This window comes from Benincasa hispida, chromosome 11, assembly GCF_009727055.1.
Source record: "Benincasa hispida cultivar B227 chromosome 11, ASM972705v1, whole genome shotgun sequence".
Classification (NCBI taxonomy): Eukaryota; Viridiplantae; Streptophyta; class Magnoliopsida; order Cucurbitales; family Cucurbitaceae; genus Benincasa; species Benincasa hispida.
This window is the reverse complement of record NC_052359.1, coordinates 14,884,334-14,956,422: the sequence shown is the minus strand read 5'-3', so window position 1 is coordinate 14,956,422 and position 72,089 is coordinate 14,884,334. Positions and strand designations below refer to the sequence as shown.

At 34.5% G+C, this 72,089-nt stretch overlaps 4 protein-coding genes across 9 annotated transcripts in view; 2 read left to right on the top strand and 2 right to left on the bottom strand.

Annotated features, from left to right (window-relative positions):
- LOC120090037 (glucose-6-phosphate/phosphate translocator 1, chloroplastic) overlaps positions 1 to 4,140 on the top strand; it is a 4,491-nt gene extending 351 nt beyond the window's left edge. The window contains exons 1-5 of the mRNA XM_039047524.1: positions 1 to 787; positions 1,673 to 1,898; positions 2,766 to 2,988; positions 3,488 to 3,701; positions 3,796 to 4,140. The exon at positions 1 to 787 is cut by the window's left edge and continues 351 nt beyond it. Of these exons, the coding sequence (XP_038903452.1) occupies positions 272 to 787; positions 1,673 to 1,898; positions 2,766 to 2,988; positions 3,488 to 3,701; positions 3,796 to 3,807 (1,191 nt within the window). The 5' untranslated portion in view covers positions 1 to 271 and the 3' untranslated portion in view covers positions 3,808 to 4,140. The remainder of the gene's footprint in view (positions 788 to 1,672; positions 1,899 to 2,765; positions 2,989 to 3,487; positions 3,702 to 3,795) is intronic.
- Positions 4,141 to 15,460: 11,320 nt separating this feature from the next.
- On the top strand, positions 15,461 to 21,010 carry LOC120091509. Of its 6 annotated transcripts, none has more exons than XM_039049580.1 (11): positions 15,461 to 15,701; positions 15,791 to 15,855; positions 15,959 to 16,025; positions 16,730 to 16,904; positions 17,323 to 17,435; positions 17,600 to 17,678; positions 18,060 to 18,088; positions 19,222 to 19,315; positions 19,584 to 19,673; positions 19,834 to 20,023; positions 20,506 to 21,010. In XM_039049580.1, exons 4-11 carry the CDS (start codon positions 16,758 to 16,760, stop codon positions 20,892 to 20,894), a joined length of 1,131 nt encoding a protein of 376 aa, XP_038905508.1. In that variant the 5' UTR covers positions 15,461 to 15,701; positions 15,791 to 15,855; positions 15,959 to 16,025; positions 16,730 to 16,757; the 3' UTR covers positions 20,895 to 21,010. The 6 variants fall into 6 exon arrangements, with proteins under 6 accessions (XP_038905508.1, XP_038905505.1, XP_038905509.1 ...); XM_039049577.1 differs by having other exon boundaries at positions 16,724 to 16,904; XM_039049581.1 differs by having other exon boundaries at positions 15,791 to 15,867.
- A 1,424-nt stretch (positions 21,011 to 22,434) lies between these two features.
- On the bottom strand, positions 22,435 to 24,887 carry LOC120090010 (protein LHCP TRANSLOCATION DEFECT). Its single transcript, XM_039047485.1, has 2 exons — positions 24,570 to 24,887; positions 22,435 to 22,845 (listed from the first exon to the last, which is right to left on the bottom strand). The coding sequence occupies exons 1-2, from the start codon at positions 24,816 to 24,818 to the stop codon at positions 22,588 to 22,590; spliced, it is 507 nt and encodes a 168-aa protein (XP_038903413.1). The 5' UTR covers positions 24,819 to 24,887; the 3' UTR covers positions 22,435 to 22,587.
- Positions 24,888 to 39,258: 14,371 nt separating this feature from the next.
- LOC120089848 (DNA polymerase I B, chloroplastic/mitochondrial-like) lies at positions 39,259 to 57,172 on the bottom strand. Its single transcript, XM_039047260.1, has 12 exons — positions 56,741 to 57,172; positions 55,147 to 55,987; positions 54,782 to 54,973; positions 53,362 to 54,041; positions 52,623 to 53,085; positions 51,343 to 51,438; positions 50,921 to 51,013; positions 50,566 to 50,760; positions 48,599 to 48,691; positions 48,314 to 48,526; positions 48,141 to 48,230; positions 39,259 to 39,867 (listed from the first exon to the last, which is right to left on the bottom strand). Exons 1-12 carry the CDS (start codon positions 56,875 to 56,877, stop codon positions 39,706 to 39,708), a joined length of 3,255 nt encoding a protein of 1,084 aa, XP_038903188.1. The 5' UTR covers positions 56,878 to 57,172; the 3' UTR covers positions 39,259 to 39,705.
- Positions 57,173 to 72,089: the final 14,917 nt, after the last annotated feature.

Below are 72,089 nucleotides of genomic sequence, written 5' to 3'. Positions count from 1 at the left end.
TCATGTTCCTTTCTCCCACCTACCGAATTTCGAGATCATTTTTCCTTGATTATTTTAAATTTCCATCAAAATTGGCTTTCTGGGTTGTTTCCGGAATCGCATTTAGGAGTCTTCAGCGATTAGAGTTCTTATTTTTCGAGAGTCGTGAAAAGATTAGTCTCTTTCACGACTTGTACGTCTCTGATTTTGCTTCAAACTATAAAATCTAAGGTTGTTTTTGTTGCCTAATATCTGGGGGTTTTTTCCTTTTTTTTTTGTTTGTTTTTCGATCATGATCTCTTCTTTCACTCAATCTGCAAAACCCATTAATGGGTCCGACGTGATTCTCCGGCGGAGGTCTCCGGCGCCAATCCGACGGTTTTCGTGTCTTCCTCCATTGCCGGCGCAAAAATCCCAAAGCTCTGTTGTGTGCATGAAAAGTGCTCTTCATATCTCATCGGTTTCCAATTTTGGGCCACTGGGAACTCAGAAGAGTGATTTGATTACGTGCAAATCCTACGAGGCTGACCGATCACAGCCGATTGAGTCAAACATTGAACTGACGGTGGCCGAAGCGCCGTCCGAGGCGGCGAAGAAGGCGAAGATCGGACTGTATTTTGCTCTCTGGTGGGGTTTGAACGTTGTTTTCAATATTTACAACAAGAAGGTTTTGATTGCGTATCCATATCCATGGCTAACCTCCACACTTTCTCTTGCTGTTGGCTCTCTCATCATGTTATTCTCTTGGATGACGAGGATCGCCGAGGCTCCCAAAACCGATTTCGAGTTCTGGAAATCCTTGTTCCCTGTAAGTTTTTCTGGGTTCTGATTGGCTACTGCCTAAATTATCATGACTAATGATGTTTCTTTCATCAGTTGTTGTTCTAGTGTTTTGAAGAAATACCCCTGTGGTTGATGAGAATGCTTAGGAATTTTTTCTTGGTTCTGTTTAGTTAATGAAATTCATCTGTCATCTGATTGTCTTGTTCTTGTATTTGAACAAATACCCATGTGGTTAGGTTTTGAGATAGCTTAGGAAGTTTTGGTAAAATATTAGAAGTGAAGTTGTCTCACATTAAATAAATTGGACTCCAAGCGAAGCCTTTGCCTTTGGTTTCAATCGTCCAGTTAAAATTTTTCACGTATTTTTTCTGATTCGTTTTGTCTAGTTTGGAGTTTTTCCACGCTAATTTTTTGTGTTTTCAGTTTGATTACTTTCATTTAATTTCTCTTTCGGTAGTGGAAGGTTTTTACCAACAAGGACCAATGAGATTTCAAGTATTTGAAGAAAAGAAATACCCCTGTTTATGTTGTTGTTGATTGCCGAGAAGCTTTGGAAGTTTTTCTGGGTTCCATTGAGCCAACCAAAACATTTAAGAACCAATGATTTTTCTTAAGCAATCAATCTTGTATTTCTAGTTGTGAAAGAAATACCCCCCATGGTTGTTTGCTGACAAAGCTTTGGATAAGGGCAAGAAAACCATTTCAATTCCTTTTTTCTTTCTTTTTGAAGAAAAACAAATTCAAGTCAACTTGCTAACTGTTGTTTATCATAACTTGTTTCCTTTATACAGATAACTGACAATATATGTATATATAATAAGCTTAAACGTGGAGAACTCATCAAAATTGTTTGTAGTTGATTATTGTTTTGGAATTTTGTGTCTTAAAATGTGGCGATGATTTTGAATAGGTTGCTGTGGCCCATACAATTGGACATGTAGCAGCAACAGTGAGCATGTCAAAGGTTGCTGTCTCATTCACGCATATCATCAAAAGTGGTGAGCCTGCATTTAGCGTATTGGTTTCAAGGTTCCTGTTGGGTGAGACTTTTCCTGGTCCTGTCTACCTCTCTCTTCTCCCAATCATTGGTGGCTGTGCGCTTGCTGCCGTGACCGAGCTCAACTTCAATATGATAGGTAACTAAATTAACGTTCAAATTGTTGGTATGGGACTTTCCCTGATCTGTTTTGTTTGATCCTTGTCACTAGACTTCCTGTTGTGTCTACAACTAATAATCTTGCATGACTTTTCGTGTACTTGTGTTCTAAATCACATGTATTGAGTTTGATTTGGAAGTGGATACTCGAGATTTTTGTTAGATGGAAAATTAAATTTAGCAACAAGGACTAAATGATATGAAAGATTGGGATCAATTCAAATATTTGAGAAAGTAGGTTTCAAATGAAATAAGTATGAAGTTTAGGGACTAATATAAAAATTCAAAAGTTTATTTTATTTTTTCTTGGTTCTGTTAAAATGCAAGTAACAAAACAAAGAAATAGTGAATAACTAAATTTAGAAACGAAGAATAAAACGGTTATCAAACATATGCTAAGCAATCAATCAAACTTTGCTCCTTGATTGATGTGAGACATCTCTTGGACATAGAATTGACTTGTTGGGAATCATTCCTTCTGCTTGATGGGTGCGCACCCCAAGTGTGCGATTGGACTTTGTCTTGGATGAAACATGATCTGTTTGGATCGACTTTCTAAGTATTTAAAAAAGTATTTTTAAGTGCAAAAGATGTATTTTTAAGCTCTTAGAAAGTCAATTCAACTAGTCCACAATAAGGGATTAGATGGGCTGTCTCCTATCAATTGAGACATTTGAGAGAATTGGTTCATTTATCCTACATATTCCTCCCCCAACTTGGGAGTTGAGGAAAGGATAGGCTGGGAACTACATTTCTATTTGTTATGGAATGATTTGAATTGTTATAAAGAACATTCTTGTTCTATAAGATTCTTCTGAGAGCTTTTGGATGTCTTCACTTTCTTCAGGTTTCATGGGAGCCATGATATCAAACTTGGCATTTGTCTTCAGAAACATATTTTCCAAGAAAGGCATGAAGGGGAAGTCTGTTAGTGGAATGAACTACTACGCCTGTTTGTCTATATTATCCCTGTTGATTCTTACCCCGTTTGCAATCGCTGTCGAAGGACCACAGATGTGGGCTGCAGGATGGAAAACAGCGCTCTCTGAGATTGGACCTAATTTTGTTTGGTAAGCAGATTCGACTCTTGTACCTTTGTTGCTTATAATTTTCTTTTATTTTAAAAAATTATCCTTTAAAAGTTATATGAACTCGACGATCTAAGAGCATCGACAAACTTCACAAATCACAGGGTTTTGGTAGGTTGACTGACAGATTACACAGGGCCTGGATTTTCTTTTTCAGATTAAAAATGTTCAAGTCACTGGGTTGGTAAATTTGACTTTCAGATTATAGATAGGACTTTCATTTTCTTTCTTTGATAAAAAAATGTCTTCAATGGGATGTCTTATAATCTAGTTAAAACTATGTGCACGATATCTCGATAACCTGAATGTTATCTTGATTCAAATCGTTGATTTGCAATCGTCCTATCTATTCTGTTTCTAGTTTACTCTTCTAAACATTGAAGTGCTAAAATCTTCATATGAAGTTATCAATTTGTTTCTGAAAGTATATTGTTTTTATCAATTTGTTTTTTAAAGTATATTGTTTTTCTCTTCATGGTAGGTGGGTAGCAGCACAGAGTGTCTTCTATCATCTCTACAACCAAGTATCCTACATGTCGCTGGATGAAATTTCTCCCTTGACATTCAGCATTGGCAACACCATGAAACGCATATCGGTCATAGTTTCTGCAATAATCATTTTCCGCACACCTGTCAAACCCGTCAATGCTCTCGGAGCTGCGATCGCCGTTCTTGGAACCTTCTTATATTCACAGGTAACTGACCTCATTCACCATTCAGTTGTCTGCTTGCCATATGCTGCTTTGTATCTCTGTTTCATTGATTGATAACTAAATCTTATGAATGCAGGCAAAACAATAAGTAGACTCTTGGAACTTAGATCCACCATGTAATTATACCGAAATGAGATCGGACCAAAGCTTTTGAGAAGCGTCGAGATTTTCTATATGGCGTCGAGATAGATTCAACTTTACAATTACAAATATCAGGTTTTGATCTGATAAACCAATAGGTGTCTATTGTGTTTAATTATTGAGAGATGAATAAGTGATTTGCCAACATGAGCAACATGAATAAAATGAGTTGGGAAGGTAAATTTTCAAATTGAGTGAGGTTGGGAAAGAAAGTGTAATTCTCAACTAAAGGACAATGATTCAAACAGGTTGATTTTTTTTTTTTTTTTTTTTTTTTTTTTTAATAATAAAATATTCTAATTCTACCCTGGTCTGCATTTTTAGAGAATGGAATTAAGGGTTTATTGAAGTCCCAAATCTTATAGATTTTCTCAATGAATGTAGCAATAAATCATTATGAAGATGGATATTTCTAAAATAAAATTTGTTGTACTTAGGTTGTGTTTGGGATTGCAATTCTTGTTTTAGAATATAGCTTTTGGATTCGCCTAAAATTATATATGTTTTTAAATTAATTTTTAATTTTAATTTAGTTATTTATTCATGGGTTTATTTCTTTCTCAACCTAATCAAAATTATATTTTCTAATTTTAAAACAATTACACCGATTTTTTAAAAAAAGATAAAGCTATTTTCCTTCATATTTAAAAATTAATTTACATTAAACAAAATATTTCATTCTAAACAATTATTTAAAATTATATATTACAAAAAAAAATGTAGACAAGGTAATTCAATAGTTATTTACCAAACTCTAATATCTAGTTGGTTTCAAGCTTAAATTTACCAAACACTAACTTACTTTATTTTCCAATTGTTTTTTCTAAAAATACAATTGTCAACAATTATTTTAAAAGCTACAATAATTCTAAACAAAGTATGACGTTTTATATATGTATCATCTTTTACTTTAATATTCAATTCTACTCTTTTTACTTTGTAATTGTCCTTATTTTTTTAAGAGTTTGTTTGTTTTGTGCATTTTTGAACATTTAATAGGATTTCAATTTTTGAAACATAAGATTTTATTATGAAATAAATAGTGGAAAAGTTTAGCCAAAAAGACCATATTACTAAATTTTATAATTGTCCACAATTTTGAACATTTCTATATTTGGATTTTACATGAAGACATGGACACTTATGATCTTAACAAATGAAAGGTATTTTTAAGATTTTGCTCTCTGGATTTGATAATTTGAAAGATGAATGTGCATTTATAATAGGGTAATAACTAGATTGACAAATGTGATTTTACATAAAAATAGGAAGATCTTGCAACAATTTAACAAGATATGATTTGAGAAGTCACAACAATCTAAATCTAATATGTCCCCAAAAATTTGGGACAGAAGTGAAGTCACAAGTTTGCCATAGTTCTGAAAGGAATGAGATGAAAGTGGTTTAGTAAACAAGTTTGCCACCTGTCTTGAGATGAGATGAACTTAACAATAACAAAAAAGATCTTTATGGATAACTTTCTCACAAAATAAAATGGTAATCAATTTCAATGTGCTTTATACGAGCTTGATAAATTCAATTGTTGGCCAGAGAAATAACATATATATTATTCCACCATAACGTAGAAGGCTCAGAGAGAAAGATGTGATCACATAGCAACTATCGTAGCTAATAAACATCGAAAACAATATTGGCAAGAGCATGATATTCAGCTTCAGTTGAGAATTGTGTAACAATAGATTGCTTATTAGCAGACTAGGATATGGGGGAGGACTCAAGGAGGACAACATATTCAGCAATCGGATGCATCACCTGAAGAGTTAAAAAGCTCCAGATTTGGACAGAATGCCAAGACCATGTGTACCACAAAGATACCGTAAAATTCAAATTAACACGATTTACAACAAAAACAATATCTAGGCGAGTGAACGCAAGTGTAAGGAACCAAGTTTTCTATATACATAGTAACATTAGAGAATGAAGGTGCATTAATATGAATGTCAAATGTGGTCGACATGGGTGTGAGATACATTCTAGCGGAAGTGGGGAGATCAAGTATATATTTCGCCTGATTTACAAGGATGCCACCAGACACAGTATGAATTTCAAGATCGAGAAAATAGTAGAATCAGGACTAGTAATAACGATGTCATCCACATAAAGCAGCATATAAGTTAAAGAGGAACCACAGAATGAACAAATAGGGAATTATTAGAAGCGGCAAAACAATCATACCATGCTTGTGGTGCTCGCTTGAGGTTGTAGACTTTTGTAGAGTAAACCAACATGAGTGAGAAATATATTTTGCTAACAAAGTTGACGGGTTGAGACATATAGACCTCTTTCTATATAACTAACCAAGAAAAAAAGGTATTTTTGACGTCCATTTGATGCAAAGGGCAATTGTATGTTGCAACAAAAGTTAAAATAATCGAAATGGTAGATTTTTTTTTTTAAACTAACGAGATTGAAGGTCTCAACAAAATCGAAGCTAGCAATTTAATGGTACTCTTTGACAACTAGGCGAGCTTTGTAGCGAGCAATAGATCCATTGGTGTTATATTTTGTTTGAAAGGCTCAATAACAACCAACAACATTCATATGAGAGGATCTGGGTACCAAGGACCAAGTACCAAGTACCTGGTGTGGGTGTTGGTGGAAGGGAAACAAGAGATGAAGTAATGAAAGGAGATATATAATTAATAGGAATAGGAGTAGGAGAAGAAGACGATATAGTAGAATTAGCAAAAGGAAAGACAGTTTTATGGAAGAGAACATGGTGAGAGACGACAGACTTTTTAGACTGAATATTATAACAAATATAATCTTTACAGTCAAGTGTATATTCATGAAAAACATGTTGAAGGTTTTAGGTTCTAGTTAATCCTTATTGTAGTAAATTATGAGTATTTCTAGACAATTTTTCAAACGGGGACATCATATTGAGGGATGGGCTAGGCATACGATCTATAAGAAAAACAACAATAGAGCAAGTATAAGGTCAAAATTCAAGGGGTACAAATGAATGAAACATGAGAGACATAGCAGTTTGAATGATATGTTGATGCTTATGTTTTGCAACTCCCTTTTTTTCAAGCGTATATGGACATTATTTTTCATGAAGAACACCTTTGATGTAAACAATTTTGAACCTTTGAATTGCAAATTTCACCTCCACCATCAGAAAGAAAAAAAAAATCAATCACACTGAAAGTAAATTTTCAACAAAAAAAAATGAATTTGCGCAAAATAATACTAACATCAGTTTTATGACTAATGGGAAACAACTATGTACACTTACTAAAATCGTCAATAAAATTGACATAACAACGATGATTTTTAGTAGAAAAAATAGGAGAAAGTCCCCATACTTATCATCGTGTATCAGTTAAAGCAGTATACAGGAAAAAGTATGTGACATGGAAAAAAGATATTTTTTTTTTCATTTTTTAACGTTATGTAGCTAAAAAATGAACAAGTAGAAATAAAATTACTATAAGAAAGACCTAGATGAGATTAAAAAAAAATACGCAAGACCTTAAGAGATGGGTGATCTAACCTTTGATGCCATAAAAACACCCTTGATTTGTTACAAGACATTTTCTTGATGTACTTGAGAACGTGCTAGAGATGCTTACAATATGGCACATACTATTAATGCATTTGCATGTATAGAGAGGTTGGTTTGTGACTTTATCCCGAATGAGAAATTAGTCAAAATAGAAAACAAAGATGAAGTTATTATGAAGATAAAATTTGCTAGCATGGTAAATTTTAGATAGAATAAAAGAATGAGGAGTTGAAAGAATACCAATATCATTGTGCATAGTATTTAGGAGTTGACCATAAAAGTAATTGTCTTCTCACAGTCGTAGTCATTTAACCAATTGAAAATTACAAAAATAGCAAAATTGTTTTTGTTTTTAGAATTTGGGCTAAGAATTGAACCATTATATTGAAAAAGATGCGAATTATTATAAAAAAACGTAGATGATATAGATTTAATTTTTAAAAGTCAATTAGTTACTAAACGAGAATTAGATCACACACATAATCACCCACTCCACTAAACAAAAATGCTAAAGCAGTGATGAAGAATGCGGCGGAAGCATTGCCATTTTCAGTGAATCTGATTCTTCAATGATGGCGAGTTTCAATAGTGACTTCCTGACGAAGATCAGACTAGAGCGAGACCGGCCACGTTTGCTCCGATTTCCAGCATCGGCTCTAAGAAAGCTCATCAATGGCGGTGGAAATAGATCGACGAAAATGGGGTGAGGGGAGATAGAAGATCCAGTTTAGAGAGAGAAAAGAAAATGGGGGTTAGACATGTTATTAAGGCCTTTTGATGTAGGAAACCCCTTTATAATTCAGCCAAATTTCATCTTCTACCTTACCTCTCCCAACCAATTTTCCGACTACCTTTTCTTATCACTTTTACTCAAAAAATGTGCTTAAAAATCTCAGATCTCGATCTTGGTTCTTTTATTTTGTGAGAAAATTTGTGGAGTACTTTCTAGTGGTCAAATTTTTATAATCACCTCTTGTGACAGTTTTCTTTTTTTCTTTTTGGTGGGAATTTAAATTTATCAATTCACTCGAAATTGTAGCAAGGTATGGGAGCACGTGAGGATTTAAGATAGTGGTTTAATCTTGAACCCGAAATTTTTTTTATAGTGGTTTGAACTTAAATTCGTTGAAAAAGATGGGAATAATTTAGATCGTGAAAAAGGATTGATTATAGTTTGGCTCTAAATCGGTTTGGTTCTCACGCGTAAGAGATTTTGAACCACTATTATACCGGCATCATATCTTTCTTTCTACTCTTTTATTTAGTTAATTATTTTTATGAGAAATTGCATGCTTAGTAATTTGCTTTGATTCATTGTGCTAAATAATTGCTTATTTATTTATTTTAGATTGAATTAGTTTCGTTTAAATTTCTTCAAGCGTGTATTAAATTGTCTAGATCTATAATTCTAGTATAAATATCTCACTTACCTTTCTTACTAGTTGCATCTTTTCAAACGAACCAATTCCTCTCAACTATAAAATATATATATATATAAAAGTTAATATCATAATAGATATATTGACTTATATTATTTATACATGTTTATAAATCTAATACACTAGTGTATAAATCCCAGAAAAAAAAAAAAGACAACAGTATGAACATATAGGTAGAATTCGGGGTTAATGTCATAAATATTGTTGTTTTTTTAAAATAATTACGAAAATAGGGTATTTGGAAAAAAAAAGTTCTAAAAGTAAAGTGGTTTGAGAAACAAATTTTAGAAATAGGATTTAATTGTAAACTGTCGACAAAAATATGATTATTGTGGTAATGAAGAAAATCGTGTACGCAATATATAATTTTCATTAATCCAATCACTCGTTACTGTGGTTACTAGTTGGTTGCCATGTTACAGGCCGTCTAAGAGTAGAGTGCCAAATTTGTGGACACCATCCACAAGTTAGGGGTTTTTTAAAGAGAAAAAATTCTTTCTTACTTTTTTTTTTTTCTTGTTCTATTCTCCATGAGTTTCATTATTTAGTTTTAATGTTTTTCAAGATTAAATGTAATTCTCTTTTTTTTTTTGTTGTTGTTATGTTTATAAAGTACTATAACATGAAATTTAACACATAATATGGAAATGACTAATAAAATTTTTATTTAAATACAAATTCATATGAAGCTAAAAATTTGAGTTACAAATCACTTATGTGCAACACGGTGGTCGACTTCGTGGACATTGCCCACGACGAGGTATTAGGCACATCAAAAGATTGTTGATGATGAATTACATCATCAGTATTTTGTTGGGTGACAACAAACAGAAATTCACTGCGTGCATAATACACTTGTTGATGACTGGAACTTGATGTGATATCTACTTATACTCCTAGTGAGTGTCTAGGAGAAGTTGGAATCAAATCATGAAATATGTGAGGTTCCTATGTCGCTCTAATATATTTTCGACATGTTATCGTTGTCGTCTATGATGGATATGTCTTCTGTTAGTGTCAGCAACATTGAATCTTCATGTTTGATGAATGATATTTTCTACATTTACCAAACTTTGATCACACATTGAATCTAACTCTAGTAAATTGTATTGTACTATGTTGTACATTTTGGACAAAATCATTCTATATAATGAAAAATATTAATATAATATAACATGCACACCATATAATTGAAAAAATAGATAATAAAAATTTTACTATGCAATAATAATAAACGTCGTCAGTGTGATATCTTCTTGTCATTGAGTTGTATTAGGACAAGTAATCATCTGATGTAGCTGGCCCATTTATTATTTCTCTTCTCATGGACAATAATCACTAGAAATATCCATGGGACGAGGAAGGCTTCTCCGTTCCCTGTCCACTATTTCATTCCCCAATCCTCGCGAAATTTCTTACGGGGATTAGGTCACGGATTCCCCGCAAGGGAAAATTTCCCATCTTGGTGTTTTTTTTTTTTTTACTATTTTTTAATTTAATTTCAATGAAATATTTTTTTTTAACAATTCCTTATTTTTATTTTAAATTCTTTAAATGAGGCCTTTCCATAACGATTATCATTTAAATAAAACATTATAAAATTTCTTATTAAAATCAATAATATTTTAGGTTCAATATGCAATGATATAATTAAAATGTTGAATCCCCACAATTTTTAAAAGTTAAAATTTAAATATAACGTTCTAACTTAAATATTATAACGTTCTAACTTAAATATTACAACATTCAAGATCTTAAAAGCAAAGAAAGTATTAAACTTAAATGTTAAAACCTCCATAATTATCCTAAAAAGTTTTCAATTACACAAATCACAACATAGTTTTTCTTTAAAAGAAAAAAAAAATACAACAAAATATCCATCAAATAAGGGAAGACATCAATGTATTTCATCAATCTGGAGATGAATCGGTGAGATGAGAACTAGAGTAAGAATTGGGAGAGGCCGAGAGGAGAAAGCGTTAGAAATTTTAGAATTTTGAAAAGGGCACGAGGCTGTGAGAGTGAGGGACGCTAGTGCACTAGCCAGTGAGGGGAGGGGGAAATTTTTTTTTTTTTTTTTTTCATTATATATATATATATTTAGATACACACGACTCTTTGTTGTTTGAAGAATCTCTCCACTTCAATTGATATTTTTCACGAAAAGCAAACATGAGACAACAAATCCAGTCTTCCACTAATATTCCCCATCTCTAGCCTCGAATTGCTAATAGGCAAAAAAAATGTTCCCCACTCCCTCCCCCATTCCCGTGCAATCAGGGATTTCTCGCACGGTTTGGGACAGGTCCCCTCCAATGATCACGACATGCACACCACAACAATATACAGTCCACGTGAAGTCGGTGTCAATCTTGGTTGTGTTTATCTCTTAAATCAATTTGGTGTGGTTGTATGTTTGTATAACACAACAATGACACCATTTGTCACAAATCGAACTGTCTCAACACTTGATCTTTGGTTGATATCACTCTATGACATGGAAGCATATCTTGAGTATTATGGCAATAATGTCATAATAATATTTTGTGTGTATGACGTCCAATTGATCTAAAATTTTATACAAGAATAATTGGAGAAAAAAAATTATTTATTTTATATGAAACATATATGGTGTTACATGGTCCGTCCCACGATTTCACCACCCTATTTTTGTCATTTATTTCCCCTCAGACCATTTTTGTCGAAAAATATTAAAATAACATTATTTATTAAAAAAAAATCCAAATTTTGCATCCATGTGACCTATTGCTATGAAGCACAGATGAGGCAAAGAATCAATATTAGACACGTATCGGATACTGATATTTCCCAGATACATATCTGACACGTGATCTGACGTATCTATACTTTCAGATATATACGTATCTGACATAAGATTTGACGTATCTATTTCTACTGCATACTTTTTTTTAAAGAAAAAAGACAAGTAACTCATCTAATTTTTCTCAATCTAAAATTATGCAACCTATTTAAAAAGCTAACTACTCGAGTCCAAAACTAAAAGAAAAAATAAATAAATAATGGACCAAACCCTAGACTGAATCATCTAATCTCCATCTTTACATTTGAATCCCCACAAAATCCACTAAAATATAAATCATTTGGATATCTTTAACAATAAGTTACTCGTTTATCTTCATACATCGCTCTCTAATCTTCTTCTTCTTCTTTGCAATATAAGTCACTTTTCTATTGCATTTTATTAACTATTGTACTTCAACATCTTAAATGTTACTTTTTTTTTGTATTGTATTTCAACGTTTGTATTCTATTTTGTGCTATTATTATTAACTTGTATGCTAAATTTATCTATATCCTAGATTTTTTTAAAGAAAAAAATGAATATTCAACGTATCAGTATCCTCGTTTTTTAGAAATATATATATAAAAAAAATGATGCATCCTTAGACATATCTATATCTTAGTTTTTTAGAAATTGACGAATCGTCGTATCCGATCATATCTGTATCGTGTAGCCGTATCTGTGTCTGTGCTTCATAAGAAGCAAGAAAGGGGAAAAGGGAAAGCAAGAGAGAAAGTGTAAGAGTGGGAAGGGGAGGTGAGAGAGAGCTAAAAATATGATGAAATAATAAATGATGAAATAAAGAGAAATGGTAAATGATGTAAAGTGGCAAAAATGAGCAAAGTTCAACTAACATAGTGCTTATATCATCAACCTTGAGGTTAGAGATCCAATTCTCTCACCCACATATTTAATTCAATACCTTTCAAAAAAAAAAAAAAAAAAGACGTGAGTCTCATGTAATTTGTAATGAATTAGGTTTGATTTATTATTTTGAGGGTAGGTAAACGCGACCTTAACTCAATATGACTTTTTTTTTTTTTAATAATTTGGTTAAGATTATAGTAGCTCACACACAAACATTTTTTAAATTCATTAATATGAAGGTGGAAATTCGACCGTTCGATTCGTTTTTTTTTAAGTACACATGTTTTTTCAAGTAGTACAAACGAAAAAACAAGGAATTAAAGGGATCTTAAATCATTGACTCATTAGCATTGATCCATGGAGAGTGGTTTTCAAGCCAAACACCAAAGAAGTTGATTCACCATGCATTACAAGACAGACCGTGAGCAATATAATTTCAGGTTTGTGTACTAAAAGAGAAGCCTAAAGTAATGATTTGTTGATGAAAACCTCTAATGTTATTAACACAGGTTAGGACTTCAAATAAAATTCAAAAGAATCATGTAATCTGTTTCAGCCCACAGAGGATAAATCCCTACTTTTCCTTAGATGCAGAGTCTGTTAAATCAACCCAAAAGTTTTAGTTAATCTAATACTCCCCTCACTTGTGAGAAATATATAAAATATCCAACAAGTAAAAATCAATATTAATTGAGGAGGAAATTTGTGACAATTTAGTCTCTAAACTTTAATAAATAACAATTTAGTCCCTACACTTTGAAATTTTTAACAATCTAGTCCCTATAATAAAAATTAAGTGTCAACTTTTATAACCCGTAATGACTTAGTCTTTATAATTTTTAAATAAATCTGATTTCCATCAGTTTGTCCATCTACATCTATAAAAAATTTCATTAAATATGTTGATAATATTTCTCACTTTGGGACAAAATCGTTACAAATAAAGTATATTGGTTAAATAAAAATTTATTAAAGTTCAGGGACTATATTGTTATAAAATTAAAAATACATAGACTACATTGTTACCAACTAAGTTCAAGGACCAACTTGCTACATTCATGAAAATTTAGGAACCAAAAACGTTTTTAACCGATAAAAAATTTGGATTACTAACGATAAATATATTCTTGGTCATGTCCTTAGAATGTCAAAAACGAAAAAAAAAATCAATTTTAATCTATAAACTTGTCAGGTTTATATCAATTTCGACCTTAAACTTTCAGTTATCAGTTTTTTTTATGCTTTGTAGAATTTATGTTAATTCATTCACCGGTAAAAAAAACTTTCATAACACACAAATTTGAAAGTTCAGGATATTTTTTAATTCAAATTATTAATGGTTTCCATTTAAAATTAACGGCAATTATATTTTTTAAAAAACTTTTTCTTTGAAAGTTTAAGTGTATTATTAAAACTTTTGATTTTTTTTTAAAAAAATAAAATACAAAGTTTAGGATATTTCTTATTATTTAGCCAATATATTATATATCAATGCATTTAAAATTATACTTATATGAAATTTATTCAACTTTAATTCCTGAGTTTTCAAATTTGTATCAAATATGTTTAAAATTTTAATTTAGTGTTAAATAATTCATTTAAGAATGTCTAAGAACTTTCAATTTTGAATCTAATATGTTAGTTGCTCTTTCACAATCTTGTTTGCAATCTCGTTGTGTGATGATGGGCTCGTAGTTTGACTAGAAAAGTGATCATTGATAAAATATTTTGAACTCGAGCCATCTAGTCATGCATGTAAAAAAAAACAAGAATTAAACTCATAACACAAAGAGAGAAAAAAAAACTAAGCAAACGAACATATTATGATTTTGAAACTTTGTGATTCTATCAAATCTCACTATTCGCTCTTACCACCCGCTACTCGTGACTTCTCATTCTCTATTTGATACTTGCTCTACCTCTTGCTATTTGATAATTCTCCCTTAGGGGAATCATTTAGCCTTAAAAGCTTAAGTTATTGGGCGAAAAGCGTATGCCGTTTAATGTTATATTCTATAAGACTATGAGTGATTTTATGTAAAAATAAGACAAGCATGTGTGTCTTAGACTCTTAGCCTTGATTAGTGAAGTAAAGCAAAATGAATGTAAAATAAGTCAAACTTTGAGTTAGTCTTTATGTTTTTGTATTGTTTGTAGAAAACTATCAAAGTTGAGCCAATCATAACCGCAATTCTATTATATGGAAAAATGTAGTGAAGCTGGAAAGTGTAGAAATTGCTTCCAAGTTGTGGTCGTAACTTGACCTTACGAAAAACTTGTGTAGAAATCTCGAGATTTGCATAATCTTTGACCAAATCAAAGCTCTCTTATTTTCATCTTAGTTTGTAAGGAAGGATTCAATACTGATTTGGAGGCAAACACTTCTTAAAACCATCAAGCCTCATTCCCTTAGGGAAATTCTAAAAAATCTCACCACTCAATCCTTTTCGAGTCCTTGGAGAACTACTATTGCTTGATTCTCGCTACTGTTACATAACCTTATTCGGTCACTTGTATCATAAGAACAAGTGTAAAAGCTTGATTCATCTCGAAGGAGTTAAAAAAAATAGCCTAGTGGGACAAATATATGTGTGTATATATATTATCTTATTTTTCTTGTGGCATCAAATTTTATTATATTGGATATGAAATTTAGGATAGTTATGGTTATATGTAAATAATTTAACCTATGAGTCCGTCTTTGTTTCGCTTATTACAAAGATTTTTTTTTTTTTTTTTTTTTTTTTTGAGGAAGCAGAAAAGAAAACATTTGTATAAGCTATATCATGTATTTACATTTTAATTTTTTTTTAAAAAAATTAAATACTATTTTAAAACTTTAAATTAAAACTTTGATATTTTCTTGTTTACGATTAGTTTTCTAAAAAATGACCTTTTTAAATTTGGCCCTTAAATAGGGCCATTCGTGCGAATAAAATCCCCTCTCTCACATATGCCCATCGCACGCACGAGAAAGCCAAGGAAAAAACCTCATCTTCCACACTCCCACGCCGGCCGACCAGTCCGTCGCCGTCAGCATTCTTTCCCTTACGCTCGTTGTCTTCCACCACACAGCACCACCAGCCACCGCTTACCTCAGTCGACGCTGTCGCCGCTGTTTCGCCATCCGTAACCGCCGGGAGCTGCCGCCCAGACGTTTGCGCTGTCGTCCGCCGCGGGTAGAATCTCTCTCTCTTTAACTCGATCTCTTCTTTCTACTTTTCTCTCTCTTATTTGTGGTTTGGATTCCACACAACTCTCCGATCAGCGCCGCCGCCGCTGTGTAGTGATCGTGAAAAGAAGGCAGTGGATTTTGGGGCTTACTTGTCCAGCGTTAGTGCCTTGGTTGTTTATAGTGGTTGAGTTTTTTGGTTGGTATCATTACCCACAATCTTGTTGGCCTGACATTCATTTACCCACTTCGTTCTGGTCATAGAATCTTGATTTCGAAGGATTTTTGGCACGAAGGCCGGCACGTATCAAGGACTACCAGCGAGTTTACGGTAAGTGTCGATGCACTGCTTCCTTTATATGTAACATGGTTGCTGTGATTTGGGTTCTAACTCTTAATTCGGCGATAATATTATGTTTGAATCATTGTTGGAGTTTTGAAGGAAATTTTGAATCAAATAACAATTTGGGTAAGTTGTTTAAGGGTTTTTTTAAGGTGAAGTTATGGTATGAGTTTAGGCCCTAAAGTTTTAAGTTAACTTTTGTTTGTGTTTTAGGGTTTGGATCAAGGTTTCTATGAGTCAAAAGGAGATTATTTTATCAATTGAACCAAGTGACACTATAACTAGAACGCCTTAGGGTTTTTGCCAACTAGAACGATAATGTGAGATTTACGTTGATGTGATATGACTTTTATGTGATCTGTTATGAAATTATGAATGTTAGTTATGATTAGTTCTATGCTTGGCGTCACCAGGGTTTACGTGATGTTTCATGTGGGTCCTCATTTATGTGATGATGTTTTTGGTTTTGCTCATGATTTTCTAATTAAAATCGTCATTTTTAGTTGATTTTGGATTTGAACTTCTATGCATGTAATAATGACCCCAGTTAGAGGTCTTAGGAAGTTAGGTCGTTAAAAATATGCACCTTCCTTGACTTCATCATTGTTCAAATAATTCTTCTGCTTTAATTGATGTTAGATTTCTGGTGATGTTTTCCAATTGGACTTCATGTTTTTAATTCCTAGGTTTAGGTTGTAATTTCAATATCCGGGAGATTCCATGGATTCTACTGAAGCTGCTAACGTTCAGGAGAAGTTAGTATCCATGCTTGACCAGCTCTATTTAGAAAGTGGCATTCTACAAAAAATGATTTATAAGAACAAGAACCAGCACCGTCGCAGTTCCTATTTTCGATATCTTTTGCAGGTGTTCATCTTTTTCCCCTTTCTAATGGAGTTTTATTTATTTATTTATTTATTACTTACTTTTTTTCTTTTTTTTCTTTTCTTTTTTTTAATGCTCTAGTTTATTGTTTGGTTGGTGAGGAAAGAAAACTAAACTGCAAGAAAAGAAATACATGGAATTTTTTCTTGTAGGAGTATATTGCTTATGCTCTTATATGTATATGTTAATCTGTGTAAATATATGTTCGTGTAAGCAAGAAGTGGAAAACATTTTAATATTGATTACACCAGTTGAAAGGAAAGGGGACATTTATGATTCACAAACAATATCTCATGGGAAATACGTAGTGTAGTTGGTGAAATAATTCATCAAATTTAGATGAAGAATTTGAGACTTTTGCCATACTTTGTAACTTTGTCTTGCGTCAATAAAATGTTAGGTAAGGAGAGATTTAAGACTTTTACAGGCTGCCAAGTTGGAGGAGTTGGTAAGTTCCTGCTTTCAAGTTATCGATGGAAAGAAACCTAAGCAAAAGATTCATTTTTTAGAAAGGTATTTGATTTTTCCATTAAAAAAAAAAAAAGAAAGAATAAAGTTATTTGATTTTGAGTTCCTTCTCCTTATGATTTTTTTCGTGTAAAAAGAGATGACTAGACTAAAAATGTATGTATTCATTTTCCTTTGATCTTCTGTTTTGACCTTCTATTTTGTTACAGTTTGAAACGGAGGAAATCTGAAGTTGGGAAATATAATTTCATGGAACGGCTTCTGGGGGCTGCACGCCTCCTGTCACAGGTGATTTTTCTCTTGAATTTGTCATCTTTGTATCACTAATTGGGAGTATTTATATAAAATGTTCATTCTCTTTCTATTTGTTTATTCTTATGATTAAAAAAGATTATGATATATTCCTATACGAAAAAAAAGCTACGATACGGTATTATTTAACTAAAACTATCTTGCTTGATGTAAGCTAGATGTTCAATTTTTTTCACTCATATTTTCTAGTAGTTGGCCTTACTTTGCATGAGAGGTCAATCAAGGGTTATTCTTGTTATTGACTTCAAGGGGCAACGATTCTACAGTTACAAAAATTAGAAAATCACTTTCACTTTATATCATAAATTGCCCTTTTGTACATTATATTGAGGGGATGTTTTTCCAAACCTTTTGCAGATGGTGGAGCCAATTTTTAAGGCAGCAACGTATCCTTTTTATCTATTGGTCTAATGTATTAAAGATATGTTGGTGGTGTAGTTTGCTGCTTTCTGTTTGCTCAAATTCATTATAGTTTTCATGAGGATCTTTAAAGTGGTGTAAGGTGTGGAGTTCTTGAATAGCTATTCAATTAGTATTACTGTTGGTCCAACAGTGGAAATGGAAAGCAAGCCCTGCATTATACTGATGAAAGCTGGCTTACTTTACTTGGTTAACTTGTTCATTTAGCTACCTGACAGGAATATATGAAGATCTTTTTAGAAGGGTGTTTTAGGGGGTTTGAGAGGGATGCTAGGGAGATTTTGTCTTTGGTTCATTTTCATGTGTCTCATTGGGCTTCGATCTCAAAGATCTTTTGTAATTATCCTATAGACATGATTTTGTATAGTTGGAATCCCTTCTTGTAGAGGGAGTTTCCTTTTTGTGGGCTGGTTTTTTGTTTGTCCGTGTATTCTTTCTTTTTTTTCTTTTTCAATGAAAGCTACTGTTTTTATAAAAAAAGAAAAAAAGAAAGAAGGAATATATGATATGCAAACTTCATGCTATCCTTAAATATAAAACGCGAAGCTGTTAGCTATCTTACTTTATATCAATAATGTACAGAGACTCACCCCAGCATCTTTCACTGTTAGATATTTGTATGTGAAAATGCTTTTGACGATATTGATATATTTTGACCTTTTGGATTCTTGTACCCACCTACTTTTGTTTTCTATATCCTGGTTGTGTTATGCACATTCTTGAGATTCATCATGGTCAAACTTTTTGTCATTGACTGCATATGAGTGAGAAGTTTAATAGTGAGACAACAAATCCCATTCAGAAGGTAACTATGTAAAATATGTGCGTTGTTTTCTATCTCTGCATCTAAAATATTTTCACCATTGCCTTGAATTGGGTGCTGTTAAAATCTTGTCTGACACATTTTAGATGGTTGTATATAACAACAATGTTTTGTTGTATGCACAATTGTTCAATGTTTAGTACTTTTTTGCATTGGTGATAATTATCTTGAAATGATTTCTTCTTACCTGGAGTTAATTTATTTGTCAGAGCATGGAAACTAATTTGGAGAAAGAAATATTCATTATGCAAAATGTCATCCTTGACTATTTGATAGTGAGATATCTATCTTGCTTGCTCGAACATTTTTCACAGGGTTTTGCTTTGTAATTTTGGCATTACTGGCACGTATTCGGGTATTAGTTCAACAAGTAAGTTCCATTTTTATTATTAAATATTTAAGAAAAATAGGAATCATTTAACATTTCCGTAATCTTTCTTGGTTGGTAAATTAACAGCTGCCTATGCTTGCAAATTTTTTTCCAAGGATTGCATAACAACTTGACAACACATTATCATTATTCTGCAATGGAGACTGTAGAAACATAACCATTTTCAAAGTTCGGTTAGTCTATGTTTATGATGAATTTGCATTCCCATTGACCAGTGGTCCATTTGTTTCTTTTTTCTGTTGTATAGATATTGCTCGATGTTGTTTCAGTATTCAACACAGTTTCGTCTATCTCCAAAAAGAAGCAAGTAGTTACAATAAACCAGGAAGGAATTCAGGTATATGTGCTCCACTCTTCCATTCTTTTTCCAAATTGCAAAGGTTTGCATCTACGTAACCAAGGGGTTCTTAAGCTATTTCACTACGGTTCTCATATCAGCTGCCTTTCCAATCTTCGCAAAATGGAAGTTTTTAAATTCTTTTACAATCTTTTTACAGGTCTTTAGAGAGTTTTACCCAACAAATGATGAATTTGTCCTCTTAGAGTGTGTTTGGGAAAAAGACAAATTTATTTTGCAAGAGAAAGAACAAGAAGTTGCAACTAAGAATCAGGAAGAACATGTCGGGCCAAATGTTTCTTTGGCTGCATCAGCTGTGCGGTATCAGAAACTTAAATCTTTTCTTGAAGGTAAGGTTTTCATGGTATTTATACTCATGGCTCCCCTTACACATTCATCATTTTTTTAGTACAATAATTGCGGGGATGGGAATCAAATCTTCAACCTCTAGAGAGAAAGGTCATGCCAATTATCATTGAACTAAACTCATTATGGCATATATTCACTTTAATAGATATATCATATGTGTGTGTTTTCTTTTTCCTGTGCATTGGAGGAGGGGGTGCTGAATATTTGTTTTTATCCTTTTTTCCTTCCTTTGGCCTCATCTTTCAATAAAAGGATCAAATATTCTCTTTGTCAATTGCATTGCTGCAGTAATAAATTATACTTCTGTAGAGTTTACTAAGTGAACAGTCGGACAGTAGGAACATCTAATAACCTCCATTTTTGTATATTCTAATTCTTTGTTCTGTCTTGATCTTTAGTTTCATCTTATCTTGAAAAGAAAAATAAACTCTAGTTTCCTCGTATTACCTCATTTTGGGTGTAGATGATGAATCTGAGCAGGCAGATGCAGATCAAAGTAATGAGAAAGGTCTTGATCTAATGAAAATGAGTAAGCACGATTTGCTGGGAAGCCCTCGTGGAAGAGTTAATGATATTCCTGTCGAAGATGGTTCGATCGGTCCCGTGGAGACCTCGAGCAAGACATTCTTGCCCCAAGAAGATAGTTCTCTTGTAAATTCAAGCCCTTCCATGGTTGGTACAAAAAAACTGAACTGGAAGAGGCCAGCATTTGTTTCAGTAAAACATCCCAAACCGATTATATCTAGTGCAGTTGGGTTTCAATTCAATGAAACTAAAGCTGATATTGTAGAAAAGGAGGATCCATTTTTCACTCTGCTTACTGGTGGGAAAGCCAAAAGCAGTCTATTTTAATCAGTAGAACGAATTTTTGCAAGCAGTTATATTCTTTAAAAATGCACTATGCCATTGTTTATGAAAAAGCATTCAATAGTGTTTATTAATAAATTTTTTAGAGCAATGCTGTAAAATATTGTATGGTTATAGATAGATAGATGAAAACAAGTTTGAACTTTCGAGTTCAAACCAATTTTGTTGCTTGATTTAGGCTTAGTTTGGCTTAATTGATACCGTTATCGTTTACTAAACTTGTCTATTGCATTATCATCTTTTATCTTACAAATTATGTAGCAACCTATTGAATGGTTTTAACTACTCGGAACAGGCCTAATAGATAATGTTCTGGTTTCTTAAACTTGTCTATGATCTTATTAGCATTCTCTAAGAAAACGAAAACTGGAGAAAATTACTGGACAGCCTTATTTGGAAAAATTAATTTTCACATTATCATTTTTATTGTGTAAATTATATAGTGCGGTTAAATGGTTTAAAATTTAATTGATAATAGGGGTGAACATGATAGACCAAAAAAATTGAATAGTCCTTGGTGAGTCAGAAAAGGAGAGGGATTGATTGATAGTTTGGAAAATTTTCAAATCAGGAAAATTTAAAAAAAAAAAAATAAAGAATAAAACCAACTAAACTGACCGACCTTCTCGAAGGTTGAGGTCGGTTTGAATATTTACTAAATCGATCATAGTCGGTTCGGTGGTAGTTTGGTTAGAAAACCAATTCTGTCTAATTGATACTTGTTCCTAATTGATAATGTTCTTGTTTTCTAAACTTATCTATGATTTCATTAACATTCTCGATCATATTTGGATGTTTTTATTCATGAAAAATTCTTCGTTCAAATCTCCAAATCTCACAAGTTAAAAAGTTCAACAAAATCCTAATTGTTCGAAGAAAAAAATTCACCCTCATTTAAAAATAATTTGTTTTTTTTCTTTTGTTTGTATTTTTTTTAAATTAAGCTCATAAACATTAAATTCTATATAGAATTGTATTTATTTTCTACTGATGTTTTAACAAATCAAATTAAGTTTTTAAAATTTTAAAAATATAATTTGATTACGAATTCAAGTGTGTTTGTAACAAAGGTAAAAACCATAATTGATAATTAAAAGGAAACAAACATAAATTTCAAAAACATAAAACTAAAAACCAAATCATATCAAATGATCCCTTAGGCCCAATTTGGTAACTATTCGATTTTTTGTTTTTTAAAATGAAGTCTATAAACACTTTTTCCATTTCTAAATTTCTTGATTTTCTTCTTTTTTTTTTGTAATATTTTCAACAACTAAATCAAATTTGAAAACTACAAAAAATAGTTTCTAAAAGTTTCTATGTGTTTTTGAAATTTGGCAAAGAATTCAACTCATATACTTAACAAAGATGTAAATCGTGGTAAGAAATTGAGAGAAAATAGACTTAATTTTAAAGAAAAATGAGATGTTTAGAAAAACAAGGCCTCAACCATTCAATTTCCATCACTTTTAAGATATTAAAAACAAAATTTAAAAAATAATGCAAGTCTCAAAACACTAAAACATCTATAAACAAGATTTTACATCTCCAAGCCATTCCTTAATTAATGGAAACAGGTGTTCGATCTTAATACAATATGATTAACATCAGAAGGCAGTGAAAATACAAATCTTAAACCTCTTTCTAACCTATCAAAACAGAGCCACTCCCAACCAAATCATGCATTTTTAACAGACAAATTAAGAATAAAATCCTTAATTTCTTCATTAGGTGCCCTATCAATGGCAGTTCGACCATCTACATCTTTCACATCATAATTAGCTCCAGCTCTCAATAGCTCCTCAAGTTTTGGTTTGTCCCCTTCTGAGGCAGCCAGCATCAGCAAAATGTCCACTGGATGAATGTCTTGGCTCAAAAGAGCTTCCATTTTGTCATATGTGCCCTCTACAGCCAGCATTCCCATGTAGTTAAAATACTGCACAAACAAAATGTTCACTTCTCAGTCCTCCTTTTTCCTTTGAAACTTGTTTCTATGAATGTTGTCAATGTCATGGTTCTGAGTTTTTGGTATCCACAGTTGACTCGAGAAGTATCGACATAATCTCACTTTTAGTATGAATACTTAGGATAAGATTCTATTGTATAGAATATGTGACAAGTTGTAACTTCAATACCATGATACACAAACTAATTATATCAGACATGCTATCATAAACTAGTTGAGTTTACATATAATGAATGATTGGATTAAGAACATCAAAAGTGGACTTCTTTGGTATCTAATTTGAGATAGCAACATGTTAGAATATCGTTCATCATTTTTTTTTTCTTTTTTTGATATTTGTGAACATTCAGGCCAGTTTATATATATCTTGACTAATATCACAGGATAACCCGCTTAATCCTACAACATTTGGGTGTCAAGGAAACTCATAAGATATTAAATCTTAGGTAGTAGCCCACTATGAATTGAACTTATTCCCTCTTAATCCTTTATCAAACTCAATGTCTTTTATTTACCACTAGGCCAACACATGATGGTTACTATTATTGTTCATCATGATACACCTATTTGGAAAGCTCAATACAATTGGAGTCATCTTAACTCAAAAGTCATGACTACTGCAATTCGAGTCAAATCAAGCCATTATGTTTGCACATTTTCATAGTTCATCGGATGAATTTCTCACTTCTTGTTACATACTAAGAACTAGAGTCTGTTTGGGTTGATTTTGTGAGTGCTTAAAAAAGGGTTGAGAGCTTGTAAGGAAAATGCGATTTGGTCGAGTTTTTAAACCATAGAAAGGTGATTCAGCACATTTTCAAAGCAAAAGAAGCACAATGAAGACACTTTTGATTCTTCCCTTACCTACAGGCTAGAGCAAATCAGTAATGTTTGCAAGTTTTGTTTGAGGGAAGTAGGAAGTTCTACGCCCTTTTCATAATGGCAATGGGACACCTTGTTTTAGTTTCATTATGTGAAAGGAGAGCTTGTTACACAAATTCACAAGTTATGAGGTTGGTTATAAACTTTAAGGTCCCCCTTCCTCACAATCTCATATCACAGAGACTTTTCTTACGATTGACCAATATAAATGGATTTTTATATGGATGATGTTCTCCCAGCCGTGTTAATGTGGAATGTCTTACTCTTAAAAAATCAATAAAAACTAACATTTTACTTACGTCACGTAGTACTTAACCGTCTAGAACTCAATATTGCATTAGGGATGTCTCACCCATAAACATCACGATATGAATACGATATAAAATCACAATTGACATAACATTGAGCTAGGACTACAACCATTTCACGATGGGTGAGACGTCCTAAACACGATTTTGAGTTCCAAGTAGTTAAGTATACATAAGCAAAAGATTAGTTTTATTAGATTTTTAGGAGTAAGTCATTCCACATTATCGGAGTTGGAAGAGGGTCTTCTGTACAAAAATCTCGTAATTTAAATCCCTTCATCTAGCTTCACTACTAAGGAGCCATTAAAAATCCACAGTACTTCTAAGGAAATCAAAACAGCAAGAGAGTAAGAACCATTTCAACTTCCAAAATCATAAGAATCATCCCCAAACCAGCAATGAAACAGAAAACACCGGCTCTTCAAGAATCACAGCTCCCAAAGACAATAACAAGAAACCCAGAAAAAAAAAACGAAGAAAGAAGAGAGTAATTAGTAAAAGAACCTGCTCAACATCGTCTCGGTTGAAGTCATCTCGGGACTGGCTACCATAAATGCCTGCACCTTCGGCATTTTGCCTTAAATTGAACCAGCACGTTGCTCTAGAACCATTGGAGGGTCCAATGGCGACGGGTGAGACCCATCGGAGGTTAGATTGAAGACCAAGAAATTGGGAACTCAATTTGAATGGAGGGCGAGAATTAAAGGATCTTGGGGTGAGATTCATGGAGTTAGTACAGGAGAGGGAAGCCATGGCTGAGTTTGTGCAAGTTTTGTAAGAGGAAAATGTGATTTTGCTCTCGCAATCTTACAGGTTCTATCCATCCACTCGGTATCCGGTGGGCCAATGGGTATGTAAGGATTGTGGGTAACTGTTTTCAGAAGATCTTGGACGTTGGATGAATCCTTGACAGTGATGAAATCTCCAAGCCATCTCTCTAATGGCACCAGTGATGAACACTAAACTTTATGCTTAAAAAGAATTTAACATGAATTATACTTAAAATTATTGATGAAATTTAAAGGCAGTGTTTATTCGATTTGTTACTTTTGGATGAGTTGATTTTTAATTAACTTATAGGAAAGAGAAAAATAATTGGTGCCTCTCGATCTACGCTCATTCTTGTATCACATTCAAGTGTTCAATTACAAATTATTATTTATCAAACATATATATATATGTGGATGTATATGGATGTATATATCTATATATTCACAATGGTGCTTAGAAATGCATGTAGGTTGTACTTAAATATTTCTTACAAAGATATGTTTGTTAATTGGAGATGAGTTGCCAAAAAAAATATTTTATATCATCTATGTTTCTTATGTTACTTTTTTTCTTTCTTTCTCAATTTAACAAGTCCAATAAGGGTGTTGAATCCTCTCAAGTCCTACTAAATAATATTTATAAACTATGAACTAAATCTAAAACTATAGTAATAGTTGGTCGGGTCGATCCTCAAAAAGCGTTCATGTTTTTCTTTAATTGTGATTCAAAGTTCTTGATGTAAAAAGTTCTTAATGTAATTAATGGGAGATTTAGTTGTGATTGCAATGGTGAATAAATTGCAAGAATGTAAATAGTGATAATTGTAAAATGAATTATTGAATTGAGAAAAAGTCTAGCTTTGGAAATCAAATTCACCCATTTGATTAATTTATCATATAAACACCAAAGATTTTATTTGTTATTTCATGTGCTTTGCCTACTTACCGCAATCACAGTCACAAGCGCCCTAATTGATTGATTAAATTCTTAATTAAACTAGATACTCAATTAATTTGGTTCGGTAGTGTCCATAAAAATCTCCCATTTGTATTAAGCCTAAGGGATTTCACTAAGTCGATTAGACTTGGATAACCTAAGTTATCAATCGATTTCATTTTTGAATTAAACCAATCATATAATAAAAAATAGAAAGGTAATCTAGCACACAATCACATATTTTAAAAACAATGTTGTATCACTTTGCAGGACAATACAGATAAATGTAGAGATCAGAGACTCAGATGTAACACAAAAATTGGTAATCCAGTTCGGTGAAATACACCTATATCTAGGGGCAGTGTGCCTAAGAAAGATAAACCCAATAATGTAAATTAAAGTAATTACAATGTAGTACTTATCTATAAAGAAAAGACAGTAATACTGACACACGAAAAGTTTGACTTCTTGAATTGACACTTAAGCTCCCCCTACATGCGAGACTCCCCCTCAGTTCACCTTAGGATCCTCTTAGATACGAGTACATTAGTAGACTGACACCTAGGCTCCTCCTAAGTGTAAGATTTCTATCCACCAATTAGTTTATCTTTCTATCTTCTAGTGAAGCTTGCTCCATGTTATGAACTTAGGCTCCTCTTAAGATAGAAAATCCCTCTCAACATATATGTAAACTCAATTAGTATTTTCTAAATGAGAGCTAACGAGATACAAAACACACAGCCTCCACGAAAAAGGCCACACACTGCAATTCTGATAGACCTCACAAAACAATGACAACAATGATCTTCTTTTCCAAAATCACCAACCCTAGCAATCACAAATAAAACTCTTAAATATGTACAAAGGAATGTAGAAAAAAAAAAAAAAAAAAAACCTAACAAAATATTTTGAATGCAACAAAAAGAAAACTCAATTGAAGAGAATAAACAGTCATATTTTCCCAATAAGGAAACTATAAATCTGCAGAATATGCATCTTAACAAAAGCAACATGCTGAGACATTCCAATAGACACCTGCTGAAGGAGAACAAAACAAACCTTAAACAAATATTGCCAACTCTAACATGCAATATTGTAAACGGGCTATCCTAAACAACCTATCAATCCACACACAAGCATGCTTTGATTTTTGCTACTCGACGATTAGTGCAATGTTATATGTCATACACCAATTATGAATCTCTAGCTTAACAATGAAAAGATGATGGGTGATCAAACCATTTGTAGATTCAAAGCATAAAGTTTAATGCATTTAAGACCAACAAGTAAACAATTAATTAAAATATAAATTCTTCAAATCAATTCAAATGGATTTTATCCTAATTCTAAGCTAGAAAAACTTACCTAAGTCTCGATTCATTTACCTTGATTACATAAGAAAGACCAAAGAAAATCTTAAAACTAATATTGTAGATGGATAGAGGGTGAAAAAATGAAGAATATACGTGGTCATTTGCTTAAAACAGACACTCGGATAAAAAATTATAACCTAATTACAAAGGTGACATTTTATAGCCGCGCAACGGCGCCACCCCAGTCCAATGTGTCGATTCTGTTTTCTAACACCATGATGACGCTGCAGTGCTGTCCTAAACCCAGAGTTTACCGTTGCCCGTAAACCCTTGCTACAAAAATAATATTTATAAATCATCGAATGAACTACTTATACTCTGTCTCTTATACACATCTAGATGTGTATAAGAGACAGCAGCAAATCCGAGGTCGAACCTCAGGGAAGCATGGAAGATTAGTTCCTTGAAGCGCATTTTTAGTTAAAGAGGTAAAATGGAGGGGGAGGGGGGAAGGGGCTGTCTCTTATACACATCTAGATGTGTATAAGAGACAGGTGTGTATAAAAGAAATAAAGTAAAAGTAAAAATAGAAACACAATTAATCGAGATGTCTTAGCTTAGAGGAATGGATTTACCCAATGTAAATTAGATCATTTGACCGACTTATGACTTAAACTTCTTGATTATGCTTAGCCCAATTGATTGGAATCCCAACAAATAGTCATAATTATCTAATTAATCGAAATGCACAGAAAACGAATCCACTCCATACAAATTGACAAATTACATTAAGTTCTAGGGATGATGTTAAGATGAGTATTTAACTTCCAATTTCTAATTAAACATTCAATATGGTTTCTTTCTACGTTGATAGGAGCAATACTATTCAAGCAAAAAAATCTCAAGCCTAACTAACCTTTGCTTCCATTGAGATTAACCTATAGTTAAATGTCACATATTACATGTTATCTCTCTAGCATTCAAATTACTTAATAGAATCATTGGTCATCGATCAACAATTAAATCATACAATTCATAAACATTAAATTCGGATTAAAACCCATAAACAAGTTCGTATACATCATAAAATCATAATCTCCCAAAATAACGTTGAGTTCTCCAAATCCCTAAACTAAGAAACCATAATCTTACCTTCCCATGGAGGATGATAAGCTACAATTCGATATCTACACGAATAACTACCAAGGAAACACCCAAAGAAGAAAGTGGAAGAGAGAAGAGAGAGGGAAATCAACTGGAAGCCAGAATGGGGGTGATGTCTTCTGCCCTAAATCGAAGACAAATATTTATACTACAGTGTTGCAGTGTCGTGACACTATCTTGCCTCGCACGCACCAATCCGGAACATCGTGACGCAGCCCTGTTTCTTCAGCATCGATCAGCTACTTCCTTGCAATGTTGCAATGCTTCATCCAGGGGTATTTTTGTCATTCACGTCCTTTTGAAGTTCGGTTGCTCAAATTAGCTTCTAATTGCTCCAAATTAACCCTGAACAATTCATAATGACTGATTCTACCTCCAAGATGCTCAATACCTGTAAAATCATACATTAAACATAGTAACGACCTAGAATTAAGAAGAGGAAAATAACACATTTTTTGTGCTATCAAACACCCCCAACTTAATTCTTGATCATCCTCAAGCAAGCTAGAAACACACATTCACACAAAAAATTATGCTTGCTCAATAACAAAGGGTGTTACTCTAGTCTCAACAGTCTATAAGGATGAGATTTGCAATTAAAAATAAAATAGATTACAATCAATCAATGAAGCACATTTAAAAATGATTCTAAACTTATTCTTGCATGAGTGTAAAACCCTACTAGTTAAGCTCGCAAAACACGAAATGGTTTTATAAGGCTCTCAATTCATTTTTCCTCTACACTAGCTCGAAGATTCAAGAGCCAATCTTCCTAGACTCAACAATGTAATGACACACTTAAAGAAACCAAACTTTTATTTTATTGTTTTCATTTTTTTCATTTTTTTTTTTACTTTACACAAAAAAGAAAACCTTATCTAGACACGTCATCTTCATTTTGGCTTGCCCACACGAGTGTTATGCAGGTCATCCAACTAAGAGCAATGTCTCCTAACAAGGTAACTAAGCTTACTCATTCCTCGGGGTACTTTAGCTCAGAGGAAAACTATAGGTGTCATAGCCACTCCAAGTTAATCATAACCTCAAGAAAGAGGAGTAATCCCCTTAAAAAATAATATACAAACTCGATTTTACTTTACAACATGTTTCGCCTTTTACAAACTTGCTTTTTATTTACTCTACACTTGGCTTTTACAATACAAAATAAGAGTTTAGAAAAAATTTAGGCATGCATTACTAGGTTGAGCTTTCAGTCACTTAACATGTATCTCCTAGACTTTTTGGGATGACAACAAAAATATAAGCCCAATAATATAACTCTAAGCATGCAAGACCTAATTTCATTGGACAAGGGTCTTAAAGATGCATGAGAGGTAATAAATTTTTTTAAAACAGGCTAAAAATCATGATCATGCTCTTTAAAAATAGTTTCATGCAGACTTAATCACAAAAAGAATGTGTCATCTACTACTCATCATAACAAACCAAGCAAGAGAGCAAACAAGCATTTTAAACACACAAACATCGTCTGAGCACAATGCTCAAGGACTTCAACAGTCACAACACACCCCACCCCCAACTTAAAATGATACATTGTCCTCAATGTATCTCTAATCTAAGCCCAATAAAATAAGAGTCAAAGGAATAGAAAACCTCCCCTGATGGTGGTAAGAAGACTGTCTTAAATTGATCTTCTTCTTCTTTAGGGCAGAGGGAAAGAACCTACAAAAGAAAAACAAGAAGTTAAACTAGAAAGCAGTAAAATTTTCACCTGACTCCCTCCAGGAAGGACAAACTTTTAACGCCAATTGCTCGACGTGACCTGTCCTCTGTCAAGGTACAAAGAAATTCTCGTATTTCTCTGGTCCTTTCTTAGATGAGTCAATATAGCCTGGTAAGGCTATAAGGCTTCTCATCTTTTGAAGAGAACCAGACAAGTCGAATTTTGGTTTTTTGGAATTAGGAAAAAAATGGTAAAAAGGAAGAATCGAAAGACTCAAATGACTTTAAAGAGTTGAAAGAAAAAAAAAACTCAACAGATTTATGAGGACTAGAGGAATAAAGCTCGAATATATACGAATACCAGAAGTCAGAACAGGGCGAAGTCATTTGACCTCTAACTCTATCACCTGGATCTCATCGAATTTAGGTGCAGAATCCTCTTTAACCTCACAAACTGGCAAGCATGGAGTGACATCCTCATCATCACTAGACTAGTAGCACTCCACAAGGAACTCCGACTTCGAGGTACAAACGATTGGTTGCTCTGGCACGCTCTTAAATCTCTACACGACCTCTATCAGCTGGGCAACTTGGTCGATCATGCCTTGCAGCTGAGCTTGAACATCCTGCTGAAACTAAAGAGAGCTATTAGCAAGTTCATAAATTAAGAACTCCAAAGTCAAACCTGGACACGAACCTCTAGGAAGTGGTTTCTCCTCCTCCACCATGCCGACGTAGACTACCTCATGCCTCTAAGTCTCTGAAAAATCAAAGGAATGATCTGGCAACGACACGCCCGACCTCCGAACTGAAGTTGCAAGCTGAGCAACAAGATCACTCAGACTTTGCAAGTCAGTTCTAGTCTCTGCCTCGAGTAAAGACTTCTGCTGAAAGCGCTCAAACTTGCTGCCTATGGAGGTTGTCTTGCTGAAACTCAAAAGTACTGTCAGCAAGCTCGAAGACAAATATTTATACTACAGTGTCGCGATGCTGCCCTACCTCGCGCGTACTCGTCCGTCACCAATTTAGAGCGTCGCAAAATGCTACATGTAGCGTTGCGACATTGTCCTGTTTCTTTAGCATCGATCAGCTACTTCCTTGTAGCGTTGCACAATTCTCCGTCCAGGGACATTTTTGTCCTTTCACATTCTTTTGAAGCCTGGTTGCTCAAATTAGCTCCTAATTGCTCCAAATTAATCCCGAATAGCTCATAACAACTGATTCTATCTCCAAGATGCTCAATACCTATAAAATCACTAAATAAACACATTAAACATAGTAACGACCTAGAATTAAGAAGAGGAAAATAACACAATTTTTGTGTTATCACCTTTAGGGACATTTTGATATTCTTACGCCTTTTTGACCTAGTTACTTTATTAGAGCTCCGAATTGATTTGTTTTAGCTCTGTTTTCTCCCTCACACTTGATTTTACCTCCAAATTGCTCGATGCCTATAAAATAATCAATTTAATACATCAAATAGTATAGTGATCTCAAGTTAATCTGCATGAGATAACGTATTTTAGGTACTATCACTCTCCTTTTCCAAATTCTTACTTTTCCAAGAGTTTTTTGTGCACTCTAGAGACCTTGTGTTACGACTCGCCAGCCCTTTGACATCTTGCCTCGTTGTGTGGACCTGTGGTCTGTTTAAACGAAATTGCTTAGAGATGACATTACCTTGCGTGTGACTACTTTTAACTAGGAGAATTTGTATATATGTATATATATGCATACATACATATGTATATATGCATACATACATATGTATCTATATATATATACATATAGATATGAGTTGTTTTAAAATATAGAAAAATAATCTAAAATATTTACAAAATATAGCAAATTTTTAGAACTATCAATGATAGACGTTGATAGACACTGATAGAAGGATAGACATTGATAGACTTCTATTAGTGTCTATCACTGATATTAATAGACACCGATAGAAGTCTATCAATGTCTATCAGCGTCTATCATTGATAGTTCAAAAATTTTATTATATCTTGTAAATATTTTCAACAGTTTTACCATTTGAAATAATTTTCATATATATATATATATATATATATTGGTATTTAGAAATATAGCAATCGTTTTCTAAAATTGCAAATATGATTAAAAAAATTTTGAAATATGATTTTTCATTCTTTTTATTATTCCAATTTTACCCTTAATTGTGGATCAACGGATATATATATCTAATTTACTTTATATTTTGTATATTAGTCAATTAATATACTCTACTTGACGTATATAAATCAACTGATGGACTTTATTGTAATATATTGGTCAATTAATATATTTATTTTTTACTTCTGAGTTAGCTTATATACTTTATATAAAATATATCATTTATGCAAATGATATACCACAATTTTAATTGTGTCATGGCGGAAGTTGTTCTTGTTTTTTTTTTTGTTTCGTTTTGATATGAAGTTGTTTTCATTTAATTGATTCAATTTTGATGGTTTAGGTTTTTGCTTTATGTTTATTATGTTTTTAAATATGTTATCTAATTTTTATGGTATATCTTAATTGCATTAATTGTGTCAATATAAAGTATATCAATGAATTTGTTATATTTGTGAAATTTTAATATGATTTTGATAGCATGTAAGTTACATCTAATTTGGCTTATCAATGATAGAATGTATATACTTCATATTTCATATATGAATAGACTAATAAATCAAATTTACTGATAAAGATAATTATTAATAATACTGTTGATATACAAAATATGAAGTATATAATTCAAAATGATATATATACATAAAATATAACATTGGTACTCTAATTTTATTTTGAGATTAGTCCAAAATGCATTTCAAGTACATCTTTAATGTGTCAATAATATATCATTATACATTCAAAATGCAATACTAAGTAATGCATTGGTGTATCAATAGTTTACATCACTCATGCAAATTTTATTTTAAATTTAACCATGATATATCATTAGAAAATAAGTAGTCGTTAAAAATTAATTTCAAGTAGATCATCATCAGTAATATATCAATACTCATTTTAAAGTCATTCAAATTCATCATTGGTGTATCAATAATTTATAAACATACATTCAAAATGATTACCAATAAAACGAATTGAACCATTATAATTTTAAGATGATGTAATAGAAAACAATACCTTGAAACATATAAATAAGGATTCAAATTAAATCCACAAATAATAACAAATGTACGAGCAATTGTTGACTAAGTTTTGCATAATGAATAGTAAATTCGGTGTATCAATCGTATAAATTGACCAATCTACCAAGATGTAAAGTATATCACCAGACCAATATATCAAATATATAGTATATCAGTTAATTGATGCACCAAACATAAAATATATTGATTATTATGCTTAAATACATGTTGATACACCAAAGAGAGTAAAATTAAAATAATAAAAAACAAAAATCATATCTAATATTTTTTTGCTATATTTATATATTTAAAAATATTATGAAATTGAGAGCACAATGGAACACAACAGATAAGAAGAAATTATAACATATATATATAAACATAATAAAATGATAAAAATATAACTAAAATTATAATTTAATAGAAATAGAAATAATAGAAATAGAAAATATGATTTTATGGAAATAGGAAATATATGAAAATTTCTTTTTATTCTCACCAATGTGCACAATTTTAAGACCCACCAAATGCCACTATTTATAAGCAAAGTGGCAAGTAGGATGTGGACTTACATAGACACCAAATATGAATTATTACAAGACACGTGAACAATATGAAAAATGACACATCGCTTTTAGGACATTAAGTATTAGGCATCTATTTTTATAATGTTTATAATACTTCCCCTTAGATGTCCAAATATATATATGAATTATGTCTTGTTAAACCTTACAAGGAAAAACCCAATGAGAAAAACCTTAGTGAAGGAAAAGAGTACATATTTCATATAATACATACTCCTAAAAGAATATAATATATTTACTCCCCCTCACGAAAATATCACTTAAGATCTCTGAGTCGCCGCATTCCAATGTTGTGCACAAATTTTTCAAAAGTTGCGATTGATAATGCCTTTGTAAATAAGTCTGTCGGATAATCCTTCAAACAAATTTGTTGTACAGTGATGTCACCATTTTCTTCAAGATCTGAGTGTAGAAAAGCCTCAGTGAAATATTCCTTGTTCTATCTCCTTTAATATATTCTCCTTTAATTTGGGCTATGCAAGCTATGTTGTCTTCGTATAATATTGTCGGAAGATTTTTATTGGAAGTCAAGTTACTCATTTCACGAATGGGTTGAGTCATTGACTTAGCCATACACATTCTCGACTAGCCTCGTAAATTGCAAAAATTTCAACATGATTTGAGAAAGTGGTCGTTATGGTCTATTTCACCGATCACCATGATATAACAGTTCCTCTACATATGAACAGATAACCTATTTGAGATCTAGCTTTGTGTGGATCGGATAAATATCGAGAATCTGCATAAGCAACTATATCAAAATTTGATTTATTTGAATAAAACAAACCCATATAGATTTTTCCTCAGAGATAACAGCTTAATTTCGTCTCAATGTCATTTTGTAGAAGAAGAACTATATCTAGCTAATAAATTTATTGAAAATACAATATCTTGTATTGTATTATTAGCAAGATACATAAGTGCACTAATTGCACTAAGATATGGTACTTCCAGACTAAGAAGTTCTTCATTATCTTCTCGATGTCGAAATATATCTTTCTTTAAATCCAATGAACAGACTTCTATTGGAATATTTAATGGATGTGTTTTGTCCATATAAAATCTTTTAAAAACTTTTCCTATATAAGTTGACTGATGAACAAATATCACATCTACTAAATTCTCAATTTTCAAGCCAAAGCAAAATTTTGTTTTCCGAGATTTTTCATCTCAAATTATTTCTTAAGATATTCTATTGCTTTTAAAGCTCTTCAAGAGTCTCAATTATATTTAAGTCATCAACATATACAGCTATAATAGCAATCATAAATGTGATTTCTTTATAAAAACACATGGACGCATTGGATTGTTTTGATATCCTTCTTTCAACAAATATCCACTCAAGCGATTGTACTACATTCGTCCTGATTTTTTCAATCCATATAGCGATCTCTGTAACTTTATTGAATACAATTCTTAGGAATTTGATTTATATATTTCAGGTACCTTAAATCATTATGGGATTCTCATATAAATATCATTATCAAGAGATCCATATAAATATGTTGTGACTACATTCATAAGATGCATATCCAGACTTTCATACACAGTCAAGTTAATTAAATATCTTAGTGTAATTGCATCCATCACTGAAGAATATGTCTCCTCATAATCAATACCATGTCTTTGTGAAGAACCTTGTGCAACTAGTCATGCTTTGTATCTTGTGACCTCATTATTTTCATTTCTTTTTCTTACAAATACCCTTTTGTATCCCATAGGTTTGACATCTTTTGGTGTTCGGATTACTGGTCCAAAAACCTGTTGTTTTGAAAGTGAGGTTAATTTTGTCGTGATTGCTTCTTTCCACTAAAGTCAATCTTTTCCATGTCAACATTCTTCAACAGATTTTGGTTCAGGGTCCTCATTTTCAAATATAATATCAAGAGCAACATTATATACAAAAAATGTTGTCAATAAGTACATTAATTTGATTCCATCTTTTTCCTCTTATGACATAATTTATTGAAATCTCATTATTATTTTTAAATATTTCACCTTCCTCACTAGTCATGTTGAGGATTTCTTCATAGGTATTTACATCCTCAACCAAGTCTTTTCCATTATTAATTATTTTTCGTTTTCGAGGTTTTTTATCTTTGGAACCCACTAGTCTACCACGCTTCTAATATGTTCCAGATTCATTAGTGACAACTTGTTGTGTTGGGATATTAATTTTTTATGGAATATTTGCAGCTGGTATATGTGACTTAGTTACTTTCTTTGCATCTACAAATGCATCTGATATTTGATTTGCTATATTTTGCAAATGAATTATTTTCTGAACTTCAAGTTCATATTGATCTATACAGAGATTTAAATGAGACAATAATGATGCATTCCATGTAATATCTTTTTCCAATTTCTTAATTCCCCCCTTAATGTTAGAAAATTTTGTCCTATTAAAATGACAACCAGCAAATCATGCAATAAATACATCACCCGTCAAGGGTTCAAGATATTTAATGATTGATGGGAATCATATCCAACATATATTCCTAACCTTCTTTGAGGACCTATCTAAGTGTGTTATGGTGGGGCAATTAGAACATATGCTGCACACCCAAAAATTCTCAGATGGGAAGTATTTGGCTCTTGACCATAAGCTAATTGTAATGGCGAGTACTTATGATAAGCTACTGGTCTAATGCGTACAAATGACGCTGCATGCAAAATAGCATGTCCTCATACAGATAAAGGAAGCTTAGCTCTCATAAGTAATGGTCTCGCAATTAATTGCAAATGTTTCATAAATGATTTTACTAAACCATTTTGTGTATGAACATGGGCTACAGGATGTTCAACACTTATCCCAATTGACATACAATAATTATCAAAAGCTTGGGATGTAAATTCATCAGCATTATCAAGACGAATGATCTTGATTGTAGAATAAAAAATTGTGCTCTTAACTTAATTATTTGAGCAAGTAATATTGCAAATATAAGATTTCGACTTGATAACAAGCACACGTGTGACCATCTACTGGATGCATCTATTAATACCATAAATTATCTAAATGGTCCACTTGGTAGGTTAATAAGCCTATATATATCACCATGAATTCGTTCTAAAAATGCAGGTAATTCAGTTCTCACTTTAACTAATGATAGTCTAATTATTAATTTTCTTTGAGAGCATGCATCACATGATAATTCAAGATTGAAGATTCTTCTAGTTCTTCAATGGGTGTCCATTTGAATTCTCAATAATTCTCCTCATCATTATAGATCTTGGATGACCCAATCGGTCATGCCAAATTGTAAATATGTCTGGATTCATGAACTTCAGGTTCATTGTTGCATATGTTTCAATTACCCATATATAAGTATAATACAATCCAAAAGATAAAACGGGCAATTTTTCCAATATACGTTTTTCATTTGAGACAGTAGAGATAATATGTAGATATTCCACATTATTCTTACTATCAGTCTTAATATGATAACCATTGTAACGTATATCTTTATAACATAGAAGATTTATCTTTGATTGACTAGAGAACGATGCATTATCAATTGTAAATTTTGTTCCTCTAGGCAAAATAATATTTGCTTTTTCAAAACCTTCGATTAAGTTTGCAGAACCTGATATTGTATTTATTTTTGCTTTCAGCATTGTCAATTTGAAAAAGTATTTTTTATTTGTAAGTATTGTGTGTGTAATTGCACTATCTGCTAGACATAGGTCTTCCTTGCTCATTTTTTAGACACCCAACATATGAAAATGATCCATGTTTCTTCATTAAAAGAAAATAATTACAATAAGAGACAATACTTAAAATATACAAAAGTTACTAAAAAAACCTGAAGATAGATTAAAGAAAACAACAACATTAAGTCTAGATATTCTCAAAATCAAAAGAAACACTTGATATTCCATCAACTGCGCCAATATTCTCCTCAAGAGATTCAAAGAAGTCCATCACATCCAAATTTGTCATATGGGATAGGTCAAATATATCATTAACCTGGTATGCAAAATTTGCTTCTACATTTTTCACTTTTTCCTTCAGGGAGGCTTGATAGAAATCAACTAAGCGTTCTGACGTACAATAGGTATGTGAACAATGCCCAGTCATTCCATATCGAAATCATTTATTTTCAACATTTTTTGAATTCTTATCTTGTGGAACTTTTCTTTTGTGTGGTTCTTTTGAAATTTAAATGGTTAAAACGACCATCACGAAAATAATAATTATTTCTTACCTCGACCACGATTATTATTAAAATTCACAGCATTCACTTCAGGGAATGATGTCGTTCCGATTGGTCGATATTCATGATTTTTCATCAATAACTCGTTATTTTGTTCGATCACGAGAAGATATGAAATTAATTCAAAATACTTTTTAAAACCTTTCTCTCGATATTGTTGCTGCAGAAGCATATTCGAGATATGAAATGTAGAAAATGTCTTCTCTAATATATCAGTATCAATAATTTTTTCTCTACATAACAACAATTTTGAACTGATTTTAAATAATGTGGAATTATAATCACTTACTGATTTAAAATCTTGTAGCCTCAAATGTATCCGCTCATAACAAGCTTTAGGAAAATAACTATCTTTTGATTATCATGCCTTTCTTTCAAATTTTTCCACAAGATATGGGGATCTTTTATTGTAAGATACTCCATTTTTAATCCCTCGTGGAGATGATGACGAAGGGAAAACATAACGTTTGCTTTGTTCTGACTAGATGTGGTAGTTCCTTCTTTAATTGTTTTTCCCAAGTTCATCACATCCAGGTGAATTTCGACATTGAGCACCCATGACAAATACTTATTGCCATTAATGTCAAAGGCTGCGAATTCTAATTTTGTAAGGTTTTCCATGACAACACTCACAAAATATTGTATTTATATTAGAAATTTAATATGTACTAAATATGCAAAATAACATTTAATTTATTAATTATAATAAAGAGGAAAAAAACCGACCTATCTTTAAGACTTACCTTCAGCGATAGGAGCAACAGAGCTCGTGTTGATAACGTGTTGTGAAATTGAAGAACACAATGAAACATAACGGATATAGAGAAAATATTATATATATAATAATAATAATAAATAAATAAATATAACAATAATAATAAAATAATAAAATACAACTAAACTTATAATAACTAAAATTATAATTTTATGGAATTAGGAATAATAAAAATAAAAAATATGATTTTATGGAAATAGGAAATATATGAAATTTTCTTTTTATTCTCGCTATAATTTTAAGATTCACCAAATCCAAATGCCACTTTATAGACAAAATAACAAAAGTAGGATATTGACTCATGAATTATTACAAAGTACATAGACAACATGAAAAATGATACATGATTTTTAAGACACTAAACATTAGACATCCATTTTTATGATATTTATAATAATAAAAAAAAAGGCTAAATATACAATTTTTAGAAATTATTAAGCATAAATGAGAACCCCGGTGACTAGGTTCGGTTCAATACCCAGAAAAGTATTGCCACCATTCAATTTGGTTCAATTCAATAACTTGATATTTTTTCTATTCCTTTTCTAACTCCTAGAAACAAACATCCAACAAAAATTTCAATGTACAATAGCCTGAAGAAATAACATTTTCATGTTCTTATAGTACTATTAAGTACATCCAAACACGTCAATCTCAGCAAAATGCATGCTTTTAACCAAGATTTATTTTATCGACTACATAATATTACACTTGGAGAATTGAGTAACATAGACATCTGTTCAAAACAAGTTCATCCAAAGAGAGCCAAAAAAAAGCTTGCTATACACTGAAGCACATGCCCAGGCCTACCTTTAGACAAATAAATTACAGAATGCCACCTACAGATGAGGAAATAGGAATCTTCATTCCTCACAAACCACCCCATTTCATTGAACAATTATCACCAGCAATATCATCAAGGGAAGGGTGGTGAAAATTTCACATCAGCTAGCATAAACAACCTTCAGAAGGCATCCATTAGTTGAACTGATGGCATTTGATGTTGAGTTTAGTCGGAAATTCTTTTGTTAAAGATCTATTTGGCAGAATACCAGTTTTGTGCACACTTGGCATCCACAGCAAGGTCAACTTTCAGAATGTTCTTTCCATTGAACGGTTTCGACATGCACTCAACAACAATTGCCTTAGCAACCTCAGCAGACTCGGTCGGTCCTTCCAAGATTACTTCATCATGAACCTGACTTTCAGGAGAAGTGTTAATTCATGCAAGTATTTCAGATAAAAACAGAAAAAACGGGTGGGTGCTGCAGGAAGGGATGCAAGTTAAAGTTGAAAAATAACTAATTGAAACAGTTTAAATAACATATGTCATTGTCAGCCAATCCATTAAAAAGAATATATTCAAACCTAAAATATTTTGCACTTGGTTTAGTTTTGGTGGTTGGTTTTCTTGCCAGGTTTCAGTTTTTCCTCATAACAACAGGTTAGTTCTGCTCAATTTGTTCCAGAGTCGAACTAATAATTCCACAGGGTCCTTTTTTCTTCCCCTTTTAAATATCTTTGAGTGGCCTTTTATTTTGCGCCAACTTGCACACATTGGACTATTCTCATAGGACAATTTGTCTTACCTTTACTACATTCAATTGTCAACCAAACTTTTGAGATATTAAATCTTAGGTAGGAAGTCGGTATGACTTGAATCCATTTCTTTTAAGTTTTTTATTATTTATAATAGCCCTGATTGAGCACTAGACCAAACTAAACCAGGGTGGTACTTATTCTCTACATACATCCACATCTTTTAACAAAGGTTATGTCTCGATCAAAACTTATGGGCTTGTTTAGGAGCTGTTTTTAATCTGTTTCGGAGAACAAAATTAAATTCGGCAAAAACATGCTTGGCAATATTTTTTTCAAAGTTGTTCTCTCTTGCAGAGTGTATCTTGCTGCATACATTCGCTACAAAATTGAAAATTTTATCTAGAAAACTCTCGGGAGGGTTCTCGTGATTGAAAATTTCCGGCAAGCGTCCTAGATGAAGAGAGCATGAAAGATTGGTTTTGAGTTGATGTCGACAGTATCTCTAATGAGTTTGCTAGAAGGTCATTTCAAAGAAGAGAGGAGGTGAGGAAAATTTGTTGGAACGGCACCCTTCTCGTTACAAAGAGGGATTTCCATGACAATTGGAGTAGAATCTTGGAGGAGATTCGAAGACAAACAGAACAACACTTCATCATTAATCCTTTTCAACCTGATAAAGCTCCTCTGAAGTGTCTGAATGGAGAAAACGCCAGCTTGCTTTCTTCGAATATTGGATGGGTTACGGTTGGCCCCATTACTTTAAAGATGGAGCGTTGGGATAGTGCAAAACATAGTAGACTGCCAGTGGTCCCTTCATATGGAGGTTGGGTATGGAACTCGAGAATCTTCAAAGCAGTAGGTGATTTGTTTGGTGGCTTTATGGATTACGCCGAGGAAAATCTAGCCTCATTGAATGCCTTGAAGTGGCTATTGAAGTCAGAGGAAACTACTGCGGAATCGTCACCTCTAATTTAAAATTAAGTCTGACGATGAAGAGAGCTCCTCGTCCAAGTGGTTACGTTTCAGGATGCAAACATGTTGATCGATAGAGTTGCCGAAGTTCATGGAACCTTCTATCTAGAGGAAGCACAACGTTTTTACAAAGGACCCAATAGCCCAGATCCAAACCCGATTGATGTTTGGCACGTGGGGAACAGAGGGGTCAGTCCAGTGATCAATGGGACTGATTTGGTGCAGATGACGAGTGCAATTTTGCAGACGAAAAGAAAAAGCCCTTTTTCTCTCCAAGGTAAGTCAAAATCACGTGGAGAAACCTCCACCTCTCAAGGCCAAGCCACAGTTCAGGCCCACTTTGTGGAAGGAAGACTAAAGGCCATTGATAAGGATAAAGGAAAGGCAATTGCCGTATCCCAAGAAGCGGTGATTCGAAGTGGGCCTTGGCCCAAAAGGATAGTTATAAAAGAATGAGCCAAGGTTTCCGATCTGGAGAAGGATGAGCCGCTTCGAAATGGACCCCAATCCAAAAGTATTCTTATAGAAGATAGAGCCCATTCTTATGTTGAAAGGAGACTAGGGACGCTGTCTCAAAAGCACATGCGAACAAAGGCATTAAATTTGCTGTTGAAGAGAAGATCAATTCTTGCCTAAAAAAGGGGTTATTCATTCTACAGCGGAAACAAAATGTGGCTCCCCTTCGAAGATGAGAGTGGAATCGAGCATGATTGATGTATTTCTTGAAAACGGAAGGCTGCTTCTTGTCTTTTCTTGTTAGTACTGTGTTGATTCTTTAGGTTTTATTTTAATTTTCAGAACATTTGTTTGTAATCTTGTTTCTTGCAAATGTAATCTTGGTTCTTGAAATTAAGTTAGCATTGGTAACTTTTAGTTTAGGCTGTAAAAGAAGTTTAGACTAAACTCCTCCCTCACATTCACCTTGTCGCATCAGCTTTGGTATCAAAGCCCTCGATTTGGGACTCTATGGCCGGCAAGAGCAGTGCCAACACCGGCAAGGGAAAGGATGCTAAGTCCAGACCCGAACAACCAGACCCTTTGTCTCCACGTTCGACTACTACCCATTTGATGGTTGTGGAAGAATCAGTGGGAGAAATTCAAAATAGCATGGCTGGTTTGAATCTTGCAATGGAAAGAATGTCAAGATAAATGGAGTTAGTCTTGGCTGCCCTATCTCAACGTGCAGAAGAAAACAGAGCAAATGATGTTCATAGAAGACCAGCCCAAGAAGTAGTGGGCAGACGCATCAGGGAGAGAATTAGGGATGAATCCACCTCTCCAGAAAGGAACCAACCAGCCATTATTGCTCCAAGATTCTTAATTTTCTTCATCAGAAAGTGAAGAACCAAGGAAAATTCCAGCAAGAAGACACCAGTTTCCAAGAGTTTTTTACCATGAACGGGAAGGGAGACAACAAGACTACAAGATGAAGATTGATTTGCCTACTTTCAGTGGGAGACACAACTTAGAAGCCTTTCTTGATTGGATCAAGAATGTTGAAAGCTTCTTTGATTATATGAATACCCCTAAAAATAAGAAGGTTTAGCTCGTTTCTTTCAATTGAGATCGGGTGCTTAAGCTTGGTGCAATCAAATTCAAGTGAATAGACAGCTGATTGGTAAAAGACCTATTCAAAGTTGGCTACGGATGCTCAAGATGATGAAAGACCGGTTTCTTCCAGCCAATTATGAATAGATTTTGTATCAACAATACCAAAGATGTAGGCAAGGTAACAAGAGTGTGGCCGAGTATGCAGAGGAGTTTCACCGTTTGGGTGCAAGAATAAGACTAAATGAAAGTGTGGCCGAGTATGCAGAGGAGTTTCACCGTTTGGGTGCAAGAACAAGACTAAATGAAAGTGAGAACTATCAAATCCCGAGGTTTGTTGAAGGGTTAAAAGAAGACATCCAAGAACAATTGGATTTGCAGCCCATTGGTACACTTCCTACAGCCATTTCAATGGCTTATAAGGCAGAGATCAAGTTGGAAAAGAGAGGGAGACCTAGTAGCTTCAAGAAAAACACTTGGGACCGGACTTCTAACAATTACCAACAGAGAAACACGGAGGGGAATAAGCAAAACCTCACTGGAAGTAGCTCCAAAAGTAAGGAGGAACAAACTTCAAAATCAAGTCAAGGGTTGAGAATTCAAGAGCCTTCACAAGAAAAGATTGGTTCGAACAATTACCAACGGCCAAATCTTGACAAATGTTTTCGTTGTGGCCAACAGGGACACTTGTGCACCGGATGTGCACCGGCCAATTCAAGAACAGTGTCGTATCCAGATGGAGAAGAATCTCAACAAGAAGAGGAGGAACAAAATTCTGAAGACGAATGTGATGAACTTGCACCGGATGAAGGGGAAAGGCTTTCTTGTGTGCTCCAAAGAATTCTTCTTTGCACCAAAAACTGAAATCCACCCACAAAGACACTCCCTTTTTCGAACAAGATGCATTATAAATGGGAAAGTATGCAATGTTATCATAGATAGTGATAGCAGTGAGAACGTGGTCTCTTCCAAACTTGTGCAAGCTTGAATCTCAAGCTTGATCCCCACCCTCAACCCTACAAAATCAGCTGGATCAAAAAGGGGGGAGAAGCACAAATTAGCTTCACTTGCACAGATCCACTTTCCAATGATAATCTTTATAAGGACCAAATTGTTTGCGATGTTATTGATATGGATGTGTGTCATGTCTTATTAGGTCGCCCTTGGCAATATGACTTGCAAGCAATCCATAAGGGAAGGGAGAACACATACGAATTTTCATGGATGGGCAGAAAAATCAAACTTCTTCCCACCACCAGCAGCTCAGAAAAAACGAGCAGTAAGGGTACCTCTAACTCTAAAAAGAAACTATTTTCTATTAAATAGTGGCCATGTAAGCAACTATTTTCTATTATTAATAGTGGCCATATATGTGGAAAGCATAATAATGAGGTTTGGGCTATCATTGTGAAAGGTCAAACCATCGAAACTAGTCCTACTAATGACAGCCATGCTATTGAAATAGAAAGACTACTTGAGGAATTTCCACAGCTTTTAGAATCACCTTCTACCCTACCACCTTTGAGAGACATTCAGCACAATATTGACCTTATTCCCGAATCGATTCTACCTAATTTGCCCCACTATAGGATGAGCCCCAATGAGTACAAAATTTTACAAGAACAAGTGCAGGAATTACTTGAGAAAGGCCACATAAGACCTAGCTTGAGTCCTTGTGCGGTCCTTGTCTTTTTAGCACCTAAGAAAGATGGGACTTGGTGCATGTGTGTTGATAGCCAAGCCATTAACAAAATAACCATCAAGTATCGTTTTCCAATCCCTCAAATTCCTGATCTTTTAGACCAACTAGGAGGAGCCAAAATATTCTCTAAAATAGATTTGAAAAGTGGCTATCACCAAATTAAGATCCAGTCAAGTGATGAATGGAAAACAGCCTTTACAACCAACGAGAGTCTATTTGCATGGTTAGTTATGCCATTCGGTCTCTCCAACGCACCTAGCACCTTCATGAAACTCATGACACAAGTTCTACATCCCTTCCTTAACAAGTGTCTAGTTGTATACTTTGATGATATCCTTGTCTATAGTAAAACATTTGAAGAACATATGTCCCACTTACATGCCTTATTCAAAACCCTAGCGGACAACCAATTATATATTAACATCAAAAAATGTTCGTTCTTAGTCAAGGAAATCAACTTTTTGGGCTTCATCATCAATGAATTTGGAGTTTCAATAGATCCTCATAAAGTCCAAGCTATTAAAGATTGGCCCCTTAAAATGTTCAAGACATCCAAAGTTTCTCAAGTCTTGCATCATTTTATCGAAAATTTATCAAAAACTTTAGTTCTTTTGAGCCCCTCTAACTGAATGTTTAAAGAAAGGTAAGTTTTGTTGGACAGAAGCTCAAACAAAGAGCTTACAAACTTTCCAATACCCCTGTTTTAGCCTTACCCAACTTTAACAATCCTTTTGATGTAGCAGTAGATGCCTCAGGATATGCAATGGGGCTGTCCTCTCCCAACAAAACCATCCCATAGAATATTTTAGCGAAAAACTTAGTAAGCCTCGCCAAAAATGGAGTACCTATGAACAAGAACTCACTCTTTTGTGAGGGCTCTAAGAGTTTGGGAACACTACCTTCTAGGCCATGAATTCATTCTATTTTCTGATCATTTTTCTCTTAAATTTCTGCAAACCCAAAAGACAATAAGTAGGATGCACGCACGTTGGTTATCTTTCATTCAACGTTTTGATATTGTCATAAAACACAAAGCGGGTAATACTAACATTGTGGCTGATGCTTTAAGCAAAAACCAATCTCTTAACAATTCTTAAAAGCCAAATAGTTGCATTTGGTTCCCTACCCACTTTGTATGAAAATGACCCTGATTTTGGTAACATTTGGTCTTTATGTATTGATCATGTTAATTATGGTAATTTTCATTTAACTTTCTTTTCAAGAATAACCTACTTTGCATTCCTAGAACTTCTCTTCGGGAATTTTTTATCAAAGAGTTACATAGCAATGGACTAGCAAGACATTTTGTAATGGACAAGACTTTACAGCTCCTCAATGACAAATTCTATTGGCCACAAATTCGCAAGGATGTCACAAAATTCATTAAACACTGTTACATTTGTCAAACTTCCAAAGGACAGCAACAAAATACAAGTTTACACCACTCCTCTTCCCATTCCCGAAAGCATTTGGGAGGACTTATCCATGGATTTCATCCTAGGACTCCCAAAAACTCAAAGAGGGTATGATTCTGTGTTGGTTGTGGTTGATAGGTATTGTAAAATGTCACACTTTCTTCCATATCGTAAAACATTGAATGCCGTTTATATTGTGAATCTATTTTTTTAAAAAATTGTGTGCTTACATGGAATTCCAAAGTCCATAGTTTCAGACAGGGATGTAAAGTTTCTAAGCTATTTTTGGAAGACTATATGAAGGAAGTTCAACACTAGCCTCAAGTTTAGCACAACGAGCCATCCCCAAACCGATGGGCAAACGGAAGTCACTAGTCGGGCCCTTGGTAATCCTATACGTTGCATTGGAGCGGAAAAACCCAAATGGGACCTCACTTTAGCCCGAGCAGACTTTGCATACAACCCCATGAAGAATCGCTCGACAGGGAAGTCACCATTTGAAGTAGTATATACTAAACTTCCTAGATTAACTGTGGACCTTACTAACCTACCGTCTTCCATTGATCTTAGCATGGAAGCTGAAGCTATGGCTGAAAGAGTTGCTGATTTACGTAAAGAAGTAACAGAACACTTAGAAAAGATGAATGCCAATTACAAGACAGCAACTGACAAGCATAGAAGACCTAGAGAGTTCGAGGAAGGAGACTTGGTAATGGTCCATCTTAAAAAGAGTCGGTTCCCTGTTGGCACTTGCAACAAACTTCAACCGAGGAAGCTAGGTCCATTTCAAATCCTAAAGAAATAAGGGGATAATGCTTACAAAATTGAGCTGTCGGGAGATCTTCATATCAGCACTATCTTCAATGTGGCTGATTTAAACGATTACTTCCCACCAGATCAACTCAAACTTTCAGCCTAAACTCGAGGACGAGTTTCATTTTACTTACACGGGGAATTTGATGTATTTCTTGAAAACAGAAGGCTGCTTCTTGTCTTTTCTTGTTAGTGTTGTGTTGATTCTTTAGGTTTTATTTTAATTTTCAGAACATTTGTTCGTAATCTTGTTTCTTGCAAATCTTGGGTGTAATCTTGGTTCTTGAAATTAAGTTACCGTTGGTAACTTTTAGTTTAGGCTGTAAAAGGAGTTTAGTATTTAAACTAAACTCCCCCCTCACATTTAATACAACTCTAATGTGATGCGCCAAGGTGAGAAGGAAACTCTAATGTGAAAAAATGCTTCAAAGTTGTATTTAATGGTAGAAGCATTAAGTTTTGGGAAGACAAGTGGTGTACTCCCCAACCTCTTGCTTCCCTTTATTGTGATATCTATGCTATTTCTACTAAAAAGGATGTTGTCATTGCAGATTGTTGGAATAGTTTGAACCAAGCGTGGGATTTGGGGTTAAGAAGAGGACTTTTTGACAGAAAGATGGGTAGCTTCATTGCTCTTGCCCAGTTGCTAACCGATCGGGTGGTGAGAGATACTGGGATAGTTTGCATTGGAATCTGGAAGCCTTATTTGTCCCTCTTCCCTTCCATCTGCCTTATTTGTCTTAAAGAGATGGAGTTTGTGGACCATCTGTTTTTACATTGTGATTTTGTGTCTAGAGGTTGGAATTGTCTTCTTGCCACGTTCAGGGTCCTTAGTTGCCTCCCTAAGTAGATTGATGATTGGTTTATGGAAGGCCTGAATGGTAGAAACTTTTGTGCTAAAGGTAGAATTCTTTGGCAATGTGCGGCCCACGCGCTTTTGTGGCATTTGTGGAACGAGTGGAATAGTAGGTTGTTTGATGATAAGTTTACCTCTTTTGATTCTTTTTGGGTCCAAGTTCAGAACACGGCCTCTTGGTGGTGTACAAATTACACTAAATTCTTTTGTAATTATAGCCTCCTTAAGATTTTAAATAATTGGAGGGCTCTTCTTGTTTGATTTCGTTTTTTTTTCTTTGGGGAAGGGGGATGTTCCTCAACCCCTACCCTTAGGTTGTTCCTTTCTTTCTTAGTTTAATGCATTTCTCTGTTTCTAAAAAAAAAAAGTTGTTCTCTTGCTTTTTTTCCTAAGTTATTTATTTTTCAAAATAATCCAAGTTTATTTTCCAAAATAATTGAAGTTGTTCTTCAGCATGTAAATAGTGAGTTGAATGCCAAATCCTGATCCTATTGTAATTCTCCAAAACAGCTTTGAAAACAAAAGGCAGAAAAGTATCTTGAAAACAGTCTCCCGAACAAGCCTTTAGCATCAGGAAAGGTAACAACTACCAAGTTGGAAGATTAAAGATGGTGACGAATAACCTGCAAAAGCAGCCTCCATCCAAGTTCCTTCAAACGTGAATTTTTAGATATTTCCAACATGGCACACATGGCAACATCAGCAGCACTACCCTGTAACAGAGACATTCATGAACCAAATTTAATATTGGAGATTGGGATGACGAAAAGCTGAGAATGGAAGTTTATGAACATACCTGCACGGGAGTATTGATAGCAGCTCTTGCTATATGCCCTTTCTGGGCCCGAGTAGCAAACTTCATTGAAGGAAACCGACGAGCTCTTCCAAGTAACGTGCGAACACACGACTTCTCCTCAGCCTCTTCCATTCGAAGATCTTGCCACATACGAACCTCTTTTCTTTCATTATACCACAAGTTAACCGTCTTCTTTGCTTCCTCCACAGTAACCTGTATGGTGGGTTAACCATGCTGATTAGCAACTTAACGATATTGGGACAGGAAGTAGGTTTTGGAAAATACCTTCCAATCCTTGGAAAGGCCAACAGGAGTCTTGCCATATGCAATGGAAAAATTAAGCATTTTAGCTTTCCTTCTTTCAGAAGCAAAGGCATCCTGCAGAAAAGAGAGAAATGTTCAGATAAAAGAAGTTGAAAAATCAGTAAGAGATCATTTAAATGGCTCTTTGTTCTTGCTGGACTAAGAATGGAGAAAAGGATAAGGCACTGCTACGACTTAAAATGCAAATAAATCAGTCAGACATTGCAATCTAGGAAGCACAGACACTACATTTTAGGCGGAGTGTCCATGTCGAACACAGATGCATTTGGACACGTCCAGACACGTCCAACATGAAAATTTTTGTGTACTGTTTTTATTTATTTACTTTTAGTTTCAGACATGATCGAGACCCTCCTTGTAAACGCTTGTGATTTTTTTAAGAGAAAATAATCCAACGTTTTATGTTTGACCCAAATTTAAAGCCCAAATCAATTACATGTTAAATAAGATAAGAAAACAAAAGGAAAGCCTAATTCTTTAACAAATGACAAAAAACATGAACATAAAAAAGTGAAGTAAAAAACATAAATGTAGCATTGTTAATTAATGACATTTTATTTTTCTTTTTTTAGTGGGGTACATTTAATATTTTATGTTAAATTTATATATATCCTAAAAAGTTAATAATAATAAAAGAATGTATCCCCAACATAACCATGTCCTAGTTTTCTTAAAATTGGCATATCGCCTTGGCGTATCCATGTCCGTGCTTCTTGGATTGAAGTAAATAACAATGACTGGTAAAAGCAAGGATTCAATGGTACACAAAGCATTTCATACATCAATGAAATTGATTTCTTATAAAGAAAAAATGGAACAAGAAAATTTCAGACTTAGTTGACTAGCTTGGAGGATGAATTATTATTATTATGAAGAAGACAGTTCAAGCATGCAAAATCACCTATTAAGGAATCCAAAGCCAAACATTCACAAACCTACTAAAAGACACCAGAAACTCAAGAACAAGATTTTAATAACCAAGAAGGAAGCGTGCAAAACACTAGTTTAGGAAGAAGACATTCTCTTGGACTTCACAAATCTCTAATGAGGAGACTTTCTCGAACCCTGAAACTTCTAGTCACTCTATGGCAAAATTGTGAAGAAAAGCACACAGTATTCAACCACTGGAATTCAGATTATTATTATTATTATTATTATTATTAGGAAACAGAAGCCGAAATGTATACAAAAAATCCTATCAACAAGTAATTTACAAGAGACTTTTAGTGAGTAATTGTAATGACAAAACGGAGTTAATGCATTCAAGACAAAGCTAAAAAAGATGTAGACTCAGTAACTTTGGTGTATCATATAACAATAAGTGGTTCTTCCAGCCCAACCACTAAGTTCTAAGTTCTAAGAGAATACCCAAACAGAATTTAACTAAAGAGTCTTTTTCTACTCTTTAAAGGGATAACCTAACTGCTTTACTTGAACAGGAGCTGTTCTATAGGTTGTCCTTGAGTTCTAAGGGATAACCTATGGTGAATGTAATGATTTTGCTGAGCTACATGTGAGATTTCCAATTGTGAATATGTATTCAAGGAAGGCCAAAAACGTCAACTCTTGAGCTACGGTTAGTTAGTGGAACGCATGCCTTGTTACGATATGTGGGTGATGTACCCAGATACATCCAGAGGGGTTTTCTTGTAATCTTCAAGGGGCATTTTAGTTCATTATGTTTACCGGCTGGTCTAGGTCTTCTTTAGTTCTGGTTGTTATTTGCCTGTTAGTTGGGTAGTTTAGCTTGCTCTTAAAAGCCTATATATGTGGTTCTAGTATCGAGAAATTCGGGAATTAAGGCTTCTGGACGCTAGTGCTGAAGAAGAAACATTGATTGATACAGAGAGAAATGAAAGAGCAAACCCCCCAAGTGAAGAATCTGGAAAGTGGGAGATTCAATGGAATTAGCTAAAACATCAATTTACCTTCAACAATGGAACTGGAGGCTTGTCTTCCCCAGGTTGAGGATCCCACTCAAGAAGCACACTTCCTTCTTCAACAGCTTTACGAATGTGAGGGTACATATTCATTGCGGTCCTTGAATGGAAATCTCCCCCAGCTTTAAAGGCTTCCAGCATGCTCTTACAATTGGCAAGATGAGCCAGAATCCTAAGTTCCAACTGCAAAATGGATTTACACTTCCCGGTCAATAATGTTCTCTTGTCGAATACGATTATATAGTTGAAGCCAATAGATCACAAAAAGAAAACAGGTGAAGATGGGGCAAATCGAAATTGCTCACCACATAAACAAATCCTCTCTCATTATTAACAAAATTACCTGGCCATAATCAGCAACAATGAGGGAATTTCCAGGAGCAGCTATAAATGCCTGACGGATCTTATACCGGTCCTTTTCCAGAGCTGGTTGATTCTGGTACACAAAATATAACCAACCGAAGTCTCCATTAGAATCATAGTTTAAAAGGAATATATGAACATAAAGATCACAAGGAACTGAGATGACAAACACACTCATATACAGAAGGCTAAATGAAAATCGGTGCAAAAAATAGTTGGCAATAATCCTAATATTTTACATCATGCCTGTTGAAGGATTTAGTCCTCTGCAATAATGGAGGTTCTAAGCATCTAATAGCTATGAACTGACACTGTCTAATTGAAGAAGCAAACCTACTTTTCCAAGGAAATAATCTCTTCAGTGCCAAATGCAAGTAAGGTTGAGAAAAGTTAACTGTGAACCTGCAAATTTGGTCTCCGAGCTGAAAGGCGGCCAGTTTCTGTGTTGATATTTAGAGAACAATGCACACGTCCATTCTTACCGGATATGTTGCTTCCCTGCAATTGAAACAGCCATTTCACTACAAGTCATAAATCATGTCAAGAATTTAAAATTTAACTTATGAAAATTAAGAGTCGATCAGAGAAGAAAGAGATTTCATGCTTTGAAATTCAAAGCTGTGTGTTCATCGATCAAAATCAACATGCCTTCAGATAATTGTGCTTAAATCAAGTGAAGCAGCAGTATGCAATACTCTGAATTAGTTCCTTCTTAAACCTACATGCACTTTTTTTAATATATAAGAAACGACCTTTCATTGAGGAAAAAATTGAAATAATACGCAAGCATAAAAGAAAACAGTCCACAAAAAGAGGACCATAAAGAAAGGGTCTCCAATCCTATAAGATAACACCTATCGGATAATTACAATAAATCTTCAAAAAAATCTTCATAGCGATGCCTAAAGAGAAAAACGACATCTAGCAAGAGACCATGCATCATTCGGATCCAAGCCTCTAAACACTCATCCCAAATATCCAACAATAACACACACTCCATCAAGCCACAAGAAACAATCTTTCTCCCTAAAAGCGGAAGGAGAACAATGGAACGTGCGAAGACGAAGCTCCAAAGGAAATGATCCAAGTACTCCTCCATCTTCCAACAAAGGATACAACAAAACAAGTCAATCAACGAAGGTCAATTTCTCCAGAGCTGATCCAGAGAGTTCACGAGAGCATGGATGACCTACCAGACAAATAACTTAACTTTTTTGGAATCTTGATCTTCAGAGCATCAAAAAAGCAATCTTAGATGGGAGAAGAGTCCAATAAGCAACAAAAGAAAGAACATGGATCGCTCCCAAAGAGTTAGGGCATCAACTATGCCAATCCCTCCTCTCAATCCTCAAATCAACCTTCCCTATCAAAGACAAAACAGCTTAACGTCTATTGTTTCCTTATCGGACAAAGGATGACAGACCCAAATGAAAAGGAGAGGGAACTCCCAGACCAATCTAAGATATCCGCTACATTGCAATTTTTTAAAGAGGAAAGGTGGTAACATATAAAAGTCATAATTGACAAACATAGTTATTTCATATTTGCACCTACCTTTTAAAGTTCTCCTTCCACCAGCAACAGGGTCAAAATCAGCTAAAGTTCCATAAATTATAGTAACTTTTGGAAGGATATTATTAATGATAATGAGCATAAAAAGGGACTTGGTTAAAGAATTTCACCTGTAAGGGAAGGATGAAATTTGATATCAAAGAGTCGATAGAGCAGACTTCACATAAAGCAGCAATAGCATGACAGGCTTCCCTGCCCTCCTCCATCAACTCAAATCCTTGTAAAGCAGTTCCATAATCAGACATATTTGCACATTCATGAATAATATGCCTTTTGCTTTCTTCATGAGGCATCGTCCCAAAATCGTTGTCAACCTCATTGTCAGACTGCAAGTCATCAGTGAAGTCATCAAATTCTGCAGAGACCTTGCCTGCTAAGATCTTCAGAGCATCCCCACTCACAGAAGGCCAACCAGTTGCTGTGTACATTTCTGTCGAAAAAGCCTTCTCACCAATGCAATGTAAAGTAATATTCCGAAACTTGCTGGGGGTTTTTTTTCCTCCTTCAATGACTTTTTCACTGTTTGGAACTTTGAATGTCCTTTCAGTTGGAAGAGACTCATCAGGGTTCTTACTGTAAAATGAAAAAAATAAGGAAGCATAACTAAGAATCAACAAGTTTGAAGCCAAAGCATCAGAAACATGCTCGTTATCAAAAGAGGAAAATGCATGAAATTATGCAGGAAAGAGCTAACAACTTGCACGTTTCCAAGTCCACAAATAGTAGATAACTCATGACTTCATATGCTTTCATAATTTCATATGTGATATCTGATTAGACCAGAACATGGATTTTACATTTTTCTTTAAAAAAAAACCAAAAATATTATTTAAAAAATAGACTAATTACCTGTTACAAGTGCCACCAAAGAGCAATTGACGCACTTGTGCATCACTTCCTACATTCATGTACATGGCATCAGAGCAATACTTTGAAGCCCAGTTACGAAATCTGTTAGCAGCAACCTCTTGTTCCTTTTTGGCCAATTTTTCTATCTCGGCAAGATATGGCCTATCAACCAGCATTCCCTCAGTTTCCATTTTGACGAGAAGTTCACCGAATGGTTTCCAATATTCTTCATAAAAGTTGAACATTGTTTGATCCGGAATCATTTCTCCATCTCTCTCCCAGGGCATGTCAGACAGTATATTTTTCAAGCTCTCATAAAGCTTCAGCGTGCATATTGAATCTAAAGCAGAATAAGATACCCACGGTTTCCGTTCTTCTCGTTGAAGTTGTTCAACAGGGGGAATGACTATAAGTTTGCCTTCAGATCCATCCTTTTTCGTCTTCTTCCGGCCAAAGATTGTTTTCATAGATACTTTACCGATCAACTCTTTTTCCTGGCCCAATTTAGCACCAGACATGACCTTTGTATCACTAGAAAGAGCTTCAAGTGAATATCCACCATTCACTCGCCTTGATGAATCCCACAACCGTGCCATGTGCATCGTGTCAGCATGAAAGCCAGAAAGCTTAATCCCATAGTTTTCAATAATGTGATTGTCAAAGCTGTAGTTGTGCCAGACCTAATAGGAAGGCAGGTTTGGTCAAACCAAACTATCTTCTGAGTTTAACATACCGCACACGTGCACATGTCGCCTCATAATTTAACAAATACAAGTGAACAAATGGACCTATTTTGTCCTAGAACTCAAGAATATTTAACCAATCTTATCGAGAAATAGAATTATAATGCATTCAATATATGTATGAGAATACCGATCATTAGCAGTTTTACAATCTATCAACAATATGTTAAAAGGCCAACATCTAAGAGACAAAGCTTTGGCTATCTCCCCCAGTGTGTCTTAACTATTTAGCTGATTGTGAGTCTATGGATAATGCAGTTAGGCTGAGTCTTGGCATACCTTCTTTAAAATCATTTTTCTTAAAACAATTTTAATAAAAGTAGTTTCAATTAAAACAATGAGATGTTTGGTCACATTTTCTTAAAATTGATTTATTGTACTGCATCTAAAATTGATTCTACAAATATTAAATTACTACACAACCACTTTAAAATCACCTTTCAGAAAATCAACGTAAAATAAAATCTTAAAAAAGTCATTTATATTTGCTACCTAATATTGCATATTTTAGAAAGTAAAAAAAACACAGTTGAGTTATCCAAAATGACTTAGGAATTTATGCCAAACACACTCTTATTCTCTGTAAATTTGTCCCAAAAAGTGGAATCTCTTTATCCAAAACAATTTGGCCTACAATAGTCTACCAAAAAGGGTCCAAGAGGAACAAAAGGAAATACCTTTCTGATCAAAGGATCTTCGAAGAATGGTGCAAATTGAAGCAAAATTTCCTTACCGCCACCATCAAGAACATCAACCCAGATACAAGACTTTCCATTCCCAAAATCTGCTTCTGGTCCTGAATAAATACTGAAGCATATTATTTCACCATGGTCAACGGGTGTTTCTTGCTTCACATCAATCTTGCCCACCTTAAAGAAAATAGAAAAAAAAAATGAAGATTGAAGAAAATTTCAAAGGTATGCTGCCCATCATGGCATGACAGAACTTGGGTGTAAATTGTACAGTTAAGTTGGAATTATTGGTCTGTAAGCCTATTCCAAGGCAGTAAAGGTACAATGAAAATAAAGTAAGATATAAGCACCTCAGTATCGCAAGCATGCACAAGATCCCTGTACTTAATAGTAAGCATTGAAACAACTTCCTTCGCTGCAGATACACTATCAACAACAAGAACGCTATCATATACACAATTAAGCCTCTCCTTTATATCTGGCTTGTGAGCAGTTCCAAGTGCTCCCATCACCTTGGTGCCACTTCCATTGATGGTCACTTTAGAAAATTCTTCCACAGCTACACCCCTCTTTATCCCATTGGCAGCTTCAGTAAATTGCAAATCACTATTTTCAGGCTTGATCATGGTCCGTCTCCCAGCAAAAGAATCAATGTCTCCATTACATTGACCACTTGGAACCTTAATTGTCTCAAGTAAGGGTGCCCTTTCACTTATCATCCTATCTATAGTTACAACATTCTCAGTTCGATCAAAACTAATAGGTTCTTGTTTACTGAATCCATCTGATAACATATTAGTTGGAACCCTTAAACAATCAGAATCATTACTAGCATTGGAACATTTGCTTCCCAAATTTGACAGAACCTTAGAATATGGAGGACATGGACTGTTATAACAATGCGAAGTCCCATGCCCAGTGAGATTTTCCTTTTTTCTTAGCTTTTCTTCGTTGTTCTTTGTCGGGATCTCAGTGTCAATATACCTAAGGAGCTTCTCTTCTTTCAGCTGCATAGTACTCTTGGACCAAGCCTTTACATCAGAGAGAAATGCCCTCTCCTTGTCATATTTACTAGTTTCAAAAAATGAAGTGGTGCTCAAGAAAGAACATTGTCTACACTGAAAGGAAGCGTGAAACATATTCATATTTGGAGAAGCGCCACCAACACTCTTCAGGGAACTAAATTCAGCCCTGCAAATGAATATATTCAGAAACATTAAGATCAGAGTTCTTCACAACCATACTCTCCTATAATTGATCATTCTGCTGTGCAATGTAAGACAGAAACAATTAAAAGAACAAAATGGATGACCCAAGAAAGTTACCAGTATCGCTTCTGCTAAATTTGAGCCCTTTTACCTAAGTAACGACCATGGTCATATGGAAGAGTAAATGCCCTCATAGATGAAACCAAATGATATGACATAATTTTGTGGACTAGATAACAATGTACGAGAAAAGTGCTAAAGTTCTTCCAGATAAAGTACTGCCTAGAGAGATAACCGAAAAACTTTTTCCTGAGTGAATTCAAAGGCCTTAAAACCCATACTAACCAACCATGCCATATAGTTTCAAATCCATATTCAAACAATGACATTCTACCAACAAAAAACAAAGTGAACAGAATAGCTAAAAATTTTAAGAAATCATCATGATAATAACTAAAAATTCTTAGAAATCACATCCACCAAACATGTTCTTCCCCATATCACAAGCTCTCTCTCACATGAAGGGGGGGAACTCACTTCACAGTTTGAAACAAGAAAACTTCTAACAAATGACTGGAATGAGCAACCACAAACACACACACACACACACACACACACACACACAAAAATCCAGCCAATACCCAATACAGAAGACTAAATATTCTCACGCCCCCATTAACAACAAAAAGATAACACAAAAATCTCCGGTTAAGAATAAACCCGAGAGAAGAGTCACCTGTAGAGAGCCTTGGAGGAGGCGCAAATGGAAATAGAAGAGTTAGAAACAGAGTTAGACCGCCATAGAAAGAAATAAGAAGGCCATTGAGTTCTGACTGAAGAGGCCTGGGAAGTGGAGACTCCCAAAGTCATCATCTCTGCAACTCTGCCCAGCTTGCTCCCGCAGTGGCTTATAGAAGGAGCCGTTTTGAAAGATTTTGGGCTAAACCCAGATAGATAATCCCAAAATTTTGAGGGCTTTACGTTATCTGTTGTTTCAGGCAAGTGGGTCTGAAAGTGGAGCAGTACAGAGCACGGCCATGGTAGAGGGGATAGTTGGGAGCAGAAGAGACTCTCGATGTTAAACCCTGGGAGGCTGGGAATGATGAGAGAACCCCAAAATTAACGTATAATTTTCATGGCTGCCATTAACATTTGTGATTTCATTTTGCCGGCCACAACAGGAATTAATATGAAATTGAGAATTTTGTTCAATTATAAATATGTTAAATTAGGTGCAGATATCCATGATTAGTATTCATAGGTCGTGCGTCACTTATTCATTAGTCCATTTGTCTCAAGATTACGTGATCAATCCAAAAAGATAGGAGAAAATGGAGAAATTCATTCTTTATTATTTTAATTACTTTTGTTATTTATTTATTTTATTTATTTTATATATTTATATATTATTATTATATTATATTTTCTTCATATCTATATTCTCGTTACAGATGTCTAATTTCCCCATGGAGACCCGTCCCAAATGGGGCGAGGAATAGGAAGGGAGTGGGGAATCCCCATGAGCTAAACGGAGACGGGGACATGTAATGCATTCCTCGGCCCCGGTCCCGCGCTGTTCCCCGTCCCCACCCCGATTAGCTTTTACATATTTATTTAGTATAGTTATCTAACGTTATGTTATTATTATTATATAAATATTAATATTTAAATTTTAAAATTGATTATTTATTGGGAAAGATAATAAATATGTTTAAATTAAATGTAGAAATTTAGATTATATATGTGAATAATTTGATTTATGTTTATTTCTTTCTATTAAAAAAATCAATTAGCTTTTTAGGCCAAAATTTGAGTAGTTTTTAAATTCAAATTGTCATATAAAAACTAACTATAATAAATAATTTAGCAATAAGTTAACTATTTAATTAAAATTTGCTCATATTAGTGATTTAAATTAATTGGTTTTTTAAAAAAAAAAAAAAAAAAAAAAAAAAAAAAAAAAGTAACGGGAAAAAATTCCCTGTGGGGAATCCCCGCCCCGATCCCCGTGGAAAATTTCATGGGGAATGAAATGGGGAGCGGGGACAGGGATGGGGAATGGCATCTCCGGCCCCGCCCCACCCCGTGGACATCTCTATTTCTCGTTGGACACCATTGTGCTCATCAAATTTACAACACGTTATTCGAGCTCCTATCGTTTTCTTCGCTAAAGGTAAGTCCTAAAGGTGTGTCGATTTTTTTCTTCATTATAATTAATAAATTTAATGTTATTTTGCATATTTAATATCTATTAAATTTCTAATATAAATACAATATTGTGTGATGGTGTTGTCATGACAAATCTCACAAAATTAGAATTTTTTGTCCTTGATATTAACAACAGTAATTATTTGCCATTGGTATTTGATGTTGAAATCTGCTTGGATGCTATAAATCTTGGAGAGACTATTAACGGAGGAAATATGACATATAGTCAGGACAAAGCAAAAGCTATGGTTTTTCTATGTCATCATCTCCAGGAAGATTGAAAATGGAGTATCTTACAATAAAAGATCCCCGTATCTTGTGGAAAAAATTGAAGAGATGTATGGTCATAAAAAAAAAAACAGTTATTCTTTCTAAAGCTCGTCATGAGTGGATGCACTTTGGGCTATAGGATTTCAAATTAGTAAGTGATCACAACTCCACATTATTTAAAATCAATTCGAAACTGTTGTTATGCGGAGAGAAAATTGTTGATACTAATATGTTAAATTAGATATTTTATACATTTCATGTCTTGAATATGCTCATGCAGCAGCATTATCGAGAGAAATATTTTTAACAATATTCTGAACTAATTTCATGTCTTCTCGTGACCGAACAAAATAACGAGTTATCAATGAAAAATCATGAATCTCGACCAACTGGGATGACACCATTTCTTGAAGTGAATGTTGTGAATTTTAATAATAATCATGGTTAAGGTTATGGTCGTGGTCGAGGTGTGACTGTGGTAGAGGAAGAAATAATTATTATTTTCGTGGTGGTCATTCTAATTATTCAAATTTCAAAAGAGCCACATAAAATGATGATCACAAAGGAAAAGCTCCACAAGATAAGAGTTCAAAAAGTGTTGGAAATAAATTATTCTTATGTGGAATGACTAGGCATCGGTCATGTACATGTCATACGTCAAAACAATTAGTTAATCTCTATCAAACATCCCTGAAGGAAAAAGAGAAAAATGTGGAAGTAAATTTTGTATACCAAGATATATTTAACCCATCCCACATGGCAAATTTAGATGTGGCTAACTTCTTTGAATCTTCTAAAGAGAAAATTGACAGAATTAATGAACATTAAGTGTTTCCTTCGACTTTGAAAATATCTAGACTTAATGTTGTCTTTTTATTCATCTCCATGTTTTTTCCCCTCTTAGTAGATGTTAACCTTTGTATATTCCAAATGTTGTTTTTCTTATTGTAATTATTTTCTTTTAATGAAGAAACTTGAATCATTTTCATATGTTGGGTGACTAAAAAATGAGTAAAGGAGATCTATGTCTGGCAGACAGTGCAACTACACATACAATACTTACAAATAGAAAATATTTTTCCAAACTGATAATGCTGGAAGCAAAAGTCAATACAACATCAGGTTCTACAAACCTAATTAAAGGGTTTAGAAAAACAAATATTATTTTGCCTAGAGAAACAAAATTTACAATTGGCAATGCATTGTTTTCTAGTCAATTAAAGAGAAATCTACTTAATTTTAAAGATATATGTTGCAATGGTTATCATATTTAGACCGATAAAAACAATATGGAGTATTTGTATATCATATCTACTATCTCATATGAAAAACATATACCAAAAGAGTTGTCTGCTTTATCTTTTTAATTATATTATACTCATATACAAGTAATTGAAACATTTGCAACAATAAACCTAAATTTCATGAATCCAGATATATTTACAATTTGGCATGACAGATTAGGTCATCCAAGATCTATAATGATGAGAATAATTATGATTATTGAGAATTCAAATGGACATCCATTGAAGAGCCAGAAGATTCTTCAATCTAATGAATTATCGTGCGATGCTTGCTCTCAAGACAAATTAATCATTAAACCATCACCAGCCAAAGTGGGGACTAAATCACTTTCATTTTTAGAACGAATTTATGGTGATAAATGTGGACCTATTAACCCACAAAGTGGACCATTTAGATATATTATGGTATTAATAGACGCATCCAGCAGATGGTCACACGTATGCTTATTATCAAGTCGAAATCTTGCATTTGCAAGATTATTTGCTCAAAAAATTTAAGTTAAGAGCACAATTTCCTCATTATACAATTAAGATCATTTCTCTTGATAATTCTGGTGAATTTACATCCCAAGCTTTTGATAATTATTGTATGTCAATTGGAATAAGTGTTGAATATCCTGTAACTCATGTGTCATATACAAAATAGTTTAGAAGAATCATTCATAAAATATTTGCAATTAATTGCTAGACAATTGCTCATGAGAGTTAAGCTTCCTACATCTGTATAGGGACATGCTATTTTACATGCAACGTCACTTGTACACATTAGGCCGGTATCTTATCATAAGTACTCACCATTACAATTAGCTTATGGCCATGAGCCAAATATTTCCCATCTGAGAATTTTTGGATGTGTAGTATATGTTTCAATTGCTCCACCACAACGTACTAAGATGGGTCCTCAAAGGAGGTTAGGAATATATATTTAGATATGATTTCTCATCAATTATCAAATATCTTGAACCCCTGACGATGATGTATTTACTGCACGATTTGCTGATTATTATTTTAATGAGACAAATTTTCCAACATTAGGGGGAGGAATTAAGAAGTTGGAAAAAGAAATTATATGAAATGCATCATTATTATCTCATTTAGATCCTCGTACAGATCAATGTGAACTTGAAGTTCAGAAGATAATTCATCTGTAAAATATAGCAAATCAGTTACCAGATGCATTTATAGATACAAAGAAAGTAATTAAGTCATATATACCAACTGCAAATATTCCATCGAAAATTGATATCCCAACACAACAAGTTGTCACTAATGAGTCTGTAACATGCCAAAAGCGTGGCAGACCAGTGGGTTCTAAAGATAAAAATCCTCAAAAATAAAAATAATTAATAGTCAAGAATACTTGGTTGAGGATGTAAATACTCATGGAGAAATTCATGACATAACTGATATTATATCTGAAAATGAGGATTATGAACCAAAATCTGTTAAAAAATGTCAAAATAGAAATGATTGGCTTCAGTGAGAAAAGCAATCGACGTCGGGTTTTTGGATCAGTAGTCTAAACATCATAACATGTCAAACAGTAAGGTACAAATGGGTATTTGTGAGGAAAAGAAATGAAAATAATGAGGTCACAAGATATAGAGCAAGACTAGTTGTACAAAGTTTTTCACAAAGACCTTGTATTGATTATAAGGAGACATATTCTCCGGTGGTGGATACAATTATACTGAGATATTTAATTGGTTTAACTATATATGAAAGTCTGGATATGCATCATATGGATGTAGTCACAACTATTTATATGGATCTCTTGATAATGATATTTGTATAAAGAAAGACTAGTTGTACAAGGTTTTCACAAAGACCTGGTATTGATTATGAGGAGATATATTTTCCGGTGGTGGATGCAATTACATTTAGATATTTAATTGGTCTGATTATGTATGAAAGTCTGAATAGGCCTCTTATGGATGCAATCACAACATATTTATATGGATCTCTTGATAATGATATTTATATGAGAATCCCACAATGATTTAAGGTACCTGAAACATATAAATCAAATTCCCGAGAATTGTATTTGATAAAGCTAAAGAGATTGCTATATGGATTTAGGAACAAGAGTGGTTCTAGTATTAATGGTTGGTTGAGAATGTCTCAATTCACATGGGATTCATTTCAGTTTTGCTAAACCGTATTGGATGTTGTTTTTAATCGAGTATTTGCTAAAATCTAATGTAGATCAATGTGTTTGTTTTTTCAGCAACATGAATGATTTCCGTTAGTTGCCTCTTTTAATTTGACCGATTACATACATTGGAAAGAGTCTTTAAAACATATTTCGTGGTAAACGACCTCGAGAGTGTCATGGTTGAGGAGTATCCTCAAGTCCTGACCTTTGATGCATCGCAAAATGTTCGTAATGCATATGAGTTGTGGATGAAGGCTAATTCGATGGCCTCACTTCACATTTTGGCTAGCATACCGAATGCATTGGCCAAAATGGTTGAGAACATGGTCATTGCACGTGAGATCATGGACTCGTTGCAAGAATTGTTTGAACGCCAGTTCTCACTTTTTTAGCAAAAAGGGATGGATGACAAAGAAACTAGTAGTGTCAGTTCCCAAGATAACCTCCAGTCTTTCTTGAATGTCAAGGGAATAAAAGAGAAAGCAATTGTTGCTGACTTTGGAAAAGTTCATCGATGAGAATTGTTCTCTAAAATGGAACTTGGAGCTTTTTAGGTTCTGATACTGATTCCACTACTCTCCAGAAGAGGAAGAAGTCTAAAGACAGTAAATGTGATTTATTTGTCTTGGAGACATGTTTGGTAGAGAATGATGATTCTGCCTGGATACTTGATTTAAGTGCTACTAACCATGTAAGTTCTTCCTATCAAGGATTTAGTTCCTGGAAAACGTTGCAAGAAGAAGAGTTGACTATTCGAGTCGGTACTGGTGAGGTTGTTTCGGCTATTGTTGTAGGCAGGCTGAAGTTATTTTTGGACAAGAAACGTTATCTGTTATTGGATAATGTTTTTGTAGTTCCTCATATCAAGAGGAACTTAATCTTGGTTTCTTGTCTCATTGAACAAGGTTATACCGTCTTCTTTTCTGAGAGTAAAGTGTTTATTTTAAAAAATGGTATGGAGATTGGTTTTGGTTCAATGAAAAATAACTTATAAGTACTGTTAGTCATAAAAGCCTTGCTAATACTGAAATGTTCAGAATGATGACAACTACAAAAAGACCAAATGTTTCTCCTGAGGAAAACGTCCATCTTTGGCATCTAAGGTTAGGTCACATCAACCTCAATAGGATTGAGAAGTTGGTGAAATGTGGATTTCTAAAGAGTTTAGAAGAAAACTTCTTGTCGGTATGTGAATCATACCTTGAAGGCAAAATGACTAAACAACCTTTTACTGGAAAAGGTTATAGAGCTAAAGAAACCATGGAGTTTATACATTCAGACCTCTGTGATCCGATAAGTATTAGAGCTCGAGGTGGGTATGAATATGAGTGTTAGAGCTCGAGATGGGTATGAATATTTTATCTCTTTCATAGATGATTATTCAAGATATGGGTATCTATACCTAATGCAACGTTAGTCTGAAGCCCTCGACAAGTTCAAGGAATATAAGGCTGAAGTTGAAAACTTGTTAGGTAAGAAGATAAAAACACTACGATCTGATCGTGATGGAGAGTATGTGGACCTCGAATTCCAAAACTATATGATAGAACATGAAATCACGTCCTAACTCTCAGCCCTAGGTACACCTCAGCAGAATGGTGTATCAGAAAGCAGAAACATAATCTTGTTGGACTTGGTTCAGTCTATGATGAGTTATGCTCATCTTCCAGACTCGTTTTAGGGATTTACAGTGGAGATTGCATGTTACATTTTGAACAATGTTCCCTCGAAAAGTGTTTTTGAAACATCTTTTGAGCTATGGAGAAGTCGTAAAGGTAGTTTATGCCACTTTAGGATTTGGGGATGTCTGGCCCACGTTCTTGTGGCTAACCCTAAAAAGTTGGAACCGTGTTCGAAAGTTTGCCTCTTTGTAGGCTACCCCAAGTAAACAAGGGGTGGATACTTCTATGATCCGAGTGAGAATAAAGTGTTTGTGTCGACAAATGCTATCTTCTTGGAAGAAGACCACATCAGGGATCATAAGCCATGAAGTAAGCTTGTTTTACATGAGATTTCTAGTGAGACTACTAAAAGTTCAACAAGAGTTGTTGAACAGATTGATAGATCAACAAAAGTTGTTGATGTCGGTTCATCTAGTCAACCATCTCAAGAGTTGAGACTACCTCAATGTAGTAGGAGGGTTATGAACCCACCAGAACGCTACATGGGTTTGATCGAGGCCCAAAACATCATGTCTGATGATGGGTTCGATGATCCATTGTCTTATAAGCAAGCAATGAAGGATGGTTGAGGGAGTGGACTATGAGGAAACTTTTATACTTGTTGTCATGTTGAAGTCTATCAGATACTCCTGTCCATAGCCACATTTTATGATTACGAGATATGGCAAATAAACGTCAATACTGCCTTTCTGAATGATAATCTTGAGGAGACCATCTATATGGCTCAACCAGAAGGGTTCATTGTTCCAAATCAAGAGCAAAGAGTTTGCGAGCTTAATAGGTCCATTTATGGGCTGAAACAGGCGTCTGGATCGTGGAACATTAGATTTGACAGTGCGATCAAATCGTTTGGCTTTGATCAGAACGTTGATGAGCCTTGTGTTTACAAGAAAATCATCAACAACTCAGTAGCTTTCCTGGTACTGTATGTGGATGTTATCCTACTCATTGGGAATGATGTAGGTTTTCTGACTGACATTAAAAAGTGGTTGGCCGCCCAATTCCAAATGAAAGATTTTGGAGAGGTGTAGTATATTCTAGGGATCCAGATCATTCAAGATCGTAAGAACAAGAGGTTGGCATTTTCTCAAGCATCATATATTGATCAAATGTTGATCAAGTACAGGATGCAGAATTCCAAGAGGGGTTTATTACCCTTCAGGCATGGAATTGTTTTGTTTAAGAATCAATGTCCTAAGACACCTCAAGAGGTTGAGGAGATGAGATGGATTCCCTATGCTTCGGCTGTTGGAAGCTTAATGTATGCAATATTATGTACTAGACCTGACATTTGCTATGCAATAGGATTTGTCAGTCGATATCAGTCCAATCCAGGATTAGATCACTGGACGGCGGTCAAAACGATCCTTAAGTATCTTCGAAGAACGAGGGACTATGTGCTCGTGTATGGAGATAAGGATTTGATCCTTACATGATACACAGACTCTGACTTTCATACTAATAGAGGTTCTCGAAAATCGACATCAGGGTAAGTATTCACTCTGAATTGAAGGGCTGTAGTTTGGCGAAGCATCAAACAAGGATGCATCACGGACTCCACTATGGAAGCTGAATACGTAGCCGCTTGTGAAGCAGCTAAAGAGGCTGTTTGGCTTAGGAAGTTCCTTACAGATTTGAAAGTTTTTCCAAATATGTCTTTTCCGATCACACTCTATTGTGATAACAGCGGGGATGAGGCAAATTCAAAGAAACCTCGGATTCATTGTAGAGGCAAGCATATCGAACAGAAATATCATTTGATTAAGGAGATTGTGCATCGTGGTGATGTGATAGTCACGAAGATCACGTCGGAGCACAACGTTGTTGATCCATTTACAAAGGCTCTTACAACTAAAGTGTTCGAGGGTCATCTAGAGAGTCTGGGTCTACGGGACATGTGGTATCTTGTCTAGGGCAAGTGGGAGATGATACTAGAGTATAGAGTATGCCCTAGTTTATTGTATATTGTACTGATTTTTTCATGTATTTTACATTAGTCTCCCGAGGCATTAGGACAAGTGGGAGATTGTTGGGATTGGTGTCCTAATTCTCTCGGAGTCTTGTAGTCTGTAAACTTTGTACACATTGTTATTAATAAAATAAGAGTTATTTTATTTGCATTTACTCATATCCAATAAACAAAGATCAGTGGTTATTGTATGTAAACTTAAGCATGTATATGAGATATACAAGTGGATCATGCCTTAAGTAATAACCTAAACGGTCTGTAGTATAAGGATAAATGAGCTATTGGGGTTGATGCCCTAAACTCTCGTTGGGTCCTGTAGTTTGTAAACAATGTATTGAACAAACACTTGTGATGTAATAATATATGATATTTTTTTCACTTTTGTCTATGGAACATTAAATGTTTTATTTGTTTTACCACAAACCAATAAACTAAGATCACTAGTTGTCATTGTAATTTAAGCATGTATGTGGATACATATAGGTGGATCATGCCTTAAGTGATAACCAAAATGATCTGTAGTATATGGATAAAGGAGGGAAACCTTATCCTGGTAATGCTACAGATGCGGCTCGCTTTGTAGAATAGTTACAAGTGTTGTGACTTGCTACAGATGGTCTGATCTTGATCATTCATGTGGAGACATGTGAGCGAGAACGTCTTATACAAAGGAGTTTGTATAAGACTGGACCACGAAGTGTTATAGTTTCGTTATATAACGTCGTTCATGACAGAGACTTCACTTCACTACGATGACCATAGGTAACATGATCTCAATCTTGAGTGAGTTGGGAACTCCTGCCTTGAGGGCAGTTCTTTGATTTGCATGGGTGCGAGTGGCTAGATTGCCGACTTAAACTTACCACTTTGGGGATTCGTTTGATTTGGGAGCTGGGAACTCAGCTACACAAGATGAAATTCACTCATTTCTCGAAGCAGGGGTAAGCAGATAAATTGCTCCCTTAAGGGGCTAATTCCGGGGCTTGAACGATGTGGCGCCATAACCTTTTCATGGCCCGAGAGGTGTCCATACATAGTAGGACTATGTTGTATTGTTCATCAGAGGGATTAGTGGTACTTAAGGAGTTAGATGTAACTACAGGGGGAAAACGGTAAATTGGTCCAGCTGTACTTATGAGCATCTACCAGGGTTATCGTACTGTTGATTGGTTACATCCGATGGACAAAAAAATATATCTGTAGTGAGAAGAGTGCAGCTGTCAGTCTTTAGTGGACTGTCTGGCAGTTAACAGATGGTGGATCTTGTGGCTAAAGAGTTTAGTAAGCTATTCACATACCGTTGGAGCTTCGAGCCATAGGTTCATAAGGTCCCCTTGGTAGCTCAATAGATTCAAGTTGAGAATCAGTTTTTGGGTCAGTTTGAAGTGTTCAAATTGACAAGAAGGAGTTTGATTATATATGATATGATTGAACTGGTCAATTATATATGATATGCTTGACATGATGTATGAGATACATTAATTGGAAGAAAATGATATAAATATGATTTATATCTAGTGGAGGAGAAAAGAACTATGGTTCATATGTTGCATATGATGTGATATTAAACCATAATATGATTATATTTATTTTTTAATTAAACAATTTTAAAATAATTGTTGGTTGTTTTTTCTCCGTACCAAATGAGATAGTGGGAGGTTGCAATCAGTTTTTGTAACTGAAGGATTAAATGAAAATGGTTTTCATTTGCAAGTATTTTTAGATAATCGCTCCCCGATTAGTACACTGCCCATTGTCTAGCAAACGAGAGCATATATGATAGATCAAAGTTTACTAAACGATCGTATACATGCGCGCTTTTCCTAAACGATCGCATAGTCTTAACTAAACGATCGTCTAGTTTTTTCTAAGCAATTGCACGCTTGAGCGTTTTACTAAACGATCGTCTAAACGATCAAGCCCCTTTTACTAAATGATCGTGCACCTTTTACTAAACGATCAAGCAGTCGTCTATGTGATAGACTTCCAATATCTCCCACTTGCTTGGTCGTGGTAAACGATCGTTCCTTCCTCCTTCCCTTTACCAAATCCAACAGAGCTCACACCTCCTGGATTCTCACTCTGAGAATATCGAGGTTTTCGAGTGGTCTGTCCTCCATTGTTACCGTGTTCATGAGGAGTTCGTTCGGTGGTAGACGACAGTGAGATTTGGTGGACGATAGGCTTGACGATCTCAGCGACAGCGAGATTGGCTGGATTGACGAGAGCGAGATTTAAAGCGAAGAAGAGTTCTTCAACTGGCATGTCTCTCGCTCTTTTGTTGTTTAAGTTTCAAAGCATGTTGTAATTTGTTGTTAAATACATAACTCGTATGTTTGAATGTGAACGTGGCATTTCTGTCACAATGAGTTTGGAATGATCTTGCTTCCGCTCAGAGGTACTCTTTGATAAGAGTTCCTTCAAGAGGGATGCCTTATCCTGGTGACACTACGGATACGGCGAACTACTATATATGGTCTGATCCTGACCCTTCATGTGGAGACATGCGAGTGGGGGTATCTTATACATAGAGTTTGTATAAGACCGGACCACGAGATGATTAGTCTCTTTATATAACGTTGTTGATAATTGAGACTTACATTTCACTAAAACAACCATAGGTGACATGACCTTAATCTTGAGTGTTTTGGGAACTCCTACTTATGAGGGCGATCTTTTGATTAGTATGCGTGAGAGTGGCCAGATTGCCAACTCAACAAGCCAATCTTTTTGGGGATTTGTTTGATTGGGGAGCTAGGAACTCAGTTACACAAGACAGAATTCACTCCTTCCCTGAAACAGGGGTAAGTAGATAGATTTCTCCCTTAAGGGCTGATGCCGGATCTTAAACATAGTGGTCACACCCTCTTTTTAGAAGAGAGGACCCAGTCATAGTAGGACTATGACTTATTGTTCATTAGAGGAATCCGTGGTACTTAAGAAGTTAGATGTAACTACAGGAGCAAAACGGTAAATTGGCCCAGCGATATGTGAAGGGTTATCACACTGTTGATCAGTTAATATGGACACAAAAATATATCTGTAATGAGAAGAGTGCAGCTGTCGATCTTTAGTGGAGTGCCCGATAGTTAACAGATGATGGATCCCGTGACTAAAGAGTTTAGTCAATTATTCACGTACTGTTGGAGCTTCAAGCTACAGGTCCATAAAGTTCCCTTGGTAGCTCAATGGGTTTAAGTTGAGAATCAGATTTTGGGGTTGATTTGAAATGTTTAAATTAACAAGAGGAAATTCAACTATATGTGATGTAATTGGTGTGATGTATAAGATACATTACTTGGAGGAATTAATGTAAATATGATTTACATTAAGTACCATAAAATAGAAAAAGAACTATAGTTTACATGTTGCATATGATGAAATATTAAAACTATAAGTTATAAATATAATATGATAAGTTGGTTATCATATTTATTTATAATATATTAATTATATGATAATTAATTCTTTTTCTCTAATAACCGATTTAGTGAGAGGTTTTGGAATTTTTATGGTAACCCTGAGATAAAAGGAAAATTATTTTCCTAAATTTAGGAGTTGTTTCATTCGAAAAGTATTCACGGAGACAAGCTATCAAGTGAAAGATTTTCACTAAGCGATAGCATTGACAGAGATTAAACGGTCGTGTAGAGTTGACTATACAATAGTCATTCAGCTGGTCGTTGCTACACGATCGAGTGGCTAAGTCTATACAATAGGTTGCTGTTTACTAAACGATCGACCACATCGTCTATGCGATAGACCAACTTCTTATCTCCTACTTTCTCGACCGTCTACTCGATCGTAGACCTCCAATCTCTTCCTCAAGCCAAGATCATACAAAGCCCACGATTCTTGGATTCTCACACCGAGAACACCAAGATAACCATTGTGGTGGTGTCTTTACTTAGTTCGTGAATCGAGTTGGACTCGATTGAATTCGAGGAGCTATTGGTTGTGTACGTTGTGTTCGTGGTCATGGTGTTTCGGTCGTTGCCTTCGAGTGTTATTGTGGATGCGTTGTAGAATAATCGAGGGATTCTTGAAGAATGGTTCTTCAAAGGTATGCATCCTCTATCCTTTGTATCATCGTATAGCATGCTGTAATTTCTATTGTTGCATGACCTGTTAGTTTCCATTTTAGGCTGATGTTCAATTTGAATGGAATTTGGAACGATCCCTTCTGTTGCTCATAGAAATCCTCATGCTAGATTTCCTTCAGCTTGTTGAGTCGGCGATCTGGCCACTCCCACCCATGAAAATCAAAGGATCGTCCTCATAGGCAGGAGTTCACAACTCACTCAGGATTCAGGTCATGTTACCTATGGTCATCTTGGTGAAATGAAATTCTCTATTATGAACGATGTTATATAATAAGACTAAACATTTTGTGGTCCGGTCTTATACAAACTCTTTTGTATAGAATATCCCCACTCACACTAATACATGAATGATCAGAATTAGATCACTTGTAGCACTTTACAACAATTGTAATACTTATAAAGCGGGTCATACTGATAGTATCACCAGGATAAGGTACCCAACCTAATCCACATACTATAGACCATTTAGGTTATCACTTAAACATGATCCACCTATATGTCTTCACATACATGTTTAAGTTACAATGATAACCTTGGATGTTAGTTTATTGGTTTATGGTTAATGCAACTAAAATGTCAAATATTTTATAGAAAAAGTGAATAAAATATCATATATTATTAATCACATAAGAGTTTGTTCATACAAAGTTTACAAACTATAGAACCCTATGAAATTTAGGGCATCAACCCCAACAGACATGACCTGAATCCTGAATGAGATGTGAACTGCTACCTATGAAGGCGGTCCTTTGATTTGTATGGGTGAGAGTGGCTAGATCATTGACTCAATAAGCCTACCATTTTGGGGATTCGTCTGATTAAGGAGCTGGGAACACAGCTACACAAGACGGAATTCACTTCTTCCTCGAGGTCAGGGTAAATAGATAAATTGCTACTATAAGGGCTGATTCCAAGCTTGAACAATGTGGTGCCACACCTTCTCCTGGCCCGAAAGGGGTTTGGCCATAGTTGAACTATGACTTATTATTCATTAGAGGGATCATTGGTACTAAGGAGTTAGATGTAACTACATGGGCAAAATAGTAATTATGGCCTAGTTGTACTTACGAGCAATTTGTGAAGGGTCATCGCACCACTGACTAGTTATATTCAATGGACACAGAAATATATCTGTAGTGCGAAGAGTGCAGCTGTCGATCTTTAGTGGAGTGCCGAAAAGTTAATGGATGTTGAATAATTAAATTAAAAGAGTTTAATTAATTATTCAAGCACCATTAGAGCTTCAAGCTACAGGTCAATGAGGTCCCCTCTGTAGCTCAATAGGGATTAAATGATAATCAATTTTGAATTAATTTGAATTAATCAAATTAATTGAGGGAATTAATTATATGTGTTGAATGAGAAATTTTAGATCAATCACAAGTTGCCACGTCATTTACTAAATCAATGGCGAAATTCCAAATCATTAAATTTGGGCCCAATTAGGAGTTGACATTTGTCCTGAATTGAAGTTGAAGACAAATTTCGATGATGCCACGTGGTTTTATCCTTTGAATCAGATAAGATTAATTTGGCCCAATTTGATATTATTATTTGGGTCAAAGTCCAACTAAGCCCAAAAATAGGTTGAATTTGACCCCCAAATGCCAAATTAGGCCTAAATCCAATTAATTGGACCCAAAGGTCAGACCCATGGACCAACCAAGCCCAAGTCCAACTAATTGGGCCCAAAGGCCATACCCATGGATCAACTAAGCTCAAACCCACCTATGAGCTCTATAAATAGAGAAGCTCTCCTCATTTGGAAGGGTTAGCAATTCTACACTCCAGAGAGCTTAGAGGGAATTCTCTACAATCAGAAGACTCATTGACTCCTAAAGCTGACCACGCTTGAAGACTGAAGTCCTTTGGAGATACAGACGTTCTAAAGACCAAAGTCCTTTGAAGATACAAGCATTCCAACCACGCTTGAAGATTGAAGTCCTTTGAAGATACAAGCATTCTGACCACACTTGAAGACTGAAGTCCTTTGAAGATGCAAGCATTTTAAAGGCTGAAAAAGATACAAGCATTCTAAACACACTTGAAGACTGAAGTCCTTTNTGAAGACTGAAGTCCTTTGAAGATGCAAGCATTTTAAAGGCTGAAAAAGATACAAGCATTCTAAACACACTTGAAGACTGAAGTCCTTTGAAGATACAAGCATTCTTCCAAGACTCGAAGCTTAAGAACATCCACACGCCCCACTTCTATACATCAAGCGTACGCATTCAACCGAGAGAGAATCAGGGGATTAAGTACTAGAGATCGAACCACATCGCATCAAATCAACATCAACACCAATTCAAGTTCAACTCTATAAAATAAGTTTCTCTGGATGCCTCGTGCAAACACTAATCCTCCAAAAAGATCAACAAGCCCGAAGGCCGATCA

Coding starts and splice junctions, on each gene's coding strand:
- LOC120091509 (XM_039049583.1), top strand. CDS start 16,758: ATGGATTCTACTGAAGCTGCTAACGTTCAGGAGAAGTTAGTATCCATG. Junction 17,436..17,599: donor AAGATTCATTTTTTAGAAAG/GTATTTGATTTT, acceptor ATTTTGTTACAG/TTTGAAACGGAGGAAATCTG. Junction 17,679..18,059: donor CTGCACGCCTCCTGTCACAG/GTGATTTTTCTC, acceptor AACCTTTTGCAG/ATGGTGGAGCCAATTTTTAA.
- LOC120090010 (XM_039047485.1), bottom strand. CDS start 24,818: ATGGCTTCCCTCTCCTGTACTAACTCCATGAATCTCACCCCAAGATCC. Junction 22,846..24,569: donor ACCGAGACGATGTTGAGCAG/GTTCTTTTACTA, acceptor TTGTTTGTGCAG/TATTTTAACTACATGGGAAT.
- LOC120089848 (XM_039047260.1), bottom strand. CDS start 56,877: ATGATGACTTTGGGAGTCTCCACTTCCCAGGCCTCTTCAGTCAGAACT. Junction 51,439..52,622: donor ATTTCATCCTTCCCTTACAG/GTGAAATTCTTT, acceptor TTTCAATTGCAG/GGAAGCAACATATCCGGTAA. Junction 50,761..50,920: donor TTGTTGCTGATTATGGCCAG/GTAATTTTGTTA, acceptor TCCATTTTGCAG/TTGGAACTTAGGATTCTGGC.